The sequence below is a fragment of the Bubalus kerabau genome, chromosome 16 (genome assembly GCF_029407905.1).
Source record: "Bubalus kerabau isolate K-KA32 ecotype Philippines breed swamp buffalo chromosome 16, PCC_UOA_SB_1v2, whole genome shotgun sequence".
NCBI classification, from domain to species: domain Eukaryota; kingdom Metazoa; phylum Chordata; class Mammalia; order Artiodactyla; family Bovidae; genus Bubalus; species Bubalus kerabau.
Genome location: NC_073639.1, coordinates 59,894,340 through 59,966,428, shown reverse-complemented (window position 1 = coordinate 59,966,428; position 72,089 = coordinate 59,894,340). Strand labels below are relative to the sequence as shown.

General features: G+C 42.3%; 1 protein-coding gene across 1 annotated transcript; it reads left to right on the top strand.

The window, feature by feature from the left end:
- The first annotated feature begins 18,809 nt into the window (after positions 1-18,809).
- On the top strand, positions 18,810-66,354 carry TMEM233 (transmembrane protein 233). Its single transcript, XM_055551028.1, has 3 exons — positions 18,810-19,100; positions 53,126-53,266; positions 64,597-66,354. The coding sequence occupies exons 1-2, from the start codon at positions 18,915-18,917 to the stop codon at positions 53,264-53,266; spliced, it is 327 nt and encodes a 108-aa protein (XP_055407003.1). The 5' UTR covers positions 18,810-18,914; the 3' UTR covers positions 64,597-66,354.
- Positions 66,355-72,089: the final 5,735 nt, after the last annotated feature.

Sequence of the window (72,089 nt, the reverse complement as noted above, 5' to 3'; positions counted from 1 at the left end):
AAGCTGACCCATAGCCATTTATTTTTTTTTATTTATTTATTTTTTATTGAAGGATAATTTCCATGTCAATACAACCATTATGGCCAGTATCCTAATTTCAAATACACAATTCAGTTGTCTTCACATATATCCTTGCAATCATGGGACCACATGCCCAAGCTTTGGTAACTGAGAAAACTATGGTAAAGAACTTGGATAGTAAAATACTAAACCTGCTCCTACTCACCACCTGTAAATATGCATGCTTTGAAGTTAATCATCTCACTGGTCCAAGTCTTAAGATTGCTTGTCTCTAGATACCCTTGTTCCTTTATATAAAAAAAAAATCGTGGCTTTTATACCCATTTATCACTTCATATTTTATTCATTTATTGTTTTGACCATGGTTTGTTCATTCAGTATTCTTTCATCTGATCAGTGTGTGCTGACTGTTTACTATGTGCTAGGCACTGTTCTAGACCTCATGTACAGCAGGGAAAGGTTTCTGCTGCCATGAAGCTTATGTATTAGTGGGGAAGACAGATGCTAAGTAAATAATAGCAGTAATAATTGAAACAATGTACTTGAAAACCATGTGAGGATCAGAAATACAATCCAGCTAAAGGGAACAGAATATGCAAAAGCCCTGAGGTAAGAACAAGAGTGAAAGGATATTTGTTCTTGTAAACAAGTAACTTCTCCATTATCCCTTTCATGAGTTTAGACTTAGATCATGGCTACTCTTAAGCTGCATCCTCTAACTTGAAGCATCCCAATGGTTTTAGGTTATCTTGTGCCACTTCAAGTCTTCTCAATAAAAATAACTTTGTCTTTTTTGAATTCCAGTACTTAACACTTATCATGTGTCAGGTACTCTGCTAGGCACTTTACATGCATTTCCTCCTTTAATCCCTACAGCAACCTTGTTAGGGATGGTACCATTTTACAGGCAAGAAAACAGGTTCAGAAAGACTAGATGACTCATCCAAGATCACTCAAGAAGGAAGTGGGAGACAAGGATTTGACTCATCCAGGCATGTGCCATGCCACTTTTGGCTACACTCTATTGGCTACAACCATTATCCACCATCTGATGTGCATGACCCTTGACCTAGAACGGTGCCTAAATTCAGGGAGGCTCTCAGGGAGTCCTCAGGCTCTTCTAAGGAACCTTTCAGTTCTGCCAATTTATTGGTTCAAAATGCCTTTTGGGACCGGAGCCAGGTTGACTTCATCTGCATCTCAAGGGAGGATTTTTTTTTTAAATAGAGGTGCTAAGATTTGAACCCCAAGGCTGAAAAATCATTTGCCTCTTTAGGAAATCTCCCTCAGGTAATTCTGGTGAGCAGCCAGGAAGAGGTTAGGTTTATCCAGCCTGACCTTCCTGATGTAAGCAGTCTGTGCCAGGTAACTTTCAGAAAGTGGAGAATTCATCACATATTATTTTGCTAGTCCTAGTATTGGGGAACCTTCTTTCTTCTTTGCCTGAACTCTGCTTTTCCCAAACTTAGGTCACCTGAAGAAAGTCATCCGATGTCAACCAATACTGTATGGTTGAAAATTCTTATAGCTGATAATTTCGCATCCATTTGCTGGAACCGTGCTGCTTTGTCTGGTTTTTGTAAGGGAAAAAAAAAGAAAAAGCACAAGCAGAGCACCTAAGAGTACAAATCATAAAACAAAACTGTTTTGTGTGTGTGTGTGTGTGCCTTGTTATATTCAGAACTCTGTGTGCCTCATTATATGCACTTTGCAAAAAGATCAAAGGCACAGAAAGAGAAAAATGGAAAGAGGAACAGGGGAGGAAGCATCTGATAGAGACAGAAAGAAGAAAGAGTAGGTCAAATATGGGCTCTTCTGACTGTGGTTCTGAATTTTTAAAACCCACTCTCACTCTTACTCAAAAGAACCATAGAGAAAATTTTCCCTTACCAAGAGCAGTTTGTACCTTCATTGGCCCAAAAGATCCAGGGAAGTTTTAATCCTTAATGCACAAAAATTCCCCAAGAGCCCAAGAAAAGCTTTTTTGCTGGATTGTGATAGAAAACCCACTCCTTTATGTATAATTGAAGACATTTAGGGCAGCATTACAACCCTTCCTGCTTATACACAGCCTCCAAACCCTTGCTAAAGTGCAGCTTTCCCAGGAAGCTCTCTTAAGCAATTAAAAATGGTTATTCCACTGCCTAGAAAGAGTCTGAGCTCATCCCAGCCTTTGCAATTGCAACAACACATTAAGGAATTATTCACTTCACTTGTACTCATTCTACAAACTTTTCTCAAACTGTGCTTGCTGAACATGTAGGTGAGGCACATTACATTTTTTTTTCCAAGATAAATAGTGAAATGATTATTTTTGATAATAATTTCCTCTTAGTTTCTCCAGTTCATTTCTAATTTGCAAAGTGTAGGAGGTAAAGTTATGTGTGGTCTCTACCCACCTCAGGAAAAATTTGCTTCTGAAATTTTAATACTGGAGTCTGCATCTTCCACATAGGAGATTTAATTTCATTCATAGCAAATGTCCTGAATGGAGTGTTAATTTGCATTTCATCTCTGATAAGCACAATTCTCCAAAAATGGAAGGAAACAATGGTTAGACCGTTTAGTTCAGAGCAGTGTTATTCAGTGTGTGATCTACAAACCGGAAGCACTAGATGGACCTAATATTTTATAGAAATAAAAAAGCGCTGCTTCAGAGCAGTGATAACCCAGTTGGAGGAATTTTTGCCTCCAGGAAGCACTGAAGATATTTCTGGTTGTCGCCATCGGAAGTGAGGATGCTATTGGATTCTAGTGGGTAGAAGCCAGGAATGCTTCTCAGCATTCTCTATGGCACAGGACAGTCCCCACAACTAAAGAATTATCTGACTCAAAATGTCAATAGTGCTGCCCTTGAGAAACTCTTAATTAGGATAGTAAATTGGAAATAGTGGGGTGGGAGTGAGGAGAGTAAAAAGTGTTTCAAGATGATAAACAATAGAAGTAAAAGAGAAGAATATTGGCAAGAGAGTCATGGAACTTGGGCTGTGATCATGGGGACTGCATGCCCTTAGGGAAGTCATTTACCCTCTCTCAGTTTCATTTTACACCTTTTATAAATGAGGGGAAAGATTGGACCAAAAGAATGGGATTCTTACCCCTAAGACTCTCTTCAGAATAGATGCGTTCTAATTTAGGCAGTATTTCTCAGCTTACGTTATCCAGAGATTGCCTCACTATGTTTGCTGTTTCTGTCATCTTTGCCCTTTAAATTTCTTTAAATTTTTACTTTAACGTATTTTTCTATTTTTAAGATATATTTTTAAAGGCAGTGTTATGTCACTGTCATTAATTTATAGCCACTCCTGCTTGTCTTAACTGGAAGTAAGCACCATTAAAAGAAAACAATTTCTGGCAAACTAGAACATCTTTTCACGTTAAGCAATTGTATTTCTTTCGTGGGTTTTCATGTCTGCTGCTCTTACGTATTGGGGTCTGATGAATTTGTATGAGCTTATTATATGTTAAAGATATTAACCTGTTTAAAAAAAAATTAAAAGAAAGCAATGTTGTTAAAGTCTAGCTAGACTTAGAGGCTTGAAACCAGCCCTGGCAGAAGAATAATTGATGTTTAAGAAAAAGAGAGGAAAAGTCTACAAGCAATGTGACGAACTATAGAGAAAATACAAGATGGATAAAGTATTAGAGCCAGTAAGAAAGTTTAGCAAGATTATTGTGTAAAATAACAACATACAAATAGCAGTAAAATTTCAACATCCCAAGAGCTACCAGTGAGAAAATGCAGTAGGAAAAAATATATCCTATTCAGATAGCAACAAAAAATGTACTGTGCCTAGAAATAGAAGACCTTTATTTAAAAAACTATAAAATATTACAAAGATACCCAAAAAGATCCTAGGTAAATTAGGGTAGACTTGGAAATGTTATCATTTTTTGTTCCTGTCCATATAATATATATGTATGTGTTTCAGGAGGCTTATTAAAAGTGATTATGAATTTTCTAAGCCAATTTTGCAAATAAAAATTAGGAGGGTTTACCATATTTTATCACATCATACAAACTCATAGCATTAAAAACCTGAAGTGCTAGTATAGAAACTGGCTATCAAACAAACCCTCAATCATAAATGATTTGGGGAAACTAGGTACTCTTGCCTGGAAAACCCCATGGACGGAGGAGCCTGGTGGGCTGCAGCCCATGGGGTCGCTAAGAGTCAGATACGACTGAGCAACTTCACTTTCACTTTTCACTTTCATGCATTGGAGAAGGAAATGGCAACCCACTCCAGTGTTCTTGCCTGGAGAATCCCAGGGATGGGGGAGCCTGGTGGGCTGCCGTCTATGGGGTCGCATAGAGTAGGACACGACTGAAGCGACTTAGGAGCAGCAGCTCATTATTTGGACCAAAATGAAGGAGGATCCCTACTCACACTTTTACAAAGATGAGCTCCAAATTCTTTGAGGACCCAAATGTCAGATGTGGAGCCAGAAATCTAGTATAAGAAATTGTCAGAGAATATATTTGTAACTTCCAAATGGAGATGAAATTATTAAGTAAAATCCAGAATTTCCTGCCAAAAGTAGGAAACTCTTAGTTCTGAGAATATAAAAATTAAGGGCTTCTGTTTAAAAAAAAAAAAAAATCACATAGTGAACAGGTAGATGGTAATATGGGATTAAGTCCTCTACAAATCCAGTCACACAACTTGATTCTGCAGTGAATGGTATTTACATAACACTTTGGAAACTATCAGTTGATGATTTCAACTTAACTTTCAGACAAAGCCTCAAATAATTAATTTCTCTTTATGATAAAGAACAAAATGTGGATGTTATACGCATTGATAATGTACACGTATTGGCAGAGAGCAATTAGGAGGTATTTGAGCCCTTATTTCTTTTATAATACATTTTTAAAATTTAACTTTTATATTGGAGCAAAGTATTAATTTGCAACATTGTTAGTTTCAGGTGTACAACTAAGTAATTCAATTATACATATACATATATCTGTTCTTTCTCAGCTTCTTCTCCATAGGTTATTACAGAATATTGAGTAGAGTTCCCTGTGCTTCACAGTAGGTCCTTGCTGATTATCTATTTTATATATGATAGTGTGTATGTGTTAATCCCATATTCCTAATTTATCCCCCTCCTACATTTCTCCTCTGGTAACCATAAGTTTGTTTTCAAAGTCTGTGAGTCTGTTTCTGTTCTGTAAATAAGTTCATTTGTATCAGTTTTTTTAGATTCCACATACAAGTGATATATAATTGTCTTTCTCTGTCTGATTTACTCCACTTAGTATGATAATCTCTAGATTCATCCATGTTGCTGCAAATGGCATTATTTCATTCTTTTTATGGCTGAGTATATTCCATTGTATATAGGTACCACAGCTCAGATGTCTGTTTCAGGCAGACATCTAGGTTGCTTCCATGTCTTGGCTGTTGTAAATAGTGCTGTGATGAGCATTGGATACATTGCATGTATCTTTTGGAATTACAGTTTTCTCTGGATATGTACCCAGGAGTGGGATTGCTGAATCATATAGTAGTTCTATTTTTCATTTTTTAAGGAACCTCCATACTGTTTCATAGTGGTTGTACCAATTTACATTTCCACCAACAGTGTAGGAGGGTTTCCTTTTCTCCATACCTGCTCCAGCATTTATTGTTTGTAGACTTTTTGATAATGGCTATGCTGGTTGGTGTGAGGTAGTACCTCATTGTAGTGTGTTTTTTGTTCTTTTTGTTCAGGGATTGAACCTGGGCCAGAGGAGTCAAACCACTGGACCACCAAGGAACTTCCTTTCACTGCAGTTTTGATTTGCATTTCTCTGTTAATTAGTGATGTTGACTAATGTGTTTTTTGGCTCTCTGGATGTCTTCTTTGGCGAAATGTCCATTTAGATCTTCTTTCCATTTTTGGATGGGTTGTTTTGGACCTTGCTCTTTAGAAGGACAGAGGACAGATGTATACCCTCTGATGGGGAAGTTGGTGCTTTGGGGTAACTGGCTTCATTTCAACCAGCGTCTGGCATCGTGGTACAGAAGCTCAGAGGCAAAAAGACAAGAGGCAAGTAAGAGGTGCTTCAGAGAACCAAAGAACAAAAACATCTGAAAAAGATGAAAACGCATGCTCTCCACTGTAGTTGCAGGGTAGCAGGGATCCAGCCCACAGGAGTTGCTGGAACTCGTATGACCCCAAGTTTGGGTGCTTTTGCTTCAAAGTATTTCAGAAACCACCAGAATGAGTCTGAGAAGAAAAAAGTTGCTTCCATCTTCAAATTTGAAGCTCTTAAAATCAGTTGTGAATAGCTCATTTTTAGGATTACTGAGATTTGGTCATTCACAAGGCAAGTGAAATACTTTGCAGTCAGTCCACTGGAAGCCCTGAAGTAGAGGTCGTCACACTCATTTCCCAAGATACTTGTTGAATTACATCCCTTTGGGGTAGAGTGTCCAGTTCAATTCCTCCTCTGTCTAAGGTGTATATGTACATGTCCCCAAGCACTTTCTCGTTTCAGACCTATGCTCATGGTATTCCTCCTGTATAGTGGGACCATACTCTGCTCCTCGCATGGCTTCTGCTTCTCACGCTACAGATCTCCATTTAAATGTTAACTTCTGAGTGAGGCCTTCCTTGACATTCTACTAAGTAAGTCCTTTGCTATTCTCTGTCAGTCCACTCATATATAAAACACCTTTTTTGTGTCAGGCTCTGTTTATTTGCTGGACATATAACTGTGACCAAATAAAGGCCCTGCCATCAAGGAGCATTTTGAAATAGCTTGTTCACTTTTTTTAGAGAGGGGACTCTCTGCCCCTTAGAATAAAATTTCTATGAGGACATAGACAGTTTTGTTTAGCTCATCATTTTATGCACACCCAGCACAGATGACAGTACAAGACATCCATTTGGCACAATATTTGTGAATGAATCAAGAAATAGATAACTTCTTCACTTCACTATATTGGCCACCACTTGGGAACCCTAGACCTGAGGTAAACCATATCCTCTCTCCCAAGAGTTTGGAGTTTGATACATAGACACAGACTAGTTGTTGGGAGCCAGATGAGAAAAAACTAACTCCAATGGTGAGGTTCCCAGATCTGCCCTAGTTTCTGCCTGTCTCAAGGCCTGGTTGTCTAACTCAGCTCATGAACCGCATCTTCCTTTTCCCAAAGTTGATTTTATATTTATATTTCCCAAAGTCAATTTTAATCACTCTCTTTATCTAGCAACTCATTAATGTAACTGATAGCACACACATACACAAATTAATCAGCTCACATCAAAATCTGGCTTCAGTAGCTTCCTGTTGTTCTTAGAATAAAATATATACTCCTTACCAGTGCTAGAAAAGTCCTCCATGGTCTGGCCCTGCTTACCTCTCCTACCCTCACTGGCCTTCTTTCAGTTTCCTGAGTGCCCAGAGTTCTTTTCCACTGAGGGCCTTTGCATGTGCTATTCCCGTTGCCTGGATTGTTGTTCCCTCAGCTCTTCAAATGTCTGTCTTCTCCTTAGCTTTCAGCTCTCCCCTCAAATGTCACCTCCCCAAGGAGACCTTCTAAGTCAGTTGTGGCCCTCAGTTCAGTTCAGTCACTCAGTCGTGTCCGACTCTTTGTGACCCCATGAATCGCAGCACGCCAGGCCTCCCTGTCCATCACCAACTCCCGGAGTTCACTGAGACTCACGTCCATCGAGTCAGTTATGCCATCCAGCCATCTCATCCTCTGTCATCCCCTTCTCCTCTTGCCCCCAATCCTTCCCAGCATCAGAGTCTTTTGCAATGAGTCAACTCTTCGCATGAGGTGGTCAAAGTACTGGAGTTTCAGCTTCAGCAACATTCCTTCCAAAGAACACCCAGGACCAATCTCCTTCAGAATGGACTGGTTGGATCTCCTTGCAGTCCAAGGGACTCTCGAGTCTTCTCCAACACCACAGTTCAAAAGCATCAATTCTTCAGCACTCAGCCTTCTTCACAGTCCAACTCTCACATTCATACATGACCACAGGAAAAACCATAGCCTTGACTAGACGGACCTTTGTTGGCAAAGTAATGTCTCTGCTTTTCAATATGCTATCTACGTTGGACATAACTTTCCCTCCAAGGAATAAGTGTCTTTTAATTTCATGGCTGCAGTCACCATCTGCAGTGATTTTGGAGCCCCCCAAAATAAAGTCTGACACTGTTTCCACTGTTTCCCCATCTATTTCCCATGAAGTGATGGGACCGGATGCCATGATCTTCATTTTCTGAATGTTGAGCTTTAAGCCAACTTTTTCACTCTCCTCTTTAACTTTCATCAAGAGGCTTTTTAGTTCCTCTTCACTTTCTGCTGTAAGAGTGGTGTCATCTGCATATCTGAGGTTATTGATATTTCTCCCAGCAATCTTGATTCCAGCTTGTGCTTCTTCCAGTCCAGCATTTCTCATGATGTACTCTGCATATAAGTTAAATAAGCAAGGTGACAATATACAGCCTTGACGTACTCCTTTTCCTATTTGGAACCAGTCTGTTGTTCCATGTCCAGTTCTAACTGTTGCTTCCTGACCTGCATACAGATTTCTCAAGAGGCAGGTGAGGTGGTCTGATATTCCCATCTCTTTCAGAATTTTCCACAGTTTATTGTGATCCACACAGTCAAAGGCTTTGACATAGTCAATAAAGCAGAAATAGATGTTTTTCTGGAACTCTCTTGCTTTTTCCATGATCCAGTGAATGTTGACAATTTGATCTCTAGCTCCTCTGCCTTTTCTAAAACCAGCTTGAACATCAGGAAGTTCACGGTTCACATATTGCTGAAGCCTGGCTTGGAGAATTTTGAGCATTACTTTACTAGCGTGTGAGATGAGTGCAATTGTGCAGTAGTTCGAGCATTCTTTGGCATTGCCTTTCTTTGGGATTGGAATGAAAACTGACCTTTTCCAGTCCTGTGGCCACTGCTGAGTTTTCCAAATTTGCTGGCGTATTGAGTGCAGCATTTTCACAGCATTATCTTTCAGGATTTGGAATAGCTCAACTGGAATTTCATCACCTCCACTAGCTTTGTTTGTAGTGATGCTTTCTAAGGCCCACTTGACTTCACATTCCAGGATGTCTGGCTCTAGGTGAGTGATCACACCATTGTGATTATCTTGGTCATGAAGATCTTTTTTGTAGAGTTCTTCTGTGTATTCTTGCCACCTCTTCTTAATATCTTCTGCTTCTGTTAGGTCCATACCATTTCTGTCCTTTATCGAGCCCATCTTTGCATGAAATGTTCCCTTGGTACCTCTCATTTTCTTGAAGAGATCTCTAGTCTTTCCCCTCTGTTGTTTTCCTCTATTTCTTTGCATTGATCGCTGAGGAAGGCTTTCTTATCTCTTCTTGCTATTCTTTAGAACTCTGCATTCAGATGCTTATATCTTTCCTTTTCTCCTTTGCTTTTCGCTTCTCTTCTTTTCACAGCTCTTTGGAAGGCCTCCCCAGACAGCCATTTTGCTTTTTTGCATTTCTTTTCCATGGGGATGGTCTTGATCCCTGTCTCCTGTACAATGTCACGAACCTCAGTCTATAGCTCATCAGGCACTCTATCTATCAGATCTAGGCCCTTAAATCTATTTCTCACTTTCACTGTATAATCATAAGGGATTTGATTTAGGTCATACCTGAATGGTCTAGTGGTTTTCCCTACTTTCTTCAATTTAAGTCTGAATTTGGCAATAAAGAGTTCATGATCTGAGCCACAGTCAGCTCCTGGTCTTATTTTTGTTGACTGTATAGAGCTTCTCCATCTTTGGCTGCAAAGAATATAATCAGTCTGATTTCGGTGTTGACCATCTGGTGATGTCCATGTGTAGAGTCTTCTCTTGTGTTGTTGGAAGAGGTTGTTTGCTATGACCAGTGCATTTTCTTGGCAAAACTCTATTAGTCTTTGCCCTGCTTCATTCCGTATTCCAAGGCCAAATTTGCCTGTTACTCCAGGTGTTTCTTGACTTCCTACTTTTGCATTCCAGTCCCCTATAATGAAAAGGACATCTTTTTTGGGTGTTAGTTCTAAAAGGTTTTGTAGGTCTTCATAGAACCATTCAACTTCAGCTTCTTCAGCATTACTGGTTGGCGCATAGACTTGGATTACTGTGATATTGAATGGTTTGCCTTGGAAATGAACAGAGATCATTCTGTTGTTTTTGAGATTGCTTCCAAGTACTGCATTTCGGACTCTCTTGTTGACCATGATGGCTACTCCATTTCTTCTGAGAGATTCCTGCCCACAGTAGTAGATATAATGGTTATCTGAGTTAAATTCACTCATTGCAATCCATTTTAGTTCACTGATTCCTAGAATGTCGACATTCACTCTTGCCATCTCTTGTTGTGGCCCTAGCACTCCTCAATTGACACATTCACATTAGAACATTAGAGGAAGGACTATTTACAAAGATGTGGGGAACCATAGTACAGTACCCCAGGAGCAAAAGAGGGCTTGGTACCTCTCTTAAGTCTGAAGGGAAGAAGTCAGGGGCTACCTGAAATCCAAAAGGAGAGTTCCATGGAGAGGGCTGCCCCCAGAGGACTTGAGACTTTAAATCCAATGATTCATCAGCTCAAGGCAACCAAAGCTCAAGCAGGTAGGGAGCCCTGGAGGAGAGCATCCTAAAATCACTCTCCTCCCTCCTTCTTTTCTCCTGCCAGGATTCCTTGTTGTCCAGACCCATCAGAAACCAGAGGGCAAGGAAACCTATTGAAAGGAAATAGAAATTGGCAAACTTTCCCTGTAGGGAGCTAGATGGTAATATTTTCAGCTTTAGGGGCCATACAGTCTGTCACAACTACTCAATTCTGACGTGGTACCATGAGAAAAGTCATGGCCTGTAAATAAATGAATGGGTGTGGTTGTGTTTCAATAAAACTTTATTAACAAAATAAACAGTGAACCATATGTCCTCGGGCTGGATATAAAACACTCCAGATAATCTACCAGGTCAGAAAATAGGGTGGGAAAATGTGAGGAGGGTCTCTAGGGTTCAACAGAATGTATCCAGCATCTCTTCTCCAGCCACCCCATCAAAAGTATAAAGTACCCCGCTCCCCTCAGAGATACAGAGAAGCTGCTGCTGCTAAGTCACTTCAGTCGTGTCCAACTCTGTGCGACCCCATAGACGGCAGCCCACCAGACGCCCCTGTCCCTGGGATTCTCCAGGCAAGAACACTGGAGTGGGGTGCCATTTCCTTCTCCAATGCATGAAAGTGAAAAGTCAAAAGTGAAGTTGCTCAGTCGTGTCCGACTCTTAGCGACCCCATGGACTGCAGCCTACCAGGCTCCTCCATCCATGGGATTTTCCAGGCAAGAGTACTGGAGTGGGGTGCTATTGCCTTCTCCATAGAGAAGCTAGTGGTTACCAATGGGAAGAGCGGCAAAATGGAGGTAGGGAATGAAGAGGTACAAAGCACTATCTATAAAATAAATATGCTACAAGGACATATTGTGGGCTTCCCTCATAGCTCAGTTGGTAAAGAATCTGCCTGCAGTGCAGGAGACCTGGGTTCGATTTCTGAGTTGGGAAGATCCCCTGGAGAAGGAAATGGCAACCCACTCCAGTATTCTTGCCTGGAGAATCCCACGGACAGAGGAGCCTGGCAGGCTACAGTCCATGGGGTCACAAGAGTCAGACACGACTTAGTGACTAAACCACCACAAGGATATATTGTACCAAACAGGAATATAGCCAGTATTTATAATAACTCTAAATGGAGTATTATCTGTAAACATTCTGTATCTCTATGTTGCATACCTGAAACTAAAATAACATTGATTGTATCAACTGTACTTCAATATAAAATAGACGGTAAGAGGCAGTGGGAAGGCTCTACTAAACAGAGTCCATGACTTGTCATTGGCTGAGTCCTTCCCAGGAAAGAAGAGGGATCTTTCTTCTTCCTGTTGGGCTCTATTATCTTCACAGGGCATGAGAGCTACTGCTTCTGGTCTCCCACCTCTGTTTAATTAAAAAGTAAAGTGAAAGTTTTTGTCGCTCAGTCGTGTCCAACTCTTTGTGACCCCATAGACTATAGCCCACCAGGCTCCTCTGTCCATGGGATTCTCCAGGCAAGAATACTGGAGTGGGTAGAGCCATTCCCTTCTCCAGGGGATCTTCCCAACCCAGGGATCAAACCCAGGTCTCCTGCTGCAGGCAGATGCTTTACCATCTAAGCCACCAGGGAGCCTTATTTTCAGAAACTATTTAATTGAAGTTTCTGATTATTTTTCATAGCAGGTTCATCCATGAGTTGCAGAGTATAATCCAAAACAGAGCATTCTTATATATTATTAGTATATATATGTCATCCAATCAGCAAGGCAAATGATGGGATAGATACAGTTCTTCTCTGGTACAATGGAGGATGAATGGGAAAAGGATTGCATTTTAAGTCAGAGAGTTGGTGTTTTATCCCCCTCCATCCTCATGTGGCTTTACAAATTAACAGTCCATAATCTCTCCCCCTCATACTCCCTCTCCCAGGTTTTGCTCTTTTTTGCCCCCTTGTAAGAGGATCAGAACTGTTGAAAATTTGAAAGGTAAATGATTTTCTAATCGTATTAGCCAAAAAAACACAGTTCTTTTGTAGCAAACTCCTGAGACCACAGCAGTTACTTTATGGCTAAAGCCGGGTAGTTGAGACTAATGCAAAATTTGGCAGCAAACACACTGGACTTCTTACCATTCCTAAGATCTGGAACCTTTCCCTTGCATTTTCACAGATCAGCAGATTCTCAATCAGCGTCTCTCTCTTTCTTTCTCTCCGCCCCCCCCCCCACCTTACTCTCTCCCTCTCTCCTCCTCTCTCCCTCTCCTGTTTCTCCCCCTCTCACCTCCCTCCCTTTCTCTCTCTCTCTCTCTTCCTTTCACCTTCCTTCCCTCCTTCTATAATATTATGGAATCCTAGACATAACTATGGAGAAGGCAATGGCACCCCACTCCAGTACTCTTGCCTGGAAAATCCCATGGATGGAGGAGCCTGGTAGGCTGCAGTCCATGGGGTCACTAAGAGTCGGACACGACTGAGCAACTTCCCTTTCATTTTTCACTTTCATGCATTGGAGAAGGAAATGGCAGCCCACTCCAGTGTTCTTGCCTGGAGAATCCAATGGACGGGGGAGCCTGGTGGGCTTCCGTCTATGGGGTCGCACAGAGTTGGACACGACTGAAGCGACTTAGCAGCAGCAGCAGCAGACATAACTAAGATCAGAAAGCATACATTCAGCGTCACCCCCATTGAGTATTGTAGTTCTAGGGATCTATCTAGCATTGAGAAGTTGTTCTTTGAATACATCTCATTTCATCTCATTTGAATCATCTCATTTCTGTAGTCCATTTAATCTGTGATTGTTTCCTTGGGCTAAACTTTAATTTTACCTTTGGTACATATCTTATACTGTAATTTTTGAGCCAGCAAGTTGGAGTTTTCTTTGCCTTTCAAAGACAGGCATCTACCCTATAAGGTCATGAGTCATAAAAAAATGATCATAAATGCTGGTCACTGGGTACAGAAGATGTCCATGACAGCATTTTCCATGTTTTCTTTAGTAACAGAAACCCACTAAAAGTAACGTAAATACCTGATTATCAGGGAATGGTTACCTAAGTAGTAATCCATCTAATAGAAAATGATGCAGACTATGAAAATACCTGCGAAGAATGTTAAGAGTGATATAACATACATGCATATAGAAAGAGAATTAGAAGGAAATAATCCCTTATTTTCATGGTGGTTAACATTGGATGGTAGGATACAGGTGATATTTCTCTTATTTATGCTTCTATTCATTTCCCAACTTTTCTAGAAAGAATATATATTATTTTTACATTTGGAAAATAAAACTTTTTTTCTGAAGTCAAAAAGGGTGAGTTGCTACATTGGGGTCCAGAAGGCTAGAGTGAGTTCTTTCCATCTTCTAGACTGGTAACATTAGGAAGTCACTTTTTTCTCTCCTTTTAAAAGAGGGAAGGTATTGCTACATTATTAAGCAGTCAATCAGCCAGTAAGGTTCAAGAGCAATAAATTGACCTCTCAAGAGAAAATTAGTGAAGCTCAGGAAATATGAGCTAGAAACCCCTACCGAGTGGTCTAATGCATCCCTCAAGAATCAAGGCCATATACATTACACTTTGTGGTATGGGCACTTTCTTTTCAATATAATTGTAAATATTTCAAGTGATTGCAGTTTCACTGCTACAATTTAGACCAGTCAACAAGCTATTAATCCATCTTCCCTGAACAGTATATCAACTCTAGCAAACTTTAGAGATGTCCAACTACCTCTCTGACCTGGACAAGCTTGCTGAACAAGTATCCTAGTCATGGTTCAAATCCTGGCACCTCCACTAAGCTATAATGCCTTCCACAAGACCCTTTACCCATCTGATCTTAGGTTTCCTCAGCTTTAAGAAAAAGAAACCTCTCCACCTACTTTATAAATGGGGAGCCTGGTGGGCTGCCATCTATGGGGTGGCACAGGGTTGGACATGACTGAAGGGACTTGGCAGCAGCAGCAGCAGCAGGGATTGAGTGAGATGATGCATCTAGGGAATGCATTGAATGCACACAGTAGGAAATGTTTGGTAATTCCAGAGTGTTGGACCAGTGTTGAGCAGTTGTTTTCCTGACAGAGGAGATGGGCGATTCTGAGTCAACAACCAATTATCTTTTTTTGTGTATTTTCCGGGATGACACAAGTCGGTTGGAGTCACACCCACTAAATTCACCAGCCTCACATCACAAATATAGCTTATACAGCCCCCACTGGAGCTTTTTCATTGTTGATAAGAGCTGTAACTGGAACACTGGCCATGGGATGGGAAAAGAGGATGGGGTGAAGAGTTGTGTTTGAGATGGAGTCAGTAGGGTATGATGAATTGTTCGTGTAGAGGCTGAAGGAAAGAAAAGAATTACGCCTTCAAGTTCCTAATGTGGATGACTGCATGCACAGTTTGTTGAGTAAGTATCTGTTGAGCACCTACTTAGGGCCAGGAACAAGGCCTAGAAGACACCACGGTGAACCAAATGAAAAACTCTGCTCTTGTGAGTTTGCCTTCTACTGGGGGAAACAGACAATAAATAGCAGACAAATAAGACAGTCTCTGGTTGTGATAACTGTGATGAAGGAAATAAACAGGGTAATAGGATGGTGAATAAGACTATGGAAGTCTGCTTTATTTTTTGTTATTATTGCTGTTTTATTAACGAAGTATAATTGCTTTACGATGTTGTGTTAGTTTCTGCTGTTCAACAAAGTGAATTAGCTATATGTATACATATGTCCCCTCCTTGAGCCTCCCTCGTACCCGCCCCCATTCCACCCCTCTAGGTCATCACAGAGCACCTAACTGAGCTCACTGTTCTACAGCAGCTTCCCACTAGCTAGCCGTTCTGCACATGGTCGTGTATATGTGTCAGTGCTGCTCTCCCAGTCTGTCCTACCCTCCTGCCCACCCTCCCTGTGTTCACGTGTCCATTCTATGTGCCTGCATCTCTGTTCCTGCCTTGTAAATAGCTTCATCTGTACCATTTTCTATATTCCACATATATGCATTAATATATGATATTTGTTTTTCTGACTTACTTCACTCTGTATGACAGACTCGAGGTCCATCCACATCACTATAAATGATCCAATCTCATTCATTTTCACAGCTGAGTAATATTCCATTGTATATATGTACTGCATCTTTTTTATCTATTCATCTGTTGATGGACATTTAAGATGTGGGAACATGATTTAGATATGATGGTCAGGGAAGGACTCTCTCAGAAGATAATACATGAATTGATAGGTCCTTAAAATGAAAAGGAGCCAACAGATGAAAGGGAGGAAGGGACGCATTCCTGGAAGAAGGAACAAGTCCAAGACCTTGGGTTAGAAAAAGGCTAGATGTACTCCTTGAGAAGAGGGGGGGAAAAGTCTTATGTAACTGGGCATAGAGGAGAAGATTGACTAGAGAGGAGGTTAGAGAAATGGGCAGGACCCATTAGCCATGGACCAAGCCTTGAGAAGTAGGTTCTTAGGGAGAACACTTTAATCTTTGATATGCTGAATTTGAGGCACCAGAGGGGACCCAAAAAAGAAATATCCAGGCCTACATCCTGAGAGCTCGAGATGGTATTGGGATTTGAGAAAATGTTCAGTTCCATCAAAATTACTTGGGAATGTTCTAAAAATACAGATTTCCCAGGCATTCTAAATATAGATTTCTGGGGTACCACTCTGGGAAATTCTAATTCAAGTAGATCTTGATCAAGGTCTGGAAATCATTTTTCAACACTCATAGGTAATTCTGATCCATTCATTCAAGAACTATTTCTTGCATCCCTAGTATGTGCCAGGACAATTCTAAGTTCTTGAGATACAGCCCTGAACAGGTTACAGAGCTTATAGTCTCAAGAAAAAGTAGATGGCAAACAAGTACACAAATAAATTACAGTAGTGATAAATGTCACCCCCCCAAAAAAAAAGCTAATATATAATAATTATGGGGACCTACACTAGATGAATGTAAAGAGAAACTCTCTGTCTCTCTGAGGAAATGGCATTTCAGTTGACAGATAAGAAATAAGGAGGAGCAGCCATGTGACAGTCTCAGGGAAAAGGATTCCAGGCAAAGGTTTGGTTGAGAACTCAGTAGGTGAATCTAATTCTCTGACTTATTCCTACTTGATTAACCATCCAAAATGGGGGAGAAGGCATGGTGGGAAAGATACTGTGGTATTTTCCCTTTTTTTTTAAATCATTTTTTTTAAATTGCAGTATAGTTAACTTACAGTGTTGTTTTGGGTGTACAGCAAAGTGAATCAGATAGATATAGATACTCCTTTTCAGTATCCATTATAAGTTAACATGATACTGAATATAGTTCCCTGTGCTTATACAGTAGGCTTTTGTTACAATTATCTGTTTTATATATAGTAGTTTGTATATGTTAATCCCAAACTCCTAATTTATCTCTCCCCCCACAATGGGATCTCCTGCTGTCCCCTTTGGGAACCATGTAAGTTTGTTTTCTATGTCTGTGAATCTGTTTCTGTTTTGTAAATAAGTTCATTTGTATCATTTTTTTTAAGATTCCCATATAAGTGATGTGTCATCTTCATATGTTTACCCAGAAAGCTATGCTAAGCACATGTTTATTACAAAATATAGATATGTGCCAAGTGTTGACACAATGATGAGCAAGGCAGTTCCCTCTCTCAGGGAGTTTGCCATCCAGTGAGGGAGGTAGATATTCAAATCAGAGAGGGCTATGCAATGAGTGAGAGCATCCCAGACCATCAATCAGTTTATGTTCTGAGTTGGTGAATGCATACCGCTTCCTCATCTCATCTCATTTCTCCATGTGATGGTGTGAGCAACTGCTTTTGAGACTGTGCACACTAAAATTATTTGCATTTCTTTGTGGTCCTGCCAACTCAGACTAGCTGAATTTTTCATGAATTGTTTACAGCAAGAGATACTGGGTTTGAGATACTATACGTGTCTGTGCTAAGCTTCAGTCGTGTCCAACTCCTTGAGACCCCATGAACTGTAGCCCACCAGGCTCCTCTGTCCATGGGATTCTCCAGGCAAGAATACTGGAGTGGGTTGCCATTTCCTCCTCCAGGGGGTCTTCCCAACCCAGGGATTGAACCTGTGTCTCCTGCATTGGCAGGTGGGTTCTTTACCACTAGTGCCACCTGAGAAGCCCTATAATAACTATATTTGGGGAAAATATCATCCTAATAATAGGTAAAATTTATTGAACACTTAGAATCTCCTGACTTAACATGTAGTCTCATAGTATTTAACAATATCTGTGATGAGGCGGGGACTCTCATTATTCCACAGTTGTTATTATTTCTTTTGGACAAAGACATTGGTGGTCAGCAAGGTGAGGGAATTTTTCTGAGGTCATTCAAGTCAGATATGATTATTTCCCCACTACATCTGGTTTGGAGCCCCAGTTCTGGTCCATACCATCTTTCATGAATTGCTCAGACTGCTGATCTATCTCAGCTACCTTCACTCCAGTTACCAAAGTGGATCCCTCTCTCTCCTTTCCATCCCAGGTAACTACCTGGGTTGTCTGCACAAGTTAGATATACCTGCTTCTCTCTCCTCCAAGGTGGAAAAGTGGAGAGGAGAAGGACTCCTTGACAGCACACTTGGGAGAAAGTAGAGGGTATCGGGATAGGCCCTGCCTGGGTGGTGCCCGCTGCCTGTCGACACACCAGTCTCCAGAGCCCCCTCAGTGATGTTAGGTGCCCCAAACTGAGCACCTTGCTCCCTGCCCACCTGTTGAGGAAGATAAATCAGTGAGGCTCAGTGTTCAGACTCTTAGAAGAAGAATCATAGAGCAGGGAAAGCAAGTCATTAAAGTTAAGAGGAAGTAGTAAGTCTGCTACCTCCTGGGTAGGGCTGGGTGCCCAACTGGATAGAGTTGGGTCGCCTCCTGTGATGCTGAATGAACTCAAATTCAACTGCTTTAAAAGAGGAGCTGGTCATCTTCAGCCTGTAGGTCAGTTAGTCTGCCATGTAAAGGGTCTTCCCTTTCACTTCCCTGTAAGACTGTTAACCTGTAAGTCTTTGTGTCTGCTTGATGGCCCCTGGGTGTGTCCTCAAGGGGTGCCTTTCCCCTGTTTCTCAGGCTAGCTGGCTCCCTCTCTCCTCCCCCGCTGCCTCCCCCACGCCCTCGCTCGCTCCCTCCCTCCCTCCGGTGCCGGAGGCTCTTGGCCCAGGTCCCTGAGCCCAGGCAGGTGCAAGTGGAAGGCGCAGAAGGGGTGAGATTACGTCTCCCTGGAGTCCCGAGCCACTGGCTTTTCAGCGACTCGCCGAGAGCCTGCGGCCAAAGCCCCACACCGCGCCGCCGACAGTGCGCTCTTGCGCCTCCCCGCGCCGCCGACCTCGCCCATGTCTCAGTACGCTCCCAGCTCGGACTTCAAGAGGGCTTTGGACAGCAGTCCCGAGGCCAACACCGACGATGACAAGACCGAGGAGGACGTGCCCAAGCCCCAAAACTACCTGTGGCTTGCCATCGTCGCGTGTTTTTGCCCCGCGTACCCCATCAACATCGTGGCTTTAGTCTTCTCCATTATGGTGAGTAAATTAGGACCCGCAGCAGCCAGGTACAGAAGACCCGAGCGGCAGGACCCCCTCGAGGGGACTCCTCACACTCTTTGCTCTTCACCGCTCCGTTCCTCACTGCCCGGGGCACCGGGGCTTTTCTGTCCTCTGCTCACCTTTCTCAGGCTCTCCGCACTCTCCCTCCAACCATCAGCGCCTCCTTTGTGCTCCCGGTGGTGCTGAGAACCCTGACCAAGCCTCCCCCCGGGCAGCTTTCCACTTCCAGCAGTGCTGTGCATTCTCTCCAACCCAAGCAAGTTCTTCCTTGGACTTTCTGGCTTCCCTCCAGCCTCCTCCGACATTCTTGGGTGCCCATCCACTTCTTCTCAACGTTTTTTTCTGGAGCCTCAAAGCGCACCACTCTAACAGCAACAGCGCGCCCCATTCTCTGAGCGCGCAGGCTCTGCGCCCTCCTTGCCTCTCCCTTGCTCCAGGTCTCAAAAGGCAGCACCGTCTCTATTTTTTAGCACAAGTCTTGTCTTTGCTGCGCCTGGGGCGCCGCCTGGGCCACTCTCTGAGGGTCCCTAAGCGATTCCCAATGTCTTCTAGACCCCTGGTCCCACACTTGAGCAAGCCCTCTCTGGGACACCAGTTCCTTTGCGCTTCTGCCTCTGCCAGCTGACCCTTCTTCACTCTCTTCCGCACCTCTTGGTCCCTCTATTCCAGTGAGCTTGCTCCCTCTCCAGGCATTTCTTCCGTGCACCCTGTGCCGCTCTCTCCTCTCTCTCACTCTTTCTACCCCAGCACGTAGTCGTTCCTCTCACACTGGCTACACAGGACCCTACCTGCGCCTCTCTTCAGTTTAGTCGCTCAGTCGTGTCACTCTTTGCGCCCCTCTGCGCCTCTCCTGCCGTCCCCCAAAGGCTCCCAGGCGCCCCTCCAGGCCCGGGAATGCACTGGGGAACTCGTGCACTCCGTGCGGCTCGTCCTTTTTGCTGACCTCCGCGAACTCTGTGCCTCTCTCTGCAGTAGAAGCAGCTGGTGCTACTTCCTGAGCTCACTTCTACTACCTTCTTCAGCTGCCCAGGTAGGAGCTCTGTGAGAACCCAGGTGGGCGAGGAGCTCCGGTGAGGTCCTAACCTTATTGACTGGGGCAGCTGGCCCAGGACAACCCTGCAGCGAGCTCCCTCCCCCACCCACCCACCTCGCCAGACCCAGCTTCCCAGCCTCAGACCGGCGAGTCCCAGTAAACTCTGTAAAGATCAAGAGCCTCTACCCGCTTCCCCCCTGCAAGTCCACCCACAGTTGCCCATGGGTGGCACCGTACTGGCTTCCTAGGTGCACACAGAGGCCTCATTTGCACTCACAGCTTGCCCTCTCTCATACCACATTTGTAGGCTGTCTACACCAACATTTAAGTGTTCAGCCGCTGAACTTCAAACTGCCTGAGTTCAAATCCTAGTTCCATCATGTACTAGCTGTATGATCTCCAGAAATCACTGCATCTCTCTTCACCTCAGCCTCTTTGTAAAGTGGGGATAATCATAGCCATATTTCTCAGGGTGGTTGTATTAATGAGATAAAGTGGGAACCTCTTGGAACAGGGTCCAGCATGGTGGTGCTTTTAGATCTTTACTCACATGTCACTTGCTGAGAGCTTCTCTGATCACTTTTAAAATCAACCTCCCTACCCCCCCACACACAAGTTCTGTTCTCCCTTCCCTGTAATTTTTTGCTCAGAGTACTTGTTTCTGTGTAATATATTATTCCATGTATTAATATGCTTATTGTCTGTGTCCCCTCATTAGAATATAAGCTCAATGAGGGCAGGGGTATTTGTTTGTTGTTTTTTGTTGTTGGTGTAGCTTCACCTAGAAGAAAATCTGGCTGGTGGTAGATGCCCAATAAATATTATGAAGTGAATGAATGTATGAATGTATGAATGGTGTTAATGGGTCACAATGTCTGTTCTCCTCCTGCTACTTTATCCGTGCTGGAACCCCGGAGCCACCATATCAGTTTCCTTAGGACCAACCAGTCAGTTTCCTCTCTTCCTTCCTCTCCTGAGATATCCGGTCTTGGATGGTTTTTTGCAGCAAAGCAGGAAGGGGAGGTTGGAGCAGCCAAATTCTCTAGGCGGTAGCAGAGAATTGACTGGTATTGGTGCCCACACTCTATCCTGGTTTATTAATGAATCAACAGCCAATTTACTCCTTTCCCAGTGCCAAGTAGAAAAGTGCCTGCAGAGGCTCCCCCCCCTCCCCCCGTCCCAATCCCACATTCATCTGAGATGAGCTGGAACTCCAGCTGGTGGTGACAGGTTGGACGCTAATGATGCCACTTGGTGTGTCCTGGGGGATAAGACTTCTTTGTGCTTTGAATAGAAACCTTTTTCTGGCCCTCCTATTTCCATTCCCTCCCGCAAGACTTTTTTTCACTATATTTACAGCAAGAGACCATCCTGTTGTCAGAAAGTAGATATTGGAATCAGAAAGTTGACTGGCCAAATTTCATCCTTTTTTTTTTGCTGAAGTATAATTGCTTTATAGTGTTATATTTCTTCTGTACAAAGTGTTGGCTTCTTCATCTAGAAAATGGGAATATAAAAAGCATTTTAAGAGGCAGCAAAAATGTTGTAAGGATAAAAGAGAGTAAAAGTGTGTTAAGCCACCAGCTTTGCACTCGGTATAGGCAATAACTGTCAGACAGATGGATAGATTTGGAGCCTGGAAACATCATATGTCGTGTATGAAAACAAACAGAACGTCAAACTAACGTCAAACTAAGCTTCCTACACTCTCCAAATTGTGCTCCCTCTAAGGTACTGGAAGCATTTTCCCTTTGAAACAGTGCAGAACTCAGTTTGACAGGTTTCATAATAAAGACTAAAGGATAAAGAGGAAGCCGAAGGGTGCATAGGAGGAGGATGGCTGACCAACTGCCAGGTGTATGCTTTCCCTGGGGAATCTGGTGATGTTCAATCGTGGCTATTTTCAAATCTCAGTCATCTGTAATTTGTGATCAGTTGAGGCACTAAATAGTGGTGCCGTTGCCCTGGAGGTGCTTGGAACTATATGGGAAATGCCTGTATATCAGTGATTTGGGGCGCTACAGGCATTTGGGGGGGAAGGGCTAAGAATATTAATATCCTGCAATGCTGGAGACTGTCCTCCCAATGAAGAACTGACCCACCCCAAGCATCAATAGCACTCCAGTCAAGAAACACAGGGAGATAATGCAAACTGACATAAATATTGACAAGGCTCAATGTAATTCATTCCCAGAACTGTAAAAAGAGCCAGGAATCTCAAAACAATCAATATCTTTATTTATTAAATCAAGTCTGAAAAGCCTTCCATCAAATTACAAAGTTGAAGTAGGTGCTAGGTAATCATAAAGCCTCTTTGAAAAATACACATTTGAGAAGAGTGTTCTTCAGGCTGTTGGCACCTGCGGTCTTTCCACCATCCTGGGCAGAACTAAGGGAGTCCTGGGGGTTGTGAGGAGTTCACCACTGAAGAGAATTGGTATGGCTTGTCGTGTCAGAACATTGGTGGGTCAAGCATTGCCAGAGGCAGGGACATGGAAGTCTTTGCTTCCCCAAGTATTAAAGTCTATTTGTTGAAAGTGCATTTAGGGACTTCCCTGGTAGTCCCCGTGGTTTCACCTTCCACTGTAGGGGGTGCAGTTTCCATCCCTGGTCAGGGAGCCTCAGAGCCAAAAAAAATCAAAACATGAAACAGAAGCAATCTTGTAGCATATTCAATAAAGACTTTAAAAGTGGTCCACATTAAAAAAAAAAAAATATATATATATATAAAGTACACTTAACCTATACTCAGTTTCAGGGACACATATCTCATGAACTTCCTGCAGGCTGGATCACTGCTAGCCCATATTACACAGTGAATTTGAAAATAGCACCCCTCTTCCATACAGATGGGGTACACGACTTGGGAAGTAGAGCCCAGAGTGGTTTTAAGATCTCATTCATTGTACTCCCGCCCATTCCAGGCTATCTGTTTATTCCATATGAAAGATGGAATGTGGAGACTGTCCATATGACTTTTACCCTGGAGAAAGATTGGTTGTTCATTCAACAAATATTTATTGAGCACTGTTACTAAATGCCAGGCTCTTCCACACTTCCCTGGGCTTTCCTGGTTTCTCAGAAGGTAAAGAATCTGCCTGCAATGTAGGAGATGTGGGTTCAATCCCTGGGTCAGGAAGAGCCCCTGGAAAAGGAATGGCTACTCCAGTATTCTTAACTAGAGAATTCCATGGACAGAGGACCCTGGCAGGCTACAGTCCATGGGGTTGCAAAGAGTTTGACACAACTGAGCAACTTACACTCCAGGCATTGGTATACTCCTTTACCTTTATTAAGTGATAAATAAGATCAGCAAGATCTCTCCTCTCCTAGATCTGCAAGAAAAAACTTGTAAGAGTGTTGGCAAATTTCGGTTGAGATCTTCATCTATTAATATTAGTTTTGTAGCTGGAATTTGCTACCTGGCTCAAGAGACCGAAAGCAAGTCCATGCCAAGTTTCCATTTTTATGATATGATACACTCTTTTGCATAGGTGAATCAATTTGATCACTCTAAGTATGAATATATAATAGCCAATGAATTTTAATTAGGTGAGTTATAAACCTTCTTTCAACAGAATTTCTTCCTCACACCCACAGAGTCTGTCCAGGTACTAAACAGTGAGGTTCAAAGCCTTTTGTGCTTTTTGCTACATCTGTAACCTCATGCAACTGTTTCAGTCTTTCTGAGGCTTGATTTCTTAATCCTGTAAAACAAGGGTTGCGAGGGTACCAAGTCAGGTACTGTTGTGGAAAGTAAATAGTAAAATTTAAATGATTTCATGGCATTACCTAAAACACAGCTAGAATTTAGTATTAAAGATGAAGTATGCATATATTTTAGGGATACAAGCCATTACCTGTTTCAGTAGCTTTTTCTATTTTTATTGAGACTAGTGAATTTGATTAAAAAATAAAAGCAACAACAAGTAAATGTGTCACTGGAATAAATAACTGCTGTGATCTAATGGTAAACATTAATTACAGCCATTCAAGATCTCAAAAAGAAATCTGACATATACCTTTTCTTAGAAAGCTATGGGAGGGTGTGCTCCCCTAATACAAGGAAGTAAATCAGGGAACATAAAGACAACAGATCAAGGAAACAGCTCCAACACACCCAAAAAAGGCAAAGAGAAATCTTCAAAACAAGGCAGCAGGTTTCATAAACCAGTAGAAGATGCAGTTGATAAGGGATGATCGATCTGAAGCCATTGTCAAAATCCATTATCTGGTCATGGGCTGACACAGTAAGGCACAGCCCTGCCCAGAACCTGACCACACCTGCTCTAGAAGACAAAGTCTGTGGTCAAAAAGAAAGTAAATATCCACAGAATGAAAGACAGACCAAACTGGATATTCTTTCTATCTGACCCAGGCTCCACCAGGGCTTGTCCGTCGAAACTGGGTTTCAACTGGATTTTCATGGGTTCAGAGGAGAGCTATTACTTGTGTGGGGTTTGGGGCTTTTGTTTGTTTGTTTTCAGTGATCAAGGCAGAGTTTGGAAATAACACATCCTGGTTCAGGTAGCTTACCCAGGATGCTTGCCATCGCTTATAAGTTGAAACTCTAAGTATTACAGTTCATTGGGTCCTCAGTTGATTTCTGTCTTCTTTCTGTGGCTCTTTCTACATTATTGTCAGCTAAGAAATAGAATATCAATATTATGGACACTTGTGACTTATTCCTTATGAATTCCTCCACTTGAAGCTCTGAAGAGTGTTAAGATGGTTTCAGATGACAATATGCACATGGCCCAGGCAACCCCTGCCTTGATGGCTACTTTCATAAGTTTCCCCAGTATGTGGCAGAGGGTGGCCACTGACATTTGGAATTTGGGAATATAGATTTTAAACTGCTATTGGGGTCCTTTCAATAGATCCTTTCAAATCTAATAAGTCCTAGATTATTAGAGGTACAAGATGTTAATCTGTGTGTTCCTAGAAAAGAAAACACATTTTGAATGTCATTTTAATTTACTGATAAAATTTTATAATGACTTTCTTATAACATAATATGGGAGCTATAAAAACAAGATTGGCCACTAATGGATGGTTGTTGAAGCTGGGTAGATGCGTTGTATTGTTCTGTTGATTTTTAATATGCTTAAAAATTTACATAGTAAAGGTGTTTGTTGTTGTTGTTGCTGTTGTTAAAAAAAAAGAAAAGTCCCTCCTAGAGTTGTTAAACATTGCCCAGGTAACAAAACAGCAGCTGTTAAAATAGTTGGCGAATCATGCCATGGCTGAGGGGCAGTTTGTCCTGAATTTATAAGCAGACTGCATCTGATTTATAATGAATTTTAATGGTGACTTTGGAGGACACCTTTAAATAGTCTTCAAGAGAAAGCCAGGTAGGAGGACTCATATCCTAGAACAGTGCTTTTCAAAATTTAACCACTTGAGGTGCTTGTTAAAATGCAGGTTTCACTCCTCTTTCAAAGTTCAGCTGGAAAACCACCTCCTTTGTGAAGTCCTTCTTGATTACCCTCTTGCCCTCACCCTAAGTTGTGTCCCCTCAGCCTACAATTTGAATAGATTTCTCTCAGGGTACTTTTCCTTCTTTGCACCAGTTTGTGTCTGTGAGCCTCTTGAAGCTGCACTGTTGGCCACAGCACTTAACATAATGCTGAGCACGTGGTTAGTAAGTAACGTATGTTTGATGAATGGATGGATGGATGAATGAATGAATGGCCCCAGAGGCCTAAATATGTTCCTACCTTTGTCTCTGAGGATTGCCTTCCCTTCCCCTCTGTGTTCTGCATTTCTGCCAAAACTTTTTTGAAAAACATCCAGGAAAGTCAGGCTAATGCCAAGGGTTGCTGAGAAGTTAGCCAAGGCTTGCTTCCCAAGGATAGTTTTCCTGGCTTGTCTGGCACCCACCAACATCCCCAGACCACAGGCCAGTGGATACACCTTTGGAAACTGGTTTCTGCTCTCAACTGATTTTCTTCCATTCAAAGCTGCTTTTCCAGAAGTATGATGCTTTCAGCACAGGAACCTGAATACACCTGAAGTTTCCATTTTTGCAAGTTTAAGAATTAAACCAGATTTTCTAAATCCACTCTTCTCAAATAATCGGTTCTGCCCAATATTAACAAGTTTACTTTTTAAAAAAGAGTAAGGAATATGGGAGGGGTGGATTGAGAACACAAATACTAAGTTAAGCAAAAGTGTACTGTTTCCTTTCCTTGGGAGTCTCCTGAAACCTTTGACCAACCACTGTTTCTTATGGCTCTTGGTCAGAAAAATGTAGCATGGTGCATTTACTAAGCATGTTGCCAAGCATCTTTTGATTTTAAGGCTAATATACCACAGAACACAAAAATACTGTTCTTAGTGATACATTGGTTCTCCTTTTAATGAGTTGACCCACAGTTGATAGAACAAGAATAGTGTTCCCTCCCTAATGTTCTTGTCTAGAGACCTACCTCTCCACCTTTTTCCCAGCAAAATTGGGTTTTTTTTTTCCTGATCAGATCTTGTCCTTTTATTTTTTTATTGAGGTATAAATAAAGTTTCAGGTATACAGCAAAATGATTCAGTTTTATGTTTGTGTATATATATGTGTGTGTCTATGTATATATGTATATATTCTTTCTCAGACTTTTTTCCATTATAGATTATTACAAGATGTTGAATATAGTTCCTTGTACAATATAATAGGTCTTTGTTATATATAGTTCAGTTCAGTCGCTCAGTCGTGTCTGACTCTTTATGACCCCATGGACTGCAGCACACCAGGCCTCCCTGTCCATCACCACCTCCCAGAGTTTACCCAAACTCATGTCTATCAAGTCGGTGATGCCATCCAACCATCTCATCCTCTGTCATCCTCTTCTTCTCCCACCTTCAATCTTTCCCAGCATCAGGGTCTTTTCCAGTGAGTCAGTTCTTCGCATCAAGTGGCCAAAGTATTAGAGTTTCAGCTTTAGCATCATTCCTTCCAAAGAAATCCCAGGACTGATCTCCTTCAGAATGGACTGGTTGGATCTCCTTGCAGTCCAAGGGATTCTCAAGAGTCTTCTCCAACCCCACAGTTCAAAAGCATCAATTCTTTGGTGCTCAGCTTTCTTTATAGTCCAACTCTCACATCCATACATGACTACTGGAGAAACCATAGCCTTGACTAGATGGACCTTTGTCGGCAAAGTAATGTCTCTGCTTTTTAGTATGCTGTCCAGGTTGATCATAGCTTTTCTTCCAAGGAGCAAGCAAGTCTTTTAATTTCATGGCTGCAGTCACCATCTGCAGTGATTGTGGAGCCCAAGAAAATAAAATCTCTCACTGTTTCCATTGTTTTCCCATCTGTTTGCCATGAATTGATGGGACCAGATGCCATGATCTTAGTTTTCTGAATGTTGTGTTTTAAGCCAACTTTTTCACTCTCTTTCACTTTCATCAAGCTCTTTAGTTCTTCTTCACTTTCTGCCATAAGGATGGTGTCATCTGTGTATCTGAGGTTATTGATATTTCTCCTGGAAATCTTGATTCCAGCTTGTACTTCATCCTGCCTGGCATTTCGTGTGATGTACTCTGCATGTAAGTTAAATAAGCAGGGTGACAATATACAGCCTTGATGTACTCCTTTAGCAATTTGGAAGCAGTCTGTTGTTCCATGTCCAGTTCTAACTGTTGCTTCTTGACCTGCATAGTTAGAACTGTATGCAGGTCAGGTGGTCTGGTATTCCCATCTCTTTAAGAGTTTTGCACAGTTTTTTTGTGATCCACACAGTCAAAGGCTTTGGCGTAGTCAATAAAGCAGAAATAGATGTTTTTCTGGAACTCTCTTGCTTTTTTGATGATCCAGCGGATGTTGGCAATTTGATCTCTGGTTCCTCTGCCATTTCTAAATCCACCTTGAACATCTGGAATTTCATGGTTCACGTACTGTTGAAGTCTGGCTTGGAGCATTACTTTGCTAGTGTGTGAGATAAGTGCAATTGTGTGGTAATTTGAACATTCTTTGGCATTGCCTTTCTTTGGGATTGGAATGAAAACTGACCTTTTCTAGTCCTGTAGAAACAGCCACTGCTGAGTTTTCCAAATTTGCTGGCATATTGAGTGCAGCATTTTCACATCATCTTTTGGAATTTGAAATAGCTCAACTGAAATTCTGTCACCTCCACTAGCTTTGTAGTGATGCTTCCTAAGGCTAACTTAACTTCACATTCAGGTTATCTGGGTCATGAAGATCTTTTTTGTATAGTTCTTCTGTGTATTATATATTGTAGCGTGCATCTGTTAAACCCAGATTCCCAATTCTCCCCTTTTTCCCCTTTCGTAATTGTAAGTAAGTTTGTTTTCTATGTCTGTGAGTTTCTTCCTATTTTGTATGTAAGTTCACTTGTATCATTTTTTAAAACTCCTACACATAAGTGATAAATGGTCTTTCTCTGACTTCAGATACCTAGTGTGATCATCTCTAGGTCCATCCATACTGCTGCAGATGGCATTATTTCATTCTTTTTTATGGCTCAGTAATATTTTATTCCATTATATCTATACATGTGTGTGTTTACATGCACCACATCTTTACCCATTCATCTGTTGATGGACTTTTAGGTTTCTTCCATGTCTTGGCTGTTGTAAGTAGTGCTGCTATGAACATTGAGGTGCGTGTATCTTTTTGAATTAGAGTTTTCATCTTTTCCAGATATGTGCCCAGGAGTGTGGTTGCTGGATCATATGGTAGTTCTATTTTTAATTTTTTAAGGAACCTGCATACTCTTCTCCATAGTAGTTGCACCAGTTTACGTTCCCACCAACGGTGTAAGAGGGTTCCCTTTTCTCCACACTCTCCAGCATTTATTATTTGTAGACCTTTTGATGATGGCCATTCTGAGTGGTATGAGATTATACCTCATTGTAGTTTTGATTTGCATTTCTACAGTACTTAGCAATGTTGAGCAACTTTTCATGTGCCTGTTGGCCATTTGTATGAAAGAAACATCTATTTAGATGTTCTCATTTTTAAATTTTTTTATATTGTTCTCAACACATATTTGTAATGGATCTCACTAACCAGAGTTTTGCTGATGGTCTTCCTCCCTCATTATCTTTTTTCCTACATATGGAATTCAGAAACTTGACTCTCTTGTTTCTTTTATCCCTTATCTCATGACTTATATTCCCCAAACTAAAGGACACCCCCTATAGTTACCTCGCTCTTCTGATAATTTCATTTGTTCTTTGTTTTAGATAATTTTGACACTCTGGTATTGCCATTACTATTATTATTATTACATTTTGTCCATAAGTATTTACTTCTCAAAGCATTTTCACATGGATACAGTTGTATTTGTTTCTCAAAATTCCAGGGACATACACAAGAAAGCTGTTATTTCCACTTATCCATGAAGAAACAGGCTTGCAAAGGTGACCCTAGTGGACAAAAGTCAAACATGACGGTCATCACCACAGTAAAGTTCACAGTCTGGCCTCTTGAAGCATTAAAATCAGATAGCTAGGTTTGCCCTTTGATAGGAACACAGCTTTGGTGTCCTGAGAGCTTTTTCTTTGAATAGACTTGCCCCATCCATATAAGAAGCATTTGTGTAGTACTCTCAATCAAGCCTGGCAGAATTTCTCTCTAGTTTTATTTTAGTGATAGGCAAAAGGACAATTATTCACTTGTCCGTGAAGATATTTATGAAGAGCAACAGCCCAGAAGCCCAAGAAGATGATAGACCATCTTGAATGGATGAATGGTGATGATGAGGAAACATGCCTTATGATCTGAAAGTCTAGTCTTTGAATCCCCAGCACTACCTTTAGGCAAAAAAACTTAGGAACAAGCAAAATCAAAACAAATTCCAGAGTCCTCTGAAAACTCAAACATTATTACTAAAAATGTTCACTGAATGCCCGTATCCATCAAACTATTTTGATGGAACTTGCTATCTAGGAGTCTGGGATCTAAGACAATACTGATCTATGTAAAGTGAATTGTTACACCTGGACATTTAAGTATCTCAGATTATGTTTAGGCATTGATGTTAAGTTTGCACAGGTATGTGAGTGTGTATGTGTGTGAGAGAGAAGAGGGAGAGAGGAACAGAGAGGCAGAGAGACTGAAAGGGAGAAAACCTTACTTACTTATCATTGGCCAAATATGGACCAGAGATAAAGGGATAGTGAAGATGAGGCTGGTTTTGAAAGAGGGAATAGATGTTTTAAAGAAAAGAAGACACATTCTAAAATTAGGATTTCAATATTGGTGACTCAGTAGATCAAAATACTGGCATAGTCACAAATAGCAAATAAAATGTTAAATACCAGAAATAAACATAGGAAATAAGCAAGATCTATACAAATAAAGCTTCACCAAGAGATTCAAATTTAAAAAAATTAAATGGAGAGGCATAACATTATATATTAGATGTTCATCTGAGCATTAGTGATGAAATGAATTATAAAGCAAGTTAATAAACATGAATCATGGTGCCTGGCTCAGAGTAATTGCTTAATTAATATTTGTCACTGTTGTGGTTTGAAATGTGAAAAAATGAAGATGGAGATAAATAGTGATTCCAACAGAGGAGTGTGACTAAGTAAATTATAATACATTCATTTAAAACATAGAATATTTTATTAGAATCATGTTTGTGAAGAATTTTTATGATACAGGGGAATGTTGAAAGTAAAAGATGAAGGGGGGAGACTATAAAGTAGTATACACAGTAAGATGCTATCTTTATCAATTAAAAGTGTTCACACATCTCCATGTATATGTATGGCTGTGTCCCTTCGCGGTTCACCTGAAACAACCACAACATTGTTTATCCCTATCCGTTCTCTGTGCTTAGTCACTCAGTTGTATCCAACTCTTTGCGACCCCATGGACTGTAGCCTGCCAGGCCCTTCTGTCCATGGGATTCTCCAGGCAAGAATACTGGAATGGATTGCCATCTCTTCTCCAGGGGATCTTCCAAACCCAGGTCTCCCGCATTGCAGGCAGATTCTTGACCATCTTTTTTTTTTTTTTTTAATTTTTTAAAAATTTCTTTTAATTGGAGGCTAATTACTTTACAGTATTGTACTGGTTTTTGCCATACATTGACATGAATCAGCCGTGGGTGTACATGTGTTCCCCATCCGGAACCCCCTCCCACCTCCCTTCCCCAGATTCTTGACCATCTTGAGCCACCAGGGAAGCCCTAATATTTGCAGGATACTTGGTAAATCTTGGTAACCTTTGGCTATTATAACTTCAGATTTTACTATAATAAGTTTTTACTCTTTTTCCAATTTTTCTATAATAAATGTTTAGATCTTATTTCTAGTCTGAAATAAGGATTTTCCTAAAGATACTGCAAATCTTTAGCAAGAAGAGGGAAAGAGTGATAGTAAATAAGTGAATTCTTTTCCACCTTGAAAGGTGGTTTTACTTCTAAATCATTTGTTCCTATCAAGCTGAAACTGTCAGCTCCATCGTACACTTAAGACAAATGTTTTTTTATTCTGATGTGTTCTAGTCTTGAGAATTTCTAAGGATAGAGAAACCACAGCTTAGCACAGTTCCTGCCCAAAGGAAATGATTGGAAAATATCAGCAGTTTAGTTATTTTGGTTTTACTGGGTTTTTACCTAAGCAAAAGCTTGCCACCACTAACATATGCCTACTTAAAAAAAATTTTTTTGAGATCTAGTTGGCGTGTAATTTTGTGGAAGTTTGAAGTGTACATTACTCTGATATGATGCATTTCTATGTTGCAATATGATGCCACTGTAGCATTCGTTAACACCTCTATTATGTCACCTAATTTTCTTTTCTCATGGTGGGAATAATTAAGATCTGGTCTCTTAAATCTTAGATATTTAGGAGTCTGATGTTTACACTACGATATTGTCTATAATCTCTATGCTGTGATTAGGTCCCCAGGACTTACTTGTCTACCAGTTGCAAGTTTGTACACTTAACATCTCTCCTGTTCCCCAGCTCCCAGCCCCTAGTAACCACCACTCTACCCTCTGTTTTTGTGACTTTGCCTTTTTTAGATTCCACATGTAAGTGATATCATAAAGTATTTGTCTTTCTTTGCCTGACTTATCTCACTTAGCATAATGCCCTCAAGGTCCATCTGTATTGTTGCAAATGGCAGGATTTCCTTCTTTCTCGGGGCAAATAGTGTTCCATTGTATGTGTATATGTACCACATCTTCTTTATCCATTCATCAGTTGATGGGCTCTTCAGTTGCTTCCATATCTTGGCTTTTGTGACTAAAGTGAATGTGAAGTCGCTCAGTCATGTCTGACTCTTTGTGACCCCACGGACTATAGCCTACCAGGCTCCTCTGTCCATGGGATTTTCCAGGCAGTAGTACTGGAGTGGATCGCCATTTCCTTCTCCAGGGGATCTTCCTAACCCAGGGATTGAACCCGGGTCTCCCGCATTGTAGACAGACACTTTACCATCTGAGCCACCAGGGAAGTCCTTTGGAGAAGCTTTTGTGACTAGGGCTGCTATAAAGATGAGAGTGCAGATGTCTCTTCAGGATCCTGTTTTCATTCCCTTTGGATATATACCCACAAGTGGAATTGTTGTATCAGGTAGTAGTTCTTTTTCCAAGTATGCTGTGCTGTGCTGTGCTTAGTTGCTCAGTCATGTCCGACTCTGCTACCCCATGGACTGTAGCCCACCAGGCCCCGCTGTCCATGGGGATTCTCCAGGCAAAAATACTGGAATGGGTTGCCATGCCCTCCTCCAGGGGATCTTCCCAATCCAGGGGTCGAACCAGGATCTCCTGCATTGTAGGCAAATTCTTTACCAGCTGAGCTACCAGGGTGATACAGAATGTTTTAACGTTTTTATTTATTTATTTAATAAATACTTTTCTTTCTTCATTCATTTTTAGCTGTGCTGGATTTTCACTGCTGCACGGGCTTTTCTCTAGCTGTGGCAAGCGGAGGCCACTGTCTAGTTGCAGTGTGCGGGCTTCTCATAGTGGCAGCATCTCTTGTTGTGGAGCGCAGGCTCTAGGGTGCATAGGCGTCAGCAGCTATGGCGCGCAGGTTCAGTAGTGGCAGTTTCCCGGCTCTCGAGCATAGGCTCAATAGTTGTGGCACACAGGCTTAGTTGCGCCAAGGCATATGGGATCTTCCTGGACCAGGGATAGAACCCCTGTCTCCTGCATTAGCAGGTGGACTCTTCACCACTGAGCCACCAGGAAAGCACTCATGTAGTAGTTCTGTTCTTAATTTTTTCAAGAACCTCCATACTGGTTTCCATAGCTAAGTCTACCTGTTTGTTCTCTTACCCATGTAGTGAGGGCACCTGGTGCTCCTGAGATGAGTCGTTCATGCTTTTGAAGAACATGTGATCTGTAATATTTTTCCACACTGTCTCTTCAGTAAGGATCTATCAAGAGAAGGAAATAGCAGACACCAGAGAGGATGGCTCTGTTAGGTAGTTAGAATAGGAAACAGGAGTCCAGAATGGCGGTGGCTAAAAGATAATGAAGGGAAAAGCCAGCGAACATAGATCAAAGGAAGGTCCAAGGACCGGAGTGAGGACCTCAGTAGGAGCAAACAGCACTCCTGGCTAGCCCAGTTTACATAGGGCAGGCCTAGGGGGAGGAAAAAACATATAAAAAGAGGAGCCAAAGGGCCAGGGGTCTCTCTATCCCCCGCCCGCGCACGCGCTCGCTTTCTCCTCGTCTTTTGGGTTGGCATGTCCTCAAGCCTCGAGGATGTATTTTTCTTTTTTTCTAAATAAAACTGATCTGTCTGAGAACTATTAACATGGTCTGTCTGAGAGCTGTGACGCACCGAGGGCTTTAACGTCCATGGCTTCAAATTTTTGTTGTGATAAGACAGAACCAAGGAGATTATACTCCCCTGACAGCTCCATCCCTCAGATATCCCACAATCCCCTAAAAATCTCTTCCACATTTGTGTTTGATTGTGGCAAAGTCTAAGATCCATTATCAATTAGAATGAAAACAGGAGGTAGGAATGTGGCAGATAGATTATCTGCATGGCCAAAAACTGAGGCAGCCTGGGCCACCAGCCTTCTCCTCTGTTTCTGGCTGTTCCTCGCCTCTGCCTCCACAGCAGGAAGCTGGATGCATGGCAGTTAGCCCTGACGTTCAAAGAGAAAAGCTGGGAGAAGATGAGGGAGGAGAGCTTCAAGTCAACACAAAGAAACATCACTTGAGTGTGTTTGACACCCTCAAAGAAGGAGCCATAGGACCTGGGAAATTTTCAGCCGCAGCTTCTCAAAGGTAGAACGCAGCAGGCAGGGATCCTCACAGTTCATTCATTCACACTTACTATGTGCCAGACACAATGGTGACCATGTAGATACATGCTAGCTTTATACAGCTGACGTTCTGGACATCTCTGAGCTAATAGGTTCTCAGTGAACACAGTTCTTGTCCTTGAGAATTCTGATCCAGTTAAGAAATAAGACACAGAAAACAGACAAGTTGTTTGGAGTATGTCACTTCAAATCCACAGTCAAAGGGATCTACTCTGCCCCTAAATTGGACAGGTTATCCAGTCTCCATGAGAACCACAGGACAACCACAGCTGTCCCTTGCTAGTCAGATGAGGCGGTCAAGGTCTCAGCTCTCTGACAACTTAACATATGATTCGGGGAAGACAGCCCGTACCAAGTTAGCACATACACAAAGTCATTTCAGAGTGATAGACACTGTGAAGAGAATAAACAGGGAAGGATGAGAGAGGAGGATTAGTGGGGGCAGGTGGTGAAGAGAATCTACTTTAGAAAGGGTGATGGGAAAAGGCTAAAAAGATGAAAACTAGCCAGCCACAGAAAGACCTGGACAGAGCCAGGAAGTGCAAAGGCCCTGGGGTGGAATAAGCTTTGTGTGTTCCAGGGACGTATGCTATGACATCTGTGTCATCCACTTAAAATGGATTTAACTCCCCTGGGAAGGAACCCCAGAATAGGCCACAAAATAGTAAGGTCAGGCTCTGTTAGCCAGTGGAATGTCACATGCGAGCTCTTAACAGACCATTACTTTGCTTTGCTCTCAAGCCACCCCACTCCCAGACTTAGCATCAGTTCTTGGTTTACTCTTCCTTCAGCCCTCATTGCAAACTAGAGCAATTACTCAAAGCTAATTTTGTCCCTGAAATAAGATCTATTTTTGTCTGGATCCCAGTTTTCCTGGGCGTAAATGACCTGTGCATTTAAATGGGGTTTACATTAATGTACAATAGCCCAGGTTTCTCTGGCGTTTTATCCCCCCCTGCTAAATCAGCTCTGCAGAATTCCTGTCTGTATTTTTAGATGTTTCTCACATGCTCACACGAAAGTCAAATCTTCTGTTAACATGTGCAAGCCTGGCTTCTGCTTCCAGTGGACTCTAGGATAACTACCAGGCACCCCCATGCTGATTCTAAACCCCACCACCATCTCTTGCCAGATCCCACCAGTTTCTCTAAGCCCCGTCATCAATCCACTAGAGCCCTCAATGCACAAAAGCTCGGTCACTAGGTCTTGTTTCTTTAAAAACAATATAGTGTACAACTTAGTGGATTTTAGTGTATTCACAAGGTTATACAATCATCACCACTATTTAATTCCAATAAATTCTCACCACCCCTGAAAGAAATCCCACGCCTATTAGCAGTCACTCCCCAAACTCTTTTCCTCTCAGATCCTGGCAACCACTAATCTATTTTCTGAGTCTATGAGTTATTGTTGGCAACAGCTAATCTATTTTCTGGGTCTGTCAGTTTCTCTTGAGAAATCTGTATGCAGGTCAGGAAGCAACAGTTACAACAGGACATAGAACAGACTGGTTCCAAATAGGGAAAGGAGTATGTCAAGGCTGTATATTGTCACCCTGCTTATTTAACTTATATGCAGAGTACATCATGAGAAATGCTGGGCTGGATGAAGCACAAGCTGGAATCAAGCTTGCCGGGAGAAATATCAATAACCTCAGATATGTAGATGACACCACCCTTATGGCAGAAAATGAAGAACTAAAGAGCCTCTTGATGAAAGTGAAAGAGGAGAGTGAAAAAGCTGGCTTAAAGCTCAACATTGAGAAAACTAAAATCATGGCATCCGGCCCTATCACTTCATGGCAAATAGATGGGGAAGCAGTGTCAGATTTTATTTTTTTGGGCGGCAAAATCACTGCAGATGGTGACTGCAGCCATGAAATTAAAAGACAGTTACTCCTTGGAAGGAAAGTTATGACCAACCTAGACAGCATATTAAAAAGCAGAGATATTACTTTGCCAACAAAGGTCCGTCTAGTCAAGGCTATGGTTTTTCCAGTGGTCATGTATGGATGTGTGAGTTGGACTATAAAGAAAGCTGAGCAATGAAGAATTGATGCTTTTGAACTGTGGTGTTGGAGAAGACTCTTGAGAGTCCCTTGGACTGCAAGGAGATCCAACCAGTCCATCCTAAAGGAGATCAGTCCTGGGTGTTCATTGGAAGGTCTGATGTTGAAGCTGAAACTCCAAAACTTTGGCCACCTGATACAAAGAACTGACTCATTTGAAAAGATCCTGATGCTGGGAAAGATTGAAGGCAGGAGGAGAAGGGGACAACAGAGGATGAGATGGTTTAATAGCATCACCAACTCGATGGACATGAGTTTGGGTAAACTCCGAGAGTTGGTGATGGACAGGGAGGCCTGGCGTGCTGCAGTCCATGGGGTCACAAAGAGTCAGACACAACTGAGCAACTGAACTGAACTGATCAGTTATTGTGGTTATTTCACATAAATGGAATCATACAATTTGTGATCTTTCGTGTTTGGCTTTGTCAGGGAGGGGAAATATTCCCCCTCTATCCCTCTTGAGTTCTTGTGGCTCGCCTAATAATAAAATTGACACAAGACAAATTAAAAAGAGACAAATTTTCATTTGTGTGCACAGAGGTCTTTAGAAGGGGAACCAAAGAAGTGGCCAAAGCAGGCAGCTTTTATATCAGACAAACAATAAATTTGTGAGAACGCAACAGGACAAAGAAACCGTGGTTGTGGGTGTTTAGTTAATGAAGAATCTGAACAGGATTTTGGCCTGGGTGGTAAATTTTAAAAGTAACAAAGTTTGTTTATACAAGCTTCTCAGTCTGAATTCCCTGTATCTGTCAATAAGGGGATCTTTCTACCTCCAAATGGAGAGCCTGCACCTTTCACGTGAGAGATTTATTTCCTGCTTACAGGGATACAGAAAGGAGGGTCAAAGGGTCCCTCTTGCATTGACCATTTCTATAGTAACTTTAATTCAAAAATAATCATTATGCCATTAAAGCACGTTTTAGGGTGACCTGCCCTGGGCCCCAGCAGCTTCTCTCACTTAGTGCAGTGTTTTCAAGGTTCATCCACATTGTAGCTTATGTCAGCACTTCCTTCTTTTTAATACTGAATAATATTCTGTTGTATGAATATACCACATTTTGGGTTTTAATTCACTTTGTTGTTGAACATTTGTGTTGATTCTGTTCTGGAGGCTATTGTGAATAATGCTGCTATGAATATTCACGTACAGCTTTTATGTGAACATAGGCTTTCCATTTTCTTGGGCATATACCTAAGAGTGGAATTGCTGGGTTGTATAGTAATTCTGTTTAACTTTTTAAGAATCTGCCAGCCTGTTTCTAAAGCCATGGCATCACTTTCCTTTCCCACCAGCAGTGTCTGAAGATTCCAGTTTGTCTGCATTCTCAGTAGTACTTGCCACTGCCTGTCCTCACCGTTCTGGCCATCCTAGTAGGTATCTTGTTGTGATTCAGATTTGCAGATCCATTTCTCTAAAGACTAATAAGACTGAGCATCTTTTCTTATGCTTATTGGCTATTTGTATATCTTATTTGGAGAACTGTTTATTCACATTCTTTGCCCGTTTTTAATTGTCTTTTTATTGCTGAGTTGTAAGAGTTCTTGGTGTATTCTGTATATGAGTCCCTTATCAGATCTCTAACTTGAAAATATTTTCTCCTCTTTGGTGGGTAGTCTGGGCCTTGCTTCTTTCACTTGCTTTGTGAACCTTGTTGCAGGGAACTGTGTGTTCCAAAGTTTTTAGGGAAACCCTTCCTTTTTTTCGCTTGTAGCCTCTCTTTCCTTTAGTTTGCCATTTGAACCCTAGACTGGCAGTAGATTTCAAAGGCAGGTGCTTAGTGGGTCCAGACTGCACTCAACTCCTGGATTCTAATGTTGACTCCATTCCTTCACCTAACTTCTCTGGGCCTAGGTTTCCCCACCTCTCCAACAAGAATGTTAATACAGACCTCTCTACGTTGTTCTCAGAATTGCATGAGATAATGCTGGGCCCTTTTATACTCATCTCAATAAAGCCCCACCAGCAACCTGTGTTGTAGGTACTATCATCCCCATTTTACAAAGGAGGAAAACAGATTCAGATTCATCCCTCCAAAGCTTTATTCTCCTTTGGGTTCATGGCATCCCACTCTAGTATTCTTGCCTGGAGAATTTCATGGACAGAGGAGCCTGGTGGGCTACGTACGGTCCATGGGATCACAAAGAGTCGAACAAGACTGAGCGACTAACACATACTTCAGTTCAGTCGCTCAGTCGTGTCCAGCTCTCGTCAACCCCATGAACTACAGCACGCCAGGCCTCCCTGTCCATCACCAACTCCCGGAGTTTACTCAGACTCATGTCTATTGAGTTGGTGATGCCATCCAACCATCTCATCCTCTGTCATCCCCTTCTCCTCCTGCCCTCAATCTTTCCCAGCATGAGGGTCTTTTCCAATGAGTCAACTCTTCACATGAGGTGGCCAAAGTATTAGAGTTTCAACTTCAGCATCAGTCCTTCCAGTGAACACCCAGGACTGATCTCGTTTAGGAGGGACTGATTGGATCTCCTTGCAGTCCAAGGGACTCTCAAGAGTCTTCTCCAACACCACAGTTCAAAAGCATCAATTCTTCAGTGCTCAGTTTTCTTTATAGTCCAACTCTCACATCCATACATGACCACTGGAAAAACCATAGCCTTTTACTAGACAGACCTTTGTTGGCAAAGTGATGTCTCTGCTTTTTAATATGCTGTCCAGGTTGGACATAACTTTCCTTCCAAGGAGTCTTTTACTTATTTACTTACTTACTGCCATATTGAATATCCATGTGTCTGTTGTATAACATCTGTAATAAAATCGGGCTGAGCACAGTTCACATACACACATACAAATACTGGGAGGGTGGATTCCATTTAAGTGAAAAATTGTCAGTGACTCTGACTTATGAAGTAAAGGCTAAAGGACTAAAATTCCTTCACAGGTGTTGACCTCAAGCTGAAAATTCCTTCTTCTGGTCATTCAGACAGCAAACCTGTGTCTGCCATTCTAGGGCAGAAGCCCACCCTTCAGAACTCTGACATGGAAAGTTAGATGACTCAGTTTACCCTTTGTTCTGCCAGCACCAAAATAACAGGTTGCCTTGGTTGGTCAGAAAATCATGCTGGTCGATTGTTTTGTTTTGGTGTCTGTTTTGCTTTGCTGGTGGAGTTGTTTGGTTTTTTGACCCCATCAAAGGGAATTAAAGGAGTACTAAGTGTCCTTCATTAGGCACTTGAAATGGAGTGGTGAGTAAAGAGAGACGTGATGTCTGCCCTCATGGAGCTCACGGTTACAAATACTCGACACATCCATAAGCAACAGAGTGAGTAACCCTGAGCCACACCAAGAACTGTGTATTAATAAGAAAGGAATTTATTGTGATGTTAGGAACTGCAATGCAGGAGACACAGATTCAGATGAAACCGGAAGAGTGTTCCAGGGAAGAGAAAAAGACTCAGGGGCTTGTAAAGGCAAAAGCCACAAGATTGTTAAAGTGGTCTGGCAGGAGTTACGATTGATTCTGACACAGAAAAGGAAATATCTTTTCCAGAAAGGATGGACTGACATGAATTATTTTAGGGTAAGGGCTTGATAAGTATCCAGAGTTTTTGGAACAGCAGGGAGATGAAAACAAATGAGCTATTAAATACACTTTGGTAGGGTTCCCATTCCCTTGCCCAACTTATCTCCTTCACGATTTTTCCCAGCATTAAGAAAAAAGACCTCAGTAAAAATCAAAAGTGCTGCTGCTAAGTCCCCTTCTTTCTTGGTGCAGCATAGAAGGCACATTTCTGTCACCTGGGACTGGTAACCAAGTGGAGCCTTACCTGTCACACTGAACCCTTAGTGGGAAGTTGGCTCTTCTGGAAAACTCCTGATGTCTGATAGTGGTCTGTGATCAGAGGGCATAAATCATGTGTGGGGGATGGGACTAGAATCCCCTGAGTGGCCCCCCCATCGTTGACGCCCCTTGCCTTCCAAGAGATAGACTTTGTGGCCTTCCGTGGCCTTCAAGGTCTGGCCCCGGACAAGGTTCTCCAGAAGCCCTCCTCCCTGTTCACCTTCCCCCACCCTGCCCTCCCCCCGCCGCCTTTCCTGGCCCGCATCCTCGTCTAGGTCATTTCCTCTGCTTGGAGCCCTCTCCTCTGTCCATCTCATGTGGCCAGTGACTGTTCATTCTTCCTGTCTCAGCTTACATGTCAACTTCCTCAGGGCCGCCTTCTCAGGTCACCCCATCCTAAGTAAGTCCCCTGACCTAGGTTCTGACTCAGCCCTGGTCTGTTTCTTTCAGGGCTCCAGAAAATGATGATCAAAATGGAGTTGGTATTGCTAAAAAAGCTCTCAAAAGTGAAGCCAGGGGAGCCACTGAGAAAGTGTGACTTCTGCACGTCTCAGCCTGGATGGAATCCAAACTTTGACCACTTATTGTGAAGATGCAATTATATGGTGCACAGAAGGTGATTAGGTCAGGGCCTGGCATAGTATAGGCATTCCATAAATATTAACTATTTTATTTTAGCTATTTATTTTAATAGAATTAACTTTTATTTATATTAACTAATTTATTTTAGCATGATAATTCATTACTATAACTATAGTTATAATAACTATATTATTTTATAAATATATAAATGATAAAATATAAATATATGAATAATAACTATATATTATTATTGTAATGTTCATTATTATAACATAGTCCCTGGCTTCACCTCCAACCTTATCTCATATTCCCCTTCCTTTCTCCCCTCCCCCACTTTTCATGCCTACAGTCACATTGGATTTTCTTTAGTACCTTGAGCAGAAAAATTATTTCTCTCTCACATTTGCTGTTTTCTCTGCTGGGCATCTTCTTCCCCTTTTTGCAGATCTGGCTCCTTCTCAGGTCTTCAGGTCTTGCCACCTGCCACCACTTGAGGGAGAGCTTCCTCCCACCACCCCATTTTTCTTACCTTAGTAATATTCTGTATTCTTGTTTACTTGCATGTTTTGTTGTTGTTCAGTCACTTAGTCGTGCCTGACTCTCTGGGACCCCTGGATTGCAGCACACCAGGCTTCCCTGTCCTTCATTATCTCCCAGAGTTTGCTCAAACTCATGTCCATTGAGTCGATGATGCCATCCAACTATCTCATCCTTGTCACCCACTTCTCCTCCTGCCCTCAATCTTTCCCAGCATGAGGGTCTTTTCCAGTGTGTTAGCTCTTCGCATCCAGTACATCAGCCAGTGTATTGGAACTTCAGCATCAGTCCTTCCGATGAATATTCAGGATTGACTTCCTTTAGGATTGACTGGTTGGATCTCCTTGCTGTCCAAGGGACTCTCAAGAGTCTTCTCCAGCACCACAGTTCTGAAGCATCAATTCTTTGGTGCTCAGCCTTCTTTATGGTGTAACTCTCACATCCATACATGACTACTGGAAAAACTGTAACTTAGACTGTACAGACCTTTGTTGGCAGGATGATTTCTCTGCTTTTTAATACATTGTATAGGTTTATCATAGCTTTTCTTTCAAGGAACAAGCATCTTTTAATTTTGTGGCTGTGGTCACCATCCACAGTGATTTTGGAGCCCAAGAAAATTACATGTTTAAGTATTTTATTTTTAGTCTTTACCAAAATGTCAGCTCCATGTGGGCAGGAAACAGTGACTGGCACACAGTTGATGCTTAATAAATAGTTTTGAATGAATGAATGACTGGATGAAGGAATGAATGGCCGTCCATCCAGGACAGTGGTTCTCAACTCTTCTCAGAATGGCCTGAGAAGCTGTTCAAAAAATACCAATGCTGGAGTCTCATCCCCACAGATCCTAATTCATTTGATCTGGGGTGGAGCTTGGGCACAGGAATTTTCATGGGCATTTTGGGGACATAGGTGATTCTAAGGTACGGCTACCAGTATAAAGAATGTTAAACATAGCCATTTAGAGAGTTTCATCTCAGATCTTCACCTGGCAGCCACTCCATAGGTGATGCTGTCTCATCCAGTATCATGTGGGATGCAGCAAGAGCTCTGCTCTAAAGACCAGAGGGAATGGACAAAGTATTCTCCATATTTTCCTGGCTCAGGACAAGAGATCAACTTTGTCATTGATATAAAGTGTCACAAAGTCCCAGAACATTGGACCCATTGGTGTTCAATGCCAGTTATTAAAATTTGTGGAATTTTTCTGGGTGTCTCCTTCTTGGAAATGTGGCTTCCAGCAGTTACCTGTACCTTCTGACAGATGGCCAGGAGGCTTGGCTGCATGGCCTCACAGCATAGTCATGCCGGTCCCCCTGCTGCAGCCTTCTTGCAGTTGGGCATAGAGACAATCATCCTCATTTCTGGCTCCCAAACAACTTTCAGACAATCATCCTCATTTCTGGCTCCCAAACAACTTTCCTGCCAGAGTATTTGCATATCATGTGTCCATCCAAGGAAAGGACGTATAAACAAGCTTGAAATTATCAGATGCAGTGAGCATGACGTCACTAGTATTTACGACAAGAGAAAGGAACTTGGCCACTTTTCTGTTCCCAAGCATGACCTTTGCTGGTTCAAGGCAGCTGACCAAGACCTGAAAGCTCTTTTTAGCTTTTGTAATGACTGTTACATTTTGCTAGCATAAGCCCAGCCTCACAGAAAAGGGAAGAACCACCGCTGGGGACTCTTGAGGCCTTATAAAATATTTGAGGACAACCATTTTTTCTACATGCTGACAAATATTCATTTGACTCACAGTGGAAGATAAGAGCTGGAAAGAATCTAAAGGTCTTTCTTTTTAATGTACTTTGCGTGGCAAACGGAGACAGCAAATTGCTATTTAGCACCTTAAAGTAAAGGTACTTGGTTTATGAAATTATGAGGAAATGTCACAGCTTGGAAGTGAACTCTGGGCAATATCCAAATGCCACAAACCTAAATTAAAGGACAACAGACTTGGACATGAGAAAGGATGTGACTTACAAAGGGTAACATGAGAGAATATCTTCTTTTTTAAATTGAAATATAGTTGATTTAAAATGTTATGTTAATTTCTGCTGTTCAGCACAGTGACTCAGTTATATATATTTATATATATGTACATTCTTTTAAAATATTCTTTTCCATATGGCTTATCATAGGTCCTCTTTGCAGTAGGACCTTGCTATTTATCCATTTTGTATATAAAAGCTTACATGTGCTAACCCCAAACTCCCACCCCATCTCTCCCCCAACCACCACCCCCTTGGCAACCTGTTCTCTTTGTCCGTGAGTCTTTGTTTCATCAGTCAGTTCAGTTCAGTCACTCAGTCATGTCCGACTCTTTGTGACCCCATAAATCACAGCATGCCAGGCCTCCCTGTCCATCACCAACTCCCGGAGTTCACTCAAACTTATGTCCAAGTCAGTGATGCCGTCCAGACATCTCATCCTCTGTCATCCCCTACTCCTCCTGCCCCATCCCTCCCAGCATCAGAGTCTTTTCCATTGAGTCAACTCTTCGCATGAGGTGGCCAAAGTATTGGAGTTTCAGCTTCAGCATCAGTCCCTCCAGTGAACACCCAGAACTGATTTCCTTTAGGATGGACTGGTTGGATCTCCTTGCAGTCCAAGGGACTCTCAAGAGTCTTCTCCAACACCACAGTTCAGAAGCATCAATTCTTCGGCGCTCAGCTTTCTTCACAGTCCAACTCTCACATCCATACATGACCACTGGAAAAACCATAGCCTTGACTAGACGGACCTTTGTTGGCAAAGTAATGTCTCTGCTTTTCAATATGCTATCTAGGTTGGTCATAACTTTCCTTCCAAGGAGTAAGTGTCTTTTAATTTCATGGCTGTAGTCACCACCTGCAGTGATTTTGGAGCCCCCAAAAATAGTCTGACACTGTTTCCACTGTTTCCCTGTCTATTTCCCATGAAGTGATGGGACCAGCTCTTCGTTTTCTGAATGTTGAGCTTTAAGCCAGCTTTTTCACTCTCCTCTTTCACTTTCATCAAGAGGCTTTTTAGTTCCTCTTCACTTTCTGCCATAAGGTTGGTGTCATCTGCATATCTGAGGTTATTGATATTTCTCCCAGCAATCTTGATTCCAGCTTGTGCTCTTCCAGCCCAGTGTTTCTCATGATGTACTCTGCATAGAAGTTAAATAAGCAGGGTGACAATGTACAGCCTTGACTCCTTTTCCTATTTGGAACCAGTCTGTTGTTCTATGTCCAGTTCTAAATGTTGCTTCCTGACCTGCATACAGATTTCTCAAGAGACAGGTCAGGTGGTCTGGTATTCCCATCTCTTAAAGAGTTTTCCACAGTTTATTGTGATCCACACAGTCAAAGGCTTTGACATAGTAAATAAAGCAGAAATAGATATTTTTTCTGGAACTCTTTTGCTTTTTCGATGATCCAGCAGATGTTAGCAATTTGATCTCTGGTTCCTCTGCCTTTTCTAAAACCAGCTTGAACATCAGGAAGTTCACGGTTCACGTATTGCTGAAGCCTGGCTTGGAGAATTTTGAGCATTACTTTACTAGCATGTGAGATGAGTGCAATTGTGCGGTAGTTTGAGCATTTTTTGGCATTGCCTTTCTTTGGGATTGGAACGAAAACTGACCTTTTCCAGTCCTGTGGCCACTGCTGAGTTTTCCAAATTTGCTGGCATATTGAGTGCAGGACTTTCACAGCATCATCTTTCAGGATTTGGAATAGCTCAACTGGAATTCCATCACCTCCACTAGCTTTGTTCCTAGTGATGCATCCTAAGGCCCACTTGACTCCACATTCCAGGATGTCTGGCTCTAGGTGAGTGATCACATCATCGTGATTATCTTGGTCGTGAAGATCTTTTTTGTAGAGTTCTTCTGTGTATTCTTGCCACCTCTTCTTAATATCTTCTGCTTCTGTTAGGTCCATACCATTTCTGTCCTTTATTGAGCCCATCTTTGCATGAAATGTTCCCTTGGTATCTCTGATTTTCTTGAAGAGATCTCTAGTCTTTCCCATTCAGTTGTTTTCCTCTATTTCTTTGCATTGATCGCTAAGGAAGGCTGTCTTATCTCTCCTTGCTATTCTTGGAAACTCTGCATTCAGATGCTTATATCTTTCCTTTTCTCCTTTGCTTTTCACTCCTCTTCTTTTCACAGCTCTTTGTAAGGCCTCCTCAGACAGCCATTTTGCTTTTTTGCATTTCTTTTCCATGGGGATGGTCTTGATCCCTGTCTCCTGTACAATGTCACGAACCTCATTCCATAGTTCATCAGGCACTCTGTCTATCAGATCTAGGCCCTTAAATCTATTTCTCACTTCCACTGTATAATCATAAGGGATTTGATTTAGGTCATACCTGAGTGTCTAGTGGTTTTCCCCACTTTCTTCAATTTAAGTCTGAATTTGGCAATAAGGAGTTCATGATCTGAGCCACAGTCAGCTCCTAGAGAGGTTCATTTGTGTATATTTTAGATTCCACATATGTGATTTACTTTTTGTGACTTATTTCACTTAATATGATAATCCTGGTTGTTCTCATGTTATTGCAAATGGCATTATTTTGTTCTTTTTATGGCTGAGTAGTATTCCATTGTATATAAATGTGCTGCATCTTTATCCATTCATCTGTTGAGGGACATTTAGGTTGTTTCCGTGTCTTGGCTATTGTGACTAGTGCTGCTATGAACATAGGGGTGCATGTATCTTTTTGGAATTACAGTTTGTCTGGACATATGCCCAGGAGTGGAATTGCTAGATGGTATGGCAATTCCATTTTTTGTTTTCTGAGGAACCTCCATATTGTTTTCCATAGTGGCTCCACCAACTTACATTTCCACCAAAGTATAGGAGGGTTCCCTTTTCTCTATACCCTCCATGAAAGAATTTCTTTGTGGCAATAGTCACTCCAGTCTGCAGGTGACAGAATTTCATAGAGCTATACACATACCAAAAAAATAAAACAACAAAGAAAAAGAGTGCATGTGCAAACTGGTAAAATCTGCATAAGGTCTGTAACTGAGTTAATATCAATCAACTTCAATTTCCTGGTTTTGACCAAGTACTGTGGGTACTTAAGATATCATCGTTAGCCAAAGCTTGGTAAAAGGTACAAGGGGACTCTTAGTACTATATTTGTAACTTTTTGTGAACCCTAAGCTATATCAAAATAAAATTTATAATTTAGGGGAAAAAGACAATGGGCCAGAAGAAACTGGGAGAGAATTTTGCAACATACGTAATAGATTAATGTATATTGTTTTCTGTGCTATTCTTAGAGTTGCCACATGTGACTATTGAGTATTTGAAATAGCACCACAGATTTTAATGATAAAAGTTTGGACATGTTGGGTTAAATAAAATATATATTATTAAAGTTAATTTTACCTCTTTAATGTGGCTACTAGAAAAAAAAATTTATTTTACTGCACTGGGTCTTTGCTGCTGCATGCAGGCTTTCTCCATTTGTGGAGAGTGAGGGCTGCTCTAGTTGCAGAGCGTGGGCTGCAGGGCACTCGGGCTTCAGCATTTGCAGCACATGGACCCTGTATTTGCAGCTCACAGACTCCAGTACATGGGCTTAGGTGCCTTGCAGCATGTGGAATCTTCCCATACCAGGGATTGAACCCATATCCCCTGCATTGACAGGTGGATTCTTTATCAGTGTACCACCAGGGATGTCCAGAAAATTTTGAATTAAGTATGTGGTCCCCATTATATTTCTATTGCATGGTGCTGACCTATAATATGTAAAAAGTTTCTGCAAATGTATAATTATCAGACAAATTAATAGACAACTAGACAAAAAGATATAAGTATAAAAATCATTAAGAAGAAATACATTTGGGACTTCCTTGGTAGCTCAGTGGTAAAGAATCCACCTGCCAATGCAGGAGACACGGGTTCGATCCCTGAGCTGGGAAGATGTCACGTGCCACAGAAGGACTGAGCTTGTGTGCCACAGCTATTGAGCCTGTGCTCTCGATCCCAGGAGCTGCAGCTCCTGAGCCCACACACTGCGACATGGAAACCTGTGTGCCCTAGAGCCCGTGCTCCACAAGAAGGGAAGTCGTCACAGCCCATGCGCTGCAGCAAAGAGTAGCCTGCGCGCACCACAGCTAGAGAAAAGCCCATGCAGCAGCGAAGACCCAGCACAGTCAAAAATAAATAAAGTTATTAAAAAAAAAAAAAAGAAATACACCGGACAAACATTTATCCATACATATGTTTGTTAATTCAACATGTATTTATTGATCTCCAGGCACTGTATTAGTCACTTGGGAAAGTTTTAAATAAACTGATCTGAGAAGGCCTCTCTCAGAAGGTGATGTTTGAGTGGAAATCTGAACATGATTCAATTTCATCATTAATAAAGAAATGTTATTTTGAGATTCTTTTTCGCCTGTTAAAACAGCAAAAATAGATGAATAACATACAGTGTGGGCAAGGTTGTGGAGGAAAGGACACATAAATACTGTTAGTGCGAATGTAAATTTGTACAGTTTTTCTACAATGCAATTTTACTCTATCTCCAAATACAAATATACCCTTTGACTCTGTAATCCCATTCCTAGGAATCCATCCCAAGAAGACACTCAGATGTGTACAAAAATATATGAATGAGGGTGTCTGTTGCAGCATATTATGTAATTGCCACAAGCTTTAAATGCTGAAATGTTAGTGAGGTGTGACCATTTAAGTGACGAGTACAAATCCATTAAAAAGAGTGAGACAACTATGCTTGCAACTTTTCTGTAAGTTTGAAGTTCTTTGAAAACAGAAAGTTACCTACCAAAAGTTTATCATGACAAATTAAGGTTTTTCCCCAAGAATCAGGACAGTGCAACATTAGAAAGTTTATCAACGTACTTTAAATCATGACTGGATAAAGAAAACAGCAGTGAGACAAACCCAGAAGCATGAGCTTAGAAAGCCACCCCACCCTATGACAAGTGGTAAAAAGCAAGTTACAGAACATAAATAGTATGCTGCTGCTGCTAAGTCGCATCAGTCGTGTCCGACTCTATGCGACCTCATGGACCGCAGCCCACCAGGCTACTCCGTCCATTGGATTCTCCAGGCAAGAACACTGGAGTGGGTTGCCATTTCCTTCTCCAATGCATGAAAGTGGAAAGTGAAAGTGAAGTCGCTCAGTCGTGTCCGACTCTTAGCAACCCCATGGACTGCAGCCTACCAGGCTCCTCCATCCATGGGATTTTCTGGGCAACAGTACTGGAGTGGGGTGCCATTGACATTTTTAGCTAAGAGGAAAAGAAAAAACTCTGAGAGAGAGAATCAAACCAGCTATGTAACTTCAGGCAAATTATTTTAACTTCTCTGTGACTCAGTTTTCCCATCAGTAAAATGGAAACAAAGCATCTGCCTCACAGGGTTGTTATGAAGACTGATGAAATAATCCTTGAAAAGTGTCTGGCCCATAACAAATACTCAGTATATGTTATCTGGTATCATTATGATTTTTGTCAAAGAAAAACTGAGGCCAAAACAATTAGAAAAGAAAAAAAATTTTACTTGAAAAGAAATACAAGGAAGTCCAGCCTCAAAATGACCAGCCAGCCAAATGCAAACCACAGTATTTAAAGGAAATGAATACAAAATTTCCAAGATTACCAGGTTTTCCATTAATCTTTTCCTGATTAAAAAAAAAAAAAACAAAGCAAAACAGTATCTTTCTCAAAAGATTACATATCCACAAAGGAGGGGACCTGTGTTTAGGTATCCATGTCACAAAAGGCAAAGATGAAATTGTCTTTGCAAAGCCTTATGGGAAATACTCAAGGTTTCAGTATTGGAAGGATGCAGGCTAAACAGACTAACCTGTTGTTCTTGGTTTATCTCAGCATACAAATTGCTATTTCTCATGAACTGTGGTACGTGATGTGCTTAGTCATAATGAAACCAGGAGAAAGTGTCAGTTTTCCTTTCATATTATTCATGGGAAAAAAAAATCTAGAAGCAAATGTACTACCCTGTTATCTTTGGGAAATAGAATTGAGAAAAGAGCTTACTATCTACAGTGTACGTTTATATGGCATTCAAATACTTTACATGTTCATGAATTGCATTCAGAATTGGTGAAAGAACTAAGACGTTCATGTAAATTTAAGTATCAAAGTCATCCCTTGTTTCTTTATAGTTCTTCCACGGCAGATGTAATAGTTTGCTTTTTAAGCCCTTCAGAAAAAGATTTATAAACCATGCATTTTCTCTCAAACCCATTCCTACCACTTCAATCTGTAGCATCTGCCAACAGACCTATATTAATACACAGTTCCAGTTGGGAGAGAAAAGAACTCCAGCCAATGAACTGAGGATGGGGGGATTAATCCCTTCCTGCTCTGTTGTTGGATGATGACCCTGAAGCCAGAGCCCCTCACCAGGGAAGTCGTTTAAAGTGAAATGTGAGAGTTCTAAATAACCCCACCTTCATCCCTTCCCCCATATCCTTACATTTACCCAGCAGATTTACCCATGGGAAGCCCCTTCTCCAAGAACCAGAGGAAGAAAGGGATTCATAAAAGGACTTTTGGGAAGAAAAGAGTCTACAACTAATATTGAAAGAGGCTTTTCACCTGTTTTTCAAGCTAACCATGGATCCATTCCTGGGATGACTCAACATCTCCTTTATGAGCTCCAGAGGGATGGTGAATTGCAAAGAAAAGGGTTACATACAAGATGCCAGACTGCTAACAGGTGATGAAGATTGGACAGGATTCGCCCATGTCTTGTACCCCCATGCCCCTTAGCCAGGTCACCAGCATGGCTCTGCTGATCTGCAGCAGACAAGTGGCCTGGGTAGCCCCCATCTCCCCTGCGCTCATGGGCAATGCACAGATGTAGATGTACCCTTCACCATGGCACACACTGGCTGTTCTCCCCACTGCTACTGAGAACACGAAACTGGGTTTTCATCCAAACAGCCAGGGGTTGACAATGTTTGGGGGAGAGATTGGCAAGGAATGTCTCATTGTTTTCTTTGTTTTATTTTTCCTGGTTACAGCAGTGCAAGTAAATCACCATGACTAATCTCAGAACTGGGTTTTTTGAAGATACCATGATAGAATAATGATCAATTTAGGAGAGTCTGAATCTATATAATCTTAAACTGATTATGAACTCACAATTCAGGGTTCTAGGATTCTATGCAGTGACTTTACTTGTGAAGCCTCTAAAACAAAGTTTCCCAAATGTGGGTCCCCAGGTTCTGTTCTAGCAAGGAGTAGAGATTGATGGCCTATAATTCTCATAAGTTGCCCAGAAGATTCTGTTTCACCCCAAGGACCTCAGCTTTAGAAGAAGAATAAAACAGGCAGTGGCAATTCATAGTAAAAGCTAATTTATTGAGCATAAATTATGTTCTGGACCAGTGCTAACCACTTTGCATGCATTAACTCATTGGCCCCTCCAATATGAAGGAGGTGTTATTACTATTGTCCCCAATTTACAGATGAGGACTCTGAGGCTTAGAAAGCTTGATAGCTTGCTGTAATTCTCACAGTTGATAAAACATGAAATCGGAACTTAGATCTCTCTGCATTTTAGAGCCCACACTCCATGACACATTTTCTTGGGTTAAGTCTTAAGATGGTGAACATCTTGACCTTGCACGATGTTGAAGATAGTTGTCTAGACCAAAGGTTTTTGACCTTGAGAAGGTTTTTTAAAAAATACTCTGGCAGCAACCCAAGTATCCATCACTGAATGAGTGGTAAACAAAATGTGGCATATCCATAAAATGAAATATTATTCAGCCTCAAAAAGGAAAGAAGCTCTGACACATGCTACAACATAGATGAACCTTGAGGACATTATGCTTATCGAGATAAGCCAATCATAGAAGACAACCATTGTATGAGTCAACTCATATAAAATTCCTAGAGTAGTCAAATCCATAAGGACAGGACATAGAATGGTGATTGCCAGGGGCTGGGAACGGGGAGGAGTGGTGGGAAGAATGAGGAGTGAGTGTTTAATGAAAACAGAGTTTCAGTTTGAGATGATTAATGACGGTGATATTTGCACAATGTGAATGTACTTAGTGCCATTGAATTGTACACTCAACAGTGGTAAATTTTATGTCAGGCACATTTTACCACAATTTCTACTTTAAAAAACTGGTGTCTGGCTCCTACACCAGTTAAATTGAAGTCTCTCCAGAATAGGGCCAAGCCTGTGGCATTTATTTTTAATACTATCCAAGTGTTTCTGATGGGCACACAGGGTTAAGAATTCAGGATGCAGGGTTCTGGAGTTCTCCCTGCCGGCAGCCCCTGGCATCATTTCAAGCTCTCACTCTCCCATTCACACAAGAGGCCTGATAGCAAGACTCCCTGGGGAGGCAAGTCTCCCAGCCTGTTGCTAAGATGGCCCAGATCCAAGAATTAATGGAAGGTTCCGGAAGCAGAAAGCTCTGTGGTTTACTGGGAGTTTCTCTGGCTTGTAATTGTCTGCATATGCCTCATTCCCCTTCATAGTCCACGAAGAAGGGTGATTATTATTGAAGTACTGTACTTTCAGAGTCAAGAATAGAGGTTCCCACGGAAACCTGCAATTCATGGCATGGATCGAATCATTCTATCCCTAACTTACAAATGCAGATTTCCAGTCTTCTTTGGGCTACAGCACAGCTTTTGGGGAAGTCTCAGTAGTGGGAGTTATGATAAAGAGGGCTTATAATAAGAGAGAAGGATAGCATCTGACCTTCAACTCAGCAGCAAGGACTCTCTGAGCACCTCTCCTTTGCCTGGGGCTCCAGGATGCCATCAGTGAACTCATATTCTGTAGGAAAACTGATGTATTCATCACCCATTCAGCCAATACAGATTTCTTGAGTTCCTACAATGGACCAGACATCTCTCCAAAGGGCACAGAAGATTCTGTGCCTTTGCACAAGGATACCATCTTGAGCCTAGTGATACCCTGCATCATGGAGATGTCTGGAGAAACTCAGTGGAGAGAGCAGGATGGCTGGGAAATTGGGAAGTGGCTGCTGCTACTTAACAGTCAGTACAGAAGTTTCCCAGTATTCTAACAGCTGGGGAAGCTGTAGGAGTAGGTGCCAGGTGTATGACAGTTTGGCTTCAGCAAAAGAGTGAACAGGTCAGCCAGGGTCCCTGACCTTCTAGCATAAGGAGCGGACAATCTTTTTCTGTCATAGACCAAATAATAAATATTTTAGGACTTGTAAGCAATACGCTGTCTGTCCCAGCTGCTCATTTCTGTTGTTGTAACATGAAAGCAGCTACAGACAGTAGTAAACAAATGATTGTGACTGTTCCCTACAGACTTTGTTTACAAAAATCACAGGCTGGATTTGGCCTATGGGCCATGGCTTGCAGACCCCTGTTCTAATGGATGAGACAGATGTACCCATTCATCCTTTCAGCATACAGATATTTACTGCATATCATCTACATGACAAATATTGCATTGGACAGTGGTATACTGTGCTAAACAAGGAGACAATGGTCCCTGCTCGCATAACACTTATACTCTAATGGGAGAGGCCAAATCATTCTTTTCAATATGCTAAGGTAAATATTAAGATGAAAGTAATCAGGAACTACAGAAGAGGAAGTTAACTCAGACTGGGAGTTCAGGGAAGACTTCCTGGAGGAGGTGGTAACCATGCCACTGGCTCAGATCAGCCTGGGAAACCATGTCTTTCCTTGTGGGTTGTCATCACCAGCTCTTCCCTTGTGTCCCCCAGGCTCAGAACAGCTATGAGGATGGAGACATTGAAGGATCCAAGCGGCTTGGAAGGAATGCCAAGTGGGTGGCCATCGCCTCCATCGTTATTGGCCTTCTCGTCATTGCTATTTCTTGTACAGTTCACTTCACTTGGAAATAGGTAAGCTTTTCTGGTTTTATTAATATTTATTTTTATTTGGCTGCACCAGGTCTTAGTTGCGGCACATGGAATCCATCTTTGTTGCAGAATGCAGGATCTTTAGTTGCAGCATGCAAGCTCTTAGTTGTGGCATGCGGGACATTTAGTTGCAGCATGCGGAATCTAGTTGTGGCAAGAGGGATCTTTAGTTGTGCCATGCAAATTCTTAGTTGTGGCATGCAGAATCTTTAGTTGCAGCTTGTGGGATCTGGTTCCCCGACCAGGGATCAAACTCAGGCCCCCTGTATTGGGAGTGCAGAGTCTTTGTCACTGGACCTCCAGGGAAGTCCTCTAAGGTGCCTTTTCTTGAAAAGCCCACTGGAAACTGCTAGGATAGGTTAGATTGTGCTCCAGTAGCAGTCTCAAACAAAAGGGTTTTCATCTTTCTTCACTGCTATTCCATAGGCCACATGGGTTTGCGGAAAGTCTCTCCTCCACACAGTCCCTCAGGGTCCAGACTACACCATCTTGTAGCTGCTCTGTCTGAAACAGGAGTCAATAAACTTCTCCTGTAAAGGGCCAGATGATAAATATTTTAGGCCACTATTAGCGTCTCAGTTGCAACTACTTAACTCTGCATTTTAGCACAGAAGCAGCCATATCCAATCTATAAATGCATTAATGTGGCTGTCTGTGATAAAGCTTTATTTATAAAAACAGGGAGCTGGCCCATGGCTCATAGTTTTCCAGCCTCTGATCTAGAACATGAGGGCTTCTCAGGCTAAGACAGGAGAGAGGAAAAGCCAGAGAATCCCACATGGGTTTTCACTGCCTCAGCCCTGGAGCGATACTTGTCACTTAGGCTCATATTTGATCGACTAACACCAGTCACATAGTTCCACCTAACTGTAAGAGAGTGGGAAGTGCATGACAATAAGTGGAACTTTAAGTTATCACTTGCTCTGCCTTAGCATCTAATCTGCTAAATGATTTCCTACATGACACTGCATCCAACTAGCCTGACTGTTCTTAGTTTAAGAACAGAAGGGTCTCTGCCTATGTTTGGTATTTTCAGTGTGCTCTCGTCTCACAAAGAGATGATGTTTCTCTCTGGATCAGGACAAATTTATTCTGATTTCTCCAGCCAGCGGAGATGGGCTCCATCCACTAGAACCACTGATACTTTCCATCAGAGTTTTGCCAAAGGGCAAGGTGGTGTGATGGACAACCAGGATCTGGGAATGACAAGCCCAGATTCATCTCTGTCTCACTGTGTAACTCCTGGCTAAACAGATAAGAATTCAGAAATCCTTCCACTCTTCTCTCATAGCAGCACTGTTCCTCCAACACCATTTCCCTCAAGCTGGGAAGATCAGTCTTTTTGACTTGGTTTCAGGAAGGGGCCCATTGGGTGGGTATGGGAGGAAGGGGACACCTTTTAGATCAGCCAAGCCCACCTTGGCAACCAAGAGGGTAGTGGATGTCCCAGTGGGTCGACTTACTATCAGACAAGCCAGATCCATGAGCAATCAGGGGCCGTTGGGTGGAGGAGGAGATATCAAAATAGGAAGTGTCATAAAGGAAAAAATATGATCTCTTTTGACCAAAAGAGAGGAGAAAAAGACACTAAGATGTCAAAAGCACCTCACAGTGTCTTGCCTACAAGATGGCAAATTGATGTTGGCCTATGAAGGAGAAGGCAGTTGAAAGATAGATGAGAACACACCCGACTTTCCTCTTTAATGGAAGTGTAATGTGCTTGCATGTGTGAGCATGGGGCCGTGGGGTGTGGGGTAACACAGTGCAGGTTTGGGACCAGACTTCCTTGGCACAAGTACCCCCCCCTTTACCACTTTCTTACTGTGAGACCTTCTGCCAACTGCTTGCCTCCCTCAGCTTCAGTTTCTTCCCCTTTAAACTGGGGTTTATAATTGTACCCATTTAATAAACCTGCTGTGAAGGTTAATAAGACGATGCACAGAATGTGTGTAGGTTGGCATCTGTTCCTTTTCAGTGCATAAAGAAATACAAACCATTTGTTAATTATTACTATGATTATCAGCATGACTGGAGGAAGGACCTCAAAGAGTTCAAGATGCTATTGAACTGAGTTCAGGGCTTTGAATAGATGAGCCAAACTCGAAGGACGGTGTTCCAGGTAAATAAGGCCAAGTCCTGGTGTAACTCCTGGGGACTTGTGAAAATACATACTGCCCAGATCAGTGTTTGAGCTAAGTGGTTATAATAATAGCAACTGACACTGACCTAGAACTCACCATATGCCAGGTACTGTTCCATGCTCTCACAGGAATTAAATCTCACTGAGTCCTCACAACAACCCCAGGAAGTAGGTGATATTATCCCCATTTTTTGCAGATGAAGAAACAGAGGCTCAGAGAAATGAGGCTACTTGCCTGATATCTCGCAATTAATTAGTAGAAAAGACTGAGGGTAAGCCCAGGGTAACCTGGCTCTGGAAAAAGTTTGTTGTTATTGTTGTTGTTTTGCTATACCAGGTTTTAGCTGAGGCCCGCAGAATCTTCGATCTTTGTTGCAGCATGCAAGATTTTCTTTTAGTTGTAGCATAAGAAATCTAGTTTCCTGACCAGGGATTGAACCCAGGCCCCCTGCATTGGGAGCACAGAGTCTCAGCCACTGAATTGCCAGAGAAGTTCCTGGAAGCTGTTGTTAACCACACCACCTCACAACCTTTAAGCCAGCACATCCTTTCTAGTACACGCACTAACAAAGGCCAGTAGATGGCTCTTACCTTGTGGATAACTGTAGAATTATAACTATAATGCTGGTGCCTTGAGGTTCCAACCCACCAGATGATGAGTTAGGGCCAAGGGTAAGAAAGTCAAAGGGCTGCAGGAGTGAGGCAGGGAACATATTATACATGCATGAAGCAGGTTGATCGGGAACAGTGGGGACTGTGGTGAGAAGAGGAGCACAGTTTAAAGGGAGCCACCACTCTGCTCCTGCTGGTTGTCACCACTTAGAACACAGACCTCATGGGCCCATTTTCCAAAAATCATTGGAAAGTTGGGTCTTTATTTAAAAATCTCCTGATTTTTAGATGTTGACAACCAATTCACCCAGTTTAAACACATGATGAGGGCCCCAAACAAAACAAAAACATACAAAAATCACACCTGCAACCTGGACATTATCCACTTTATAGAGTTTCTGGTGGACAATATGGCTTTCAAAGTTCAGTTTGCCTATTAGATTCCAGGCAAGAAGTTTCACTGGGGACCCAGAAGTCTTCCTCCATTGAGGAAGTTCTCCACATGAGGACTTCCTCCATTCTCAATAAGAATGTTTCTGTATGCAGGTGAAGCACTGATGTTTGTATCCTTGTGATTGAGGTTTTGTTAGTAGTAGTAATGAAGGATAGGAGAGGAGGTCACCTCTCCATTGCTTCTCCCTGATGGGAAGTGTTTCACAGTGGTTAGAGCCTGGCCCTCAGCACTCTTTGCCAGGACTCAAATCCTAGCTCTACCACCCAGACCACTCTGGCATTTTTCTTTTAGTATTTACTTTGATCTTACCTATTTATTTGGCTGCACCAGGTCTTAGTCACGGCACACAGGATCTTCAGTCTTCATTGCTGCATGTGGGATATTTAGTTGTGGTGTGCAGGATTTTTTTTAAGTTGTGGCAAGCAGCATCTTCTAGTTGTGGTACACAGGATCTTTAACTGTGGCATATGAACTCTTTAGTTGCGGCATGTGAAATCTAATTCCCTGGCCAGGGATCGAACCCAGGCCCCCTGCATTGAGAGTCCAGAGTCTTAGCCACCTGACCATCAGGGAAGTCCCACCCTGGCAAGGAAGCTTCCTGTGCCTCAATTTGCCTCTCTATAAAGTGAGGATAGAATTGTTTTCCCATCTGTATGGTCAGGTTCCCTTTAGCTACTTTTCCTTCTGTGGTATCCAAAAAAGCAAAAATGTTTTCCAGAGTTAGAATTCCACAGAGAAACTAAAATTTAAAAGCTTTGTCGTGTGTGTGTGTGTATGTGTATGAGACAGTAAGAAACTAGACCTCAGTGAATGAAATCAGTTCTGTTTTCCTTTAAAACCAATAACAAGACCCGATTTCTCAATAATCCTTTGAAATAAATTTCCCAGCCTGGCTTACTGGAGGAATTGAACCAAATTGTGGAATTACTAAAGTAGAGGTTCCCAAACTTTGGGCTGCAGAAGACTTAGCTGGGGAGTTTTAAAAGAGTTAGACATCTGAGCCCTACCTCAAAGGATTCCAACTCACTGAGTCATAAGCGAGGACCAAGAATGTGCATTTTCAAGCTCCCCACTCCCTCCCAAAGACTCTGCTGCAGGTAATTAGAACACTCTGCCAGTCTTCCTTCCTCCCAAATCGAAAAGGAAGAACACACCAATAGCACTAGCCATTAACAGAGTGGTCAGTTTTCATTTACATCAGCAAACTCGTCATCCTAACATGTTATATCAAACTCAAGGCCAAGGACAGGAATCATTTTACCACCCAGGAGGTGTACCCGCAGAGAGATGCTTTTGTAACAATCAAAGCAAGGACCTCCATGGAGGGGCTGGGAAAATCTGACTTTAGAGAAGGCCTAGCCTAGAGGCAAGACCAAAAGCTTTGAGTATGTCAGTTTTCTGTATTTCATTAAAAAAAAAAAAACAAAAAACGGTCTGAAATCTCCTACTATCTTTTAAAAACTTGTTAAGTCCTGCAAAAAGGGCTTCCCATGTAGCTCAGTGGTAAAGAATCTGCCTGCCAATGCAGGAGAAGCGGGTTCAATCCCTAGGTCACGGAGATCCCCTGGAAGAGGAAATAGCAACCCACTCCAGTGTTCCTGCTGGGATAATCCCATAGACAGAGGACCCTGGTGGGCTACAGTCCACGGGGTCACAAAGAGTTGGATATGACTGAGCACACGTGCCTTTATGTGTGTGTGTATATATGTATGTGTGTGTGTATATATATATTCCTTACCCTTATTAAGAAAACCGTAACCAATCTCTTCTCTCTCAAATGATTGAAATCTCTGGTGGTTCACTTTCTTGGAACAGATTCAGGTCATGATAGTCTTCACCCAAGCGCATATGAAAGTCTTATTCATCCTAATTTTTTTTTCCTTCCAGCTTTATCAAGATTTAATTGACATACAGCACTGTATAAGTTTAAGGTGTGCAGCACAATGAGTTGACTTACATACACCATGAAATGATTATCACAGTAAGCTTAGTGAATACCTATCAGCTCATATAGATACAGAAAGAAACAGAAAATTTTTCCTTGTGATGACAACTCTCAGAATTTGCTCTTTTAGACCACTTTCACATATAACACACAGCAGCGTTTATTTATCGCCTTGTATATTACATCCCTAGTACTTATCTTATAACTAAAGTTTGTACCTTTTGACCCCCACCGTCCAGTTATCCCTCCCCTCAGAACCTGCCTCCAGTAACCACAAATATGATCTCTTTTTGTATCACCTATCCTAATTTTACAGGATATCTTTGTAAGTCATGTGGTGGTTGGAGCAAAGAAAGCTAAGAGTTTGATGACATCAAATCTGTTAGAACTGGGAATTACTGAACTCAAATTTATTCAACAGTTTGGGATAGAATGCTGAGCTAGCAGGAGAGAAGTGCTCTGTTCATATGGAATCAGAAATTTGCAGTCTCTTGGAGTTATCAAATTCCCTGTTCACAGGTTGCTAGGGAAAGTAGAGAAATGAATCACAGAGGTGAAACATTTAAATACTGCAGCCATCTGTTTATTGATCCTGATTTTTCGCATCCTAAGCCAAAAACAAGTCTGCAGACTTTTACTTTCTGCTGGCGTCTGAGGATTCAAGCAAGGTTAGGCTATTCTTGTCATGTTCCACAAACCACAGGTCTCACCTGTGACAGATCCAGCGGGGATGCTTGTGAAAATACAGATTCCCAGACCCGCAATCAAAACTCCGAATGGCCCTGAAACATGCATTATCACAGCATTGCTAACCCCCAAAACCTAGTTCTAAGTATTCTAATGTTGTAAAAACACTATACTAAAGCTTTGCCTCTAATGGAGAACATTCTTTTTTTTTTTTTTTTGGACTGTGCCAGATCTTAGTTCTGGCACTTAGGATCTTTTCTTCTTTGCAGCAACAGGGCCCTTTAGTTGTATCATGCAAATTCTTAGTTGTAGCATGTGGGATCCAGTTCCCTGACCAGGGATTAAACCCCCCTGCATTGGGAGTATGGGGTCTTAACCACTGGACCACCACGAAAGTCCCTAATGGAGAGCAGTCCTATATATTAATAGGTAGACGTAGGCTGCAAAGTAAGACTTTTTCACATTCCTAAGCCACCTGGAAGAAGCTTCAGTGATTGCTACTTCCCCTGCCCTACCTCCTAGAAAGTTTACACATCTCCCAAGTCTCCTCTTTCTTCTCTCCTTGTGATCATGCTCATGGTCACGTGTCTGATGCTTGGTTGAATTCAGTGGAACTCCTTTAGCACAAAATCAGTTGACCAAACCTGGGTGTGAGAGAGACCAGTGGAGCTGCTTCTTATTCAGGGGTGAAATTATAATGTCGGGGCATAAGGTGAGCTTTGAATAATCAAAATTAATCTTGGACGTATCTATAGGAGGGTGCCCTATTTGAGAGTCACACAGCATCTCCTGATGTTCCCTCCACTGTGGGGACGGATACTGTCCTTGGGTCGAACACCAGCTGAGGTTGTTGGCTGTTTAGGGTTCGTGTCGTATGTTCAAACACTGAAACCACATTCTGAGCTCAACAGGAGCCCTATACCCATTCATACTCATAAGCATCGAGCAGCCTGGTGGCCAGTATCTCCATTTCAACAGTTGCTTTTTTTCTCTTTGAAAAATATGAACAGTTTATTTCTGTAAGTTAAATACACATACATTGTACTTTCACTGACTTTACATCCCTAGGTGGCCTTGTAGGTACCTAAACAGCCAAGCACACTCCCACCACGTATTAAAAATACTTGCTTGTCATTCTTAGCAATAAAAGACATCATGTTCCAAAGTTCCATTAAAGAAGAACTTGACTTCTAAGGTTAAGGATCCCATGACTATCTCCTGTTAGCAGGTTCAGAGTTGGCAGATAGGAACCCATTCTCCACTGGTAAAGCTTCTACATTATAAGGAGACTGAAACGAGTTCTTCCTGACTTCAGCATATCCTCCCTTTGCATTAGAAGGGAAGTAAGAATAAAGTCTATGTCCCAACCAGTAACGCTGAAGAAGCTGAAGTTGAACAGTTCTATGAAGACCTACAAGACCTTTTAGAACACCCAAAAAAGATGTCCTTTTCATTATAGGGGACTGGAATGCAAAAGTAGGAAGTCAAGAAACACCTGGGGTAACAGGCAAATTTGGCCTTGGAATACGGAATGAAGCAGGGCAAAGACTAATAGAGTTTTGCCAAGAAAATGCACTGGTCATAGCAAACACCCTCTTCCAACAACACAAGAGAAGACTCTACACATGGACATCACCAGCTGGTCAACACCGAAATCAGATTGATTATATTCTTTGCAGTCAAAGATGGAGAAGCTCTATACAGTCAGCAAAAACAAGACCAGGAGCTGACTGTGGCTCAGATCATGAACTCCTTATTACCAAATTCAGACTTAAATTGAAGAAAGTAGGGAAAACCACTAGACCATTCAGGTATGACCTAAATCAAATCCCTTATGATTATACAGTGAAAGTGAGAAATAGATTTAAGGGACTAGATCTGATAGATAGAGTGCCTGATGAACTATGGAATGAGGTTCGTGACATTGTACAGGAGACAGGGATCAAGACCATCCCCATGGAAAAGAAATGCAAAAAAGCAAAATGGCTATCTGGGGAGGCCTTCCAAAGAGCTGTGGAAAGAAGAGAAGCGAAAAGCAAAGGAGAAAAGGAAAGATATAAGCATCTGAATGCAGAGTTCCAAAGAATAGCAAGAAGAGATAAGAAAGCCTTCCTCAGCGATCAATGCAAAGAAATAGAGGAAAACAACAGAATGGGAAAGACTAGAGATCTCTTCAAGAAAATTAGAGATACCAAGGGAACATTTCATGCAAAGATGGGCTCGATAAAGGACAGAAATGGTATGGACCTAACAGAAGCAGAAGATATTAAGAAGAGGTGGCAAGAATACACAGAAGAACTCTACAAAAAAGATCTTCACGACCAAGATAATCACGATGATGTGATCACTGACCTAGAGCCAGCCATCCTGGAATGCGAAGTCAAGTGGGCCTTAGAAAACATCACTATGAACAAAGCTAGTGGAGGTGATGGAATTCCAGTTGAGCTCTTTCAAATCCTGAAAGATGATGCTGTGAAAGTGCTGCACTCAATATGCCAGCAAATTTGGAAAACTCAGCAGTGGCCACAGGACTGGAAAAGGTCAGTTTTCATTCCAATCCCAAAGAAAGGCAATGCCAAAGAATGCTCAAACTACCGCACAATTGTACTCATCTCACATGCTAGTAAAGTAATGCTCAAAATTCTCCAAGCCAGGCTTCAGCAGTATGTGAACCGTGAACTTCCTGATGTTCAAGCTGGTTTTAGAAAAGGCAGAGGAACCAGAGATCAAATTGCCAACATCCACTGGATCATGGAAAAAGCAAGAGAGTTCCAGAAAAACATCTATTTCTGCTTTATTGACTATGTCAAAGCCTTTGACTGTGTGGATCACAATAAACTGTGGAAAACTCTTCAAGAGATGGGAATACCAGACCACCTGACCTGCCTCTTGAGAAATCTGTATGCAGGTCAGGAAGCAACAGTTAGAACTGGACATGGAACAACAGACTGGTTCCAAATAGGAAAAGGAGTACGTCAAGGCTGTATATTGTCACCCTGCTTATTTAACTTATATGCAGACAACATCATGAGAAACGCTGGACTGGAAGAAGCACAAGCTGGAATCAAGATTGCTGGGATAACCTCAGATATGCAGATGCCACCACCCTTATGGCAGAAAGTGAAGAGGAACTAAAAAGCCTCTTGATGAAAGTTAAAGAGGAGAGTGAAAAAGTTGGCTTAAAGCTCAACATTCAGAAAACGAAGATCATGGCATCCGGTCCCATCACTTCATGGGAAATAGATGGGGAAACAGTGGAAACAGTGTCAGACTTTATTTTGGGGGGCTCCAAAATCACTGCAGATGGTGATTGCAGCCATGAAATTAAAAGACACTTACTCCTTGGAAGGAAAGTTATGACCGACCTAGATAGCATATTCAAAAGCAGAGACATTACTTTGCCAACAAAGATCCGTCTAGTCAAGGCTATGGTTTTTCCAGTGGTCATGTATGGATGTGAGAGTTGGACTGTGAAGAAGGCTGAGTGCCGAAGAATTGATGCTTTTGAACTGTGGTGTTGGAGAAGACTCTTGAGAGTCCCTTGGACTGCAAGGAGATCCAACCAGTCCATTCTGAAGGAGATCAGCCCTGAGATTTCTTTGGAAGGAATGATGCTAAAGCTGAAACTCCAGTACTTTGGCCACCTCATGTGAAGAGTTGACTCATTGGAAAGGACTCTGATGCTGAGAGTGGTTGGGCACAGGAGGAGAAGAGGACGACAGAGGATGAGATGGCTGGATGGCATCACTGACTTGATGGACGTGAGTTTGAGTGAACTCCGGGAGTTGGTGATGGACAGGGAGGCCTGGCGTGCTGCAATTCATGGGGTCACAAAGAGTTGTACACGACTGAGCAACTGAACTGAACTGAACTGAAGAATAAATATCATGAGGGGTAGGAAGCAAGAAGCTGCTCTTACTAAAGCATAAGAGCAAATCTCTCTTATTCCTTGTATTATTGGCTGATGTAAGGCTTGCTTCCTGGCAATTGTTCTGCACAGATGTCTTCAGAGAATTTTTGTGATTCCATGATGAAAAATGGGAAACATTACCTGTTTCCAGAAGATCAGAAAGGCCTTTCTTGTTGGTTCAGATAAGTTGTGATAAAGATAAGTCAGACCTAAGTCATCAACAATGGAAAGATTTTTGCTTTGAAAAGGATGTAAGATGGTGGGATATTGATGAAGAAGAATATTGATGAAGCATAAACATGAAAAAGATGTTCATAAAAAAGAAAGAAAAAATTTGATGGAAGACTGAAGAAGTTTTTTAAAAAGTAAACCAAAAAAAGATGTTCGATCTCTCCAGTAGCCAGATAACTCAAAGTAACAATGAAATACTAGATGTCCATACACACACACACACACACACACATGATAATATCAAGGTTGGTGAGAGTGTGAAGACCGGGATACCACACTGTTGGTGGAACAGTACATTGGCACAGCCTTTCAGAAGGTCATTTTCTAAAATCTCTGTGCCTACTTGCCCAGCAGTCTACTTCTCAATGTCACAAAAAGGCATTTAAAACACATGAAAATCCCCAGTGCCCAGTGCCCAGCCTGGACCAGCTAAAATAGAATCTCCAGTGATAGGACAGGGCATCAATAGGTTTAGGGCCCTCCAGATTATTCAAATGTGAAGCCCAGGGATGAGAACCAAGGATATGCAATGATGCTCACGGCAGCTCCACTTGATATAAGGGAAACCTTGAAACAGCCTAAATGTCCAAGAGTGGGAGAACAGTTAAATACACACTGGTTCATTCATAGGATGGAATACGATACTGCAATTTAAATATGAAAATACCTCGCTTACTATGGCTTTATAAGGCCCCAAAGGATCTGGTTGCTGCTTCTCCATCCACATCTCCCAGCCCTTGCTCCCTCCCTCCTCCGCTTCAACTGCACTGAATTCCTCTTCTTTGAGCAACACAAGCATGCCACGGTGCCTTTGCACTTGCTGTCCCTCTTCCTGGAATTGTATTCCTCCTGATATTTGCATGGCTTGTTCCCATCTCTCCTTGAGATGCTCCTGTCTAACTACAGCTGTGATTTAAATGTAGAGGAAAATGCCTGGAGGGTGCACCCCAAATGTTAACAGTGCTGCTAACCCTTGAGGAGGAGAGTAAGATTCAGAAAGCCTCAGGGCCCATGATTGTGCCTACATCTGTATCATTTGGATTTTTGCATGTGCAACATGTAAAACATATGTTCCCAAGTAAAATATATTTTTCAAAAAGAAGCCAGTGCTTAGACTCAAAAGTGTGCAGAGCTGCTAGTCCATGTCAGCACTGGGTGAATTAGAGTACTAGCCATTGAAGAGGGAAGCCCTTGCTGAAGAGGCTCTATGCTCTCTTCTCTCTCTCTTTCTCTTCTCTTCTTTCTCTCTCCCCCGCCATCCCCCCACCCCCCATCCCACCATCTGTTTGTCTGTCTCTCTCACTCTCACTCCCTCTGTCTCTTGTACACGCAGAGCCTGAACAGCCAGCAGTCAGCCACAAGCATGGAGGATGGACTTCATCCACACACACCCCAGAGGAGTTTTTGAGGAATGGATCCTTGACTTCAGACTGTGAGATCTTTTCCTCCAGGACTCTCCAGAGGCAGGTCCCTGGCAAATGAACTAAAACCAGAAAGAACAGCAGGCAACAACAACAAAAAAGTCCAAAATTTAGGAAACCCAGGCAGCAAAGCCAGATCAGCTGAAGCCATTGATTTTTTTTTTTCTTCTTAAGAAAATCAAGCCTCACTGTTTCAGTACATCAAAAGCCGTTGTGTCCACGTGTGCATTCCTCTTCTCCAGAGATGAGCCTCAGAAAATCTCGTTGCTTTTAATGGGGGCAGAAGTCCAGATCCAGGAGGAGAGGGAAGTTTTGGGAAGAGTAAAGGATGCTGGTTTGCAGCATGGAGCACATTTGCAGCATATTTAAAGCCATCGAATAGAGCTGAATATGCACCTTGTCTCCTTTCATTTTTACATGTTGTAGCTTCACTTTGGCCTTTAGCAGCTCCTCCTCCATCTGCTCCATTCCATCATCAAAGATGGGGATGAAGGAGTTTTCTGGTCTTTCGCCTTAGTCTCGCCTATCTCCCTCCCACCAACCCCTTGCTTGCATCCCCCATGGGTCAACTTGACCACAACCTCATTTGTCACCTCAGACAGACTCAGACTCTGAGAATGTACTTAGTGGTCAGTCATAGGTCCATGGGCATCCTTCCCATCCCAGTTTTGGGAATATACTGCCTGTGTTTAATGAACTTACTTCAATCTCTCTCTCTCTTTAGCAAGTCTCAGGCAAGATCTTTTATTTTCCTGGATGCCACCTGGAAATGCCACCCAATGTATTTATTTTTCTGTCAAATGTAAACCCTGTAGGTGTGACTACTGGTTTAACAATGCCACCATTTTTCTGCCTGCCGGAACACGCTAACCCCATATGCAAGATATGCCGCTGGTGGTACACAAAGATAACTTTTAGGTCATATGCAGCCACAAGATTAAGTGTCACTAAATCACAAAGAAAATTTGCATTTTTTCTTTTTCAATCCTGATTACATTTCAGAGAATGTCTCTGTTTAGTGCTCATGGGTCCTCAACACCTTTCTGATTCTTTGGCTTGTTTCCCTTCTTAATAAAGAACAGACCTCAGGTTCAAAGTCTTCTGTTTAGACAAAATTTAATAACTTAATGGGTTTTATTTTCAGCCTATGTATTTTATTGCTTTACATTTATGAGTCTGCACTTAGGCATATAATTTTCTTGTCAAATACATTTACTTACAAAAAGAAGTAGACTCAAAGAAAATATTAAGTGGTTAATACAAAAGGTGATAAGGGGGTATATGTTAAAAATAACTTCAAAAACTAGTACTAGAAATCATGAAAATAACCTTTCTAAGCAAAAGAAAAGGCAGCTTATTCTAAGTGAAAGAACAAGTGTCTAAATCAAAACACCTGTGTTTCAATACCTTCTTTGCCACTATCTATCTATGCAAGCAGGTTTTAGGCAAGTTTCTTAGCCTTCTGTGCCTCAGATTTCTTCATCTGGAAAATGGAGATAAGAACACCTGCTTACTTATCTTGGAGTGGTCAGTATGATAATTAATTACCATGATAGATACGATTGCCCCAGAGGGAAAATTCTAAGTGTTACACAAATACAAAGCATTGTTCTTAGATTATTGTGGATCCCAGGCATTTGTTAAAAACCCTAGACCCTCACAAAAATAAACACGGGTGGACCACCTGTCATTTCACCCAGACATCTGTCATGAGCCAGCACTTGTCCCAGGAGGACATAAACCAGGAATACCAATTCTCAGCACACAGAGATCCCAGCATCATTCCAGTATATGGATCTTGATTTCTGTTCTACACACCTTGTTTTCTGTTTGTTTGTATTCGAGTTCCTGATCTTTTATCCAAATCAAATGAAGTGTTGCTGAGAGGCAGAATAAAAATGGTTTTAAGAAAGCTGGTTTACCATGGTGCGTATGTTCTGTTTCCTTGGGGTTCCCAAACTTCTTGAGACTCCCATAACCATAATGGGCTCATTCATCCCAGCCTCAGGGAAGACCACAGAGAGGCTGAGGGTTGGGCTAAAGAAAGAAGTGAAAGTGAAGTTGTTCAGTCGTGTCTGACTCTTTGTGACCCCATGGACTGTAGCCTACCAGGTTCCTCCGTCTATGGGATTTTCCAGGCAAGAATACTGGAGTGGGTGGCCATTTCCTTCTCCATATCTTCCCGACCCAGGGATTGAACCCAGGTCTCCTGCATTGTAGGCAGACACTTTACTATCTGAGCCACCAGGGAAGTCCGAGTGTTGGGCTAGCAAGGTATCAATTCACATCTAGCTTATGGCATGAAGTGCCCTTCTAGGTGGCACTGAAAGTGTTGGCCCCACTAAAGTCAGAGAGCTCTGGGCTCAAGGTGAGGGTCTGATTTTTTTTTTTTCCGGGCCCCCAAGTCCTGGCAGAGAGTTTTGATACTGACAGAGTGAGGTGATGGTCTTCTCCTGCAGGACTCAGATCACGCCTTCTTCACTCCAGAAAGCACAGTTAGAAAATGGATTGGCCAAGAGCCAGGGGACTGTTTCAGCAGCCAGTGGACCAAAAAAAAAAGTCTACAGCAAAGAGTTTACTTGTTCATATAGTTGAAAATGAAAATTCCAGAGATAACTTCAGGTATGGCCGGATATTGGTGTTCAGTATCGTTAAGAACATCTCCGTTATCTACTTCTCAACTTCTGAGCACATTTTGGTTTCACAGAGACACAGTGTCTGCCAGCATCTTCAGATTTCTTCCTACCAGCTAAGCAATGTCTATGGAAATAAAGTAACTCTGCCATAATAGCTACAAGGAGAAAAAGTTTCAATTTGAAGTAATGCAGGATTGATTTGGAGCAGGAACCAAACCATTAGAATGGATACTAGCCATTAACACACAGGTGTGGCCACTCTTTCCAACACAGAGTGACGCAGTGTCCAAGCCTGTGGGGCGCCCTCTCTGGCGTGAAATGAGTCAGGATTCAGCAGGCGAAATGGAGGGTGAAGTCAGCTCCACCCAAGCTTTACGGATTGAGAGTGTGGGAAGGGTGGTTTCCCAAAGGAAAACCAAAGTGCTTTTTACCAGAATAAAGGAGAGACAGATGCTGAACGGAAAAAAACCAAAAACAACCACTCTCTGCTTTAAGTAGGCTGCTTCTTACTATGCCTATCACAAGCAGGGTGAAAGTCATCTGCTAGCTTTCTAGACAATTTCCCCATTGTGCTGTCCCTCGCCTCCGTTTCCTCATCAGATCTTAAATGACAGAGCACCTGTTCAACCAGAGAAACTGTGCTAGACTTTGGAGATTCCAATAGGATAGAGACCCTTGGGAACAGTTATCAGGCTAGTGGGAACAGGACATAGAGAAACAGAAGGACACGTGAGAGTGCTAAGGCAGAGGCAAGGAACAGTGTCATGCAGTCCCTTTGCAGGAGGGAGCACTGACTGTTTCCGCGGGCAAAGCCTCAGGGAGGGAATGTCCCTGACCCGCTGATCTGTGCTTTGCTAAGGGTGATATGGCTACAGCCTTTGAAAGGCCCTGTCTTTACCCGCAAGTTACAGGCAGAAGCAGATGCAGACATAAAATCGCTGGCCTCAGCTCCTGGATCAGCAAATTATCTCTGGCCCACACCATGACAGCTGCATTCAGCAAAATAGCGTTGTGCATGTATCTTGATATGTAACCCTAGATCCAGGCTTCTAAATATAAGGGACTGTCTTGGGTTGCTGATTAAAAAAGCATTCTAAGATAGTGTCCACATTCATTGGTTACTACTAATCCTTAAAAAAATTATTCATGGATGTTGAATGTTTGAGCCTGGAGGGTTACCCTATTAAAAATAGGTCCCCGGATCAAGACACTTTGAATTCCAATATGACAAATACAAAGATGCTTGATACCCAGGCATCACCCATCCATCCCTAGAGAAGGCCCACAGAAAGAAGGAATTCCCTTTCCAACAGATTTATTGATTATTTATTCCAACAGAGATTAATTTATTGAAGGTCAGGAGAGGGAAGTACAGAGTTGACTCGGTGCTTTTGTGTGTGTGTCAGGTAAACCTGCGTTTCATCTTGTGTACCTGTTCTGGACCTCAGATGAGTGGTCAGGTCAGATCTGTGATGGTCCAAAGTGTCATAACCATACGCTGGTTCATCAAGGCGCCCTGCCCTTTGGTTTTCCCAAGCCATCTGCTCCTGTCACCACCACCAAGTGTTGATTCCACTGGGTGACATGGAATCCCATGTATGGGGACTGCTTGTGCTCTGGAGCAAGGATATTGACAGAAACTCGGGAAAGGCCAAGTCCTGCCTCTGTAAAGGTGATAGGTGGCCTGATGGCCAGCGTGAAAGAGGACCTAAGACAGATCCCAGCATTTAGTAGGTAAGGTAAATATTTCTTAAGCCATTACCAAAGCTCGTCTGAATGATGACGGCGGTCTTCTTAGAGATCTTCTTGTGTGTTTATCTCTGATTGATGCTATAAACTTGGTGACCTAAAACAATCCACATTTATTTCTTATTTATTTATTTTTATTTATTTGGCTTCCCTGGTGGCTCAGATGTTAAAGAATCTGCCTGTAATGCAGGAGACCCAGGTTCGATCCCTGGTTTGGGAAGATTCCCTGGAGAAGGGAATGGCAACCTACTCCAGTATGCTTGACTGGAGAATTCCATTGACAGAGGAGCCTGGTGGGCTACAGTCCATAGGGTTGCAAAGAGTCAGACACGACTGAGCAACTAACCACACACACACATTGATTCACTGGGTCTTAGGAATATGGAATCTTTAGTTGCAGCCCGCAGGCTCTTTTCTTTAATTAATTAATGCTGGCTCTCTCTGGTTGCCTTGAGCAGGGGCTACTCTGCTGCAGTGCACGGTCTTCTCATTGCAGTGACTTCTCTTGTTGCAGAGCTTGGGCTCTAGGGCACTCAGGCTTCAGTATTTGTGGTGCACCAGCTTAGTTGCCCCTTGGCATGTGGAATCCTCCCAGATTAAGAATTAGACCTTAATCTAATCCTGCATTGGCAGGCAGATCCTTCACCACTGAAGCGCCAGGAAGGTCCTAGCATGTGGGCTCTTAGTTGCAGTGTGTCAGAGCTAGTTCCCTGACCAGGGCTGGAACCCAGGCCCCCTGCATTGGGAGCGTGGAGTCTTAACAACTGGACCACCAGGGAAGTCCCACAGTCCACATTTATTATCTTACTGTTTTGGAGGTTAAACATCTGCAGCAGATCTCACTGGGCGAAAATGAAGCTGCTGGCAAGCTTGCATTCCTTCCTGCAGGCTCTCAGGGAAAATCCCTTTGCTTGACTTTTCCACCCTCTGGAGGTCACCCTCATTTCTTGCTTCCTGGCCTCCTCCCATCTTCAAAATCAGCAAAGGCCACTAGAATGTTTCTCAAGTCATCTCTCTGGTTCTGACTCCTTTGCCCTCCTCTTCCCCATCTAAGGACCCTTATGATAACATTGGACCCACCCAGATAATCCCGGATAATCTGTGTAATTTAAAGGCAGCTGGTTAGCAACCTTAATTCCATCTGCCACTTAAATTCCTTTGTAGTATTCCTGCTTAGCTCAGTCGGTGAAGAGCCTGCCTGCAATGCTGGAGACCTTGGTTCAATTCCTGGGTTGGGCAGATCCCCTGGAGAAGGAAATGGCAACCCACTCCAGTATTTTTGCTTGGAAAATCTCATGGACAGAGGAGCCTGGCAGGCTCCTAAGTTGGACACAACTTAGCAATCTTTCTTTCTTTTCTGTTGTGTAACCTAACACAGGTTCTGGGGATGTCTTTGGGGTTCTTTATTCTGCCTGCCACGCCCTGCTTTCACATTCATCCTCCTCCAGCATCAGCACCTCACTTCAGATCAGAGTGATCTCAAAACCTAAATGGGACCTCATTCCTCTGCTGAAACCCAACCCATCCACCCAGCGGCCTTCCGTGCAATTAAAACCCAAACTTTTACCAAGGCCTCCAAAATCAGACCTCTGCTACTTCTTAGATGTCATCTCCTTGTTGTTCAGTTGCTCAGTCATGTCCGACTCTTTGCAACCCCACAGACTGCAACACACCAGGTTTCCCTGTCAATACTTCACCATCTCCCGGAGTTTGCTCAAACTCATGTCCATCGAGTGAGTGATGCCATCCAACCATCTCATCCTCTGTCATCCCCCTTCTCCTCCTGCCTTCAGTGAGTCAGCTCTTCGCTTCAGATGGCCAAAGTATTGGAGCTTCAACATCAGTCCTTCCAATGAATATTCAGGGTTGATTTCCTTTAGGATTGACTGATTTGATCTCCTTGCAGTCCAAGGGACTCTCAAGGGTCTTTTCCAATGCCACAGTTCTAAGGGATTCTCAAGGCAAGAATGCTGAAGTGGTTTGCCATTCCCTTCTCCAGTGGACCACATTTTGTCAGAACTCTCAACCATGACCCATCTGTCTTGGGTGGCCCTACACGGCATAGCTCATAGTTTCATTGAGTTAGAACAAGGCTGTGATCCATGTAGATGTCATTGCCTACTACTGCCCTTACCTCCCTCTGCTATAGCCACTCACTGGTCCATTGGCTGTTTCCCAAACATGCCAAGATCGTTCCCGCTACAGGGCCTTTATATGTGCTATTTCCTCTGCCCGTAATACTATTTCCCAGATTTTCATAAGACTGGCTCTTCCTCTTCCTCCAGGTCTCAGCTTCTCAGAAAGAGATGAGCTAACCCCTGTCAAAGGCAGCCACCTACTTCTAGTCCCTCATTAGCATATCACTCTTTTATTTCCTTCACACCTGAAAAGGATGAAGCCCACAACAGATAATCTACAAATATTGTTGAATGAGTAAACCATTCTTCTTCCTCTGTCCCTTTCCTCTAGCTAATGTCCATTCCTTTGCCTCAGGGTAGGTTGTTGTATTCAAAGAAGCCTTGCATATGCCAATTTTTCAAGAACATTGGGGTCTCCCTTTGCCTGCTCATGCAGCCTGCAGTTTTACTTTGAGGTCTTATCATGGTGGTAGATACAATAATCAATTGTGTAATGATCTTTTTTTAAAAAAAATTGTCTTTCCCAGCAGACTGTCAGCCCCTAAGAGAACAGGAACCGTGTTAATCTTTTTCACCTCTGCCTTCTTGGTGCCTGGCATTTGGAAGGTTTTTTGTAATTATGTGTTGTCTGTAAGAATGAATAAATAAATAATGAATGAGGGAGAAAGGGGGAAAGAGAAAAGAACCAAAAGTTACTCCATTTTCTTTTACTTTGTTATCGGATTTAAATTTGATTTGGGTCGCGTTTTTTTTTTTATTTTATTTATTTGGCTGTGCTGGGTCTTAGTTGCGGCACACAGCATCTTTAGTTGCAGCATGTGAATTCTTAGTTGTAGCATATGGTCTAGTTCCCTGACCAGGGATCAAACCCAGACCCCCTGC

Coding starts and splice junctions, on each gene's coding strand:
- TMEM233 (XM_055551028.1), top strand. CDS start 18,915: ATGTCTCAGTACGCTCCCAGCTCGGACTTCAAGAGGGCTTTGGACAGC. Junction 19,101..53,125: donor CTTTAGTCTTCTCCATTATG/GTGAGTAAATTA, acceptor TGTGTCCCCCAG/GCTCAGAACAGCTATGAGGA.